This window comes from Gracilinanus agilis, chromosome 3 (genome assembly GCF_016433145.1).
Source record: "Gracilinanus agilis isolate LMUSP501 chromosome 3, AgileGrace, whole genome shotgun sequence".
NCBI classification, from domain to species: domain Eukaryota; kingdom Metazoa; phylum Chordata; class Mammalia; order Didelphimorphia; family Didelphidae; genus Gracilinanus; species Gracilinanus agilis.
The window spans coordinates 172,680,168-172,752,256 of record NC_058132.1 but is presented as its reverse complement, the minus strand read 5'-3'; the positions used below and the strand labels follow the sequence as shown (position 1 = coordinate 172,752,256).

The 72,089-nt window shown below is 38.6% G+C and overlaps 1 protein-coding gene across 1 annotated transcript; it reads right to left on the bottom strand.

Annotated features, from left to right (window-relative positions):
• Positions 1-16,631: 16,631 nt before the first annotated feature.
• ENDOD1 (endonuclease domain containing 1) lies at positions 16,632-54,301 on the bottom strand. The gene is made up of 2 exons (XM_044666236.1): positions 54,005-54,301; positions 16,632-17,831 (listed from the first exon to the last, which is right to left on the bottom strand). Exons 1-2 carry the CDS (start codon positions 54,299-54,301, stop codon positions 16,632-16,634), a joined length of 1,497 nt encoding a protein of 498 aa, XP_044522171.1.
• Between the last annotated feature and the right edge of the window lie 17,788 nt (positions 54,302-72,089).

Here is a 72,089-nt window from a genome sequence, read left to right as displayed (position 1 = left end):
TTTGATGCTGTTAATCACCCTCTTTTCCTTGATATCTTTTTCTAAGAATCTGTATCACTACTTTATCCTAATTCTCCTCTTATGTGACTGGCTGATCCTTCTTGGTCCCCTTTCCTGGATCTTCATTTAGTCATCCCCACTAAAGGCTGGTATTTTCTGGACTCTCTTCTTCCTCTATGCTATTTCACTGAGTGATCTCATCAGCTCTAAGGAATCTCATGGATTCAGTTATCATCTCTAAGCTAATGGTTCTCAGATCTATTTATTCAGCTATTATCTCCAGTCTCTCTTTTCCATCTCTTGGACATCTCATAGACATGTTAAACTCAACCTACCCAAAAGCAACTCAATATTCCCCACCTCCCTCAAGCCCTCAAATCTTCCTTACTTCTCTATTGTTTTTGTCAGGACTGCCATCATCCTAGTTACCCTGGCTTGCACCCTAAGTGCTATCCTCAATTTCTCATCCTTTCTCTTCCCCCCATTATTAAATCAATTACCAAGTCACCTAGCTTTATAACATCTCTCTTCTGTGCCTCCCTCTTCTCTAACATTGCTACTACCCTGGTGAAGGCCCTTATTATTTCTCCCCTGGACCATTTCAATAGCCTACTGGTTGGTCTCCCTGCCACAAGTCTCTCCCTAGTCATCTGTCCTTCACTTTGCTGTCAAAAATGTTTTTTCTAAAGTGCAGGTTTTACTATGACCTATTCAATAAATTCCAGTAGCTCCCTATTACCTACATTATCAAATATAAAATCCTCTTTTTGGCATTCAATGCCCCTCACAACTTTGCTCCTTCCTACCTTTGCAGCCCTCTTATACCTTAATACTCTCCATGTACTCTGCAGCCTTCTCTCCTGTTCCTTGAACAAGAGCTCCACCTCCTGATTCCAGGCATTTTCCCTGGCTGTCCTTCATGCTTGGAATTCTCTCCTTCATCACTTCTATCTCTTGGCTTTCCTAGCTTCCTTCAAGGCTCAGCTAAATTTTCTGCAAAAGCTTTTTTACCATCCTCTAAAGAAAGTGCCTTACTTCTGCTGATTTTCTCCCATTTGTCCTGTATGTGTCAGGTTTGTACATAGTTTGTAGATTGTCTCCCTCATTAGATTAGGAGCTCCTTGAAACAAGAACTGTTTTTTGCCTTTTATTGCTTAACAAAGAATTGTTGACTGGACAAAAAAAAAATCCCTGAGCACCCATGAGGCTCTAAGGCCAAGCCTAAATAGGACTGAATATCAACAGACTCATTGCCCTCAACTCACTTGTCCCCACTTCTCCCTTTCATCAGGTCACTGTTCCTGCCCCAAACCAACACACAAACTCCCTGGGGCTCCCATTCTCCTAACACGTGTGAAATTGACCTTTTCTACTACTGAGATCTTTCTACCATCCACTCACTGCTACCACCCTCTGCAACAATCCAATCACTCTGACTCCTTTTGTCACCATGTGCAAGGACTAGTTTCTACCACTATGCCTTTGATGAGGCAATATCAGGGCTATCTCCCACCGCATTTTAGGATTACAAAACCATAGATCCAAAGATGGACCTCAGAGACCATGTAGTCTAAACACTCACTGAATAGATCTGGAATTGAGGCCCCCAGAGGTTCAATGATTTGTCCAGAGTCACGAAGGAGAAGGGTCAGAATAAAGATTTGAACCTCATCCCTCTGTCTCCAAATTCATCTGTCTTTCTACCATGCCTCTTAAATATGTCTGAAACCTAATTAATTGGCCACTGAATAGTCATGTACCCTCAATGCCTCCAGTAAACAGCTGTTTCTTTTTGATCAGCAATTTTAACCACTACTTGCCCTGTACTTCCAATTCAGGTCCCTGAGTTGTTCTCCCATATTATCTTGGTCCTTGTCTTGGTATCACTCTTATACTCCTAGGGCTGACAATGATTTTTCTAACTCCAGCCAACCAATGACCAGTGATGAATCCTCTGTGCTGGGTATTGGAGATGCAAATATAAAAAATAAGACAGACATTGCCTTCAAGAAGCTGACATTCAACTGAAGAAATGCACCATATTCACAGTGATATACAAAGTGTTTACTAGTTACTAATTCCTGGGGAAATCAGGAAAGGACTTTCAAAGGAGTTGGTACTTGGACTGAACTACCCCAAATCACAACCAATATGACTAAGTACCTGCCATCCTGATACTCACCTCTAACCTGGCAAGATTAGTAACTATTGCTAGATATTTCACCTCTCACCCTTACCCAGAACTATGATCCATTTGCCCTCCAAGACTCCACCCTGCTTTCCAATACTGAACCCTAGTATGATCACCTGGTTCCCAGGTCTTTGTCTGTTATCAGACTCCCCTGTTACTATACATCCAAGTGGTCTCTGAAGGTCCACTGCTGGGATTATTTGTGATTTCCTGCCCCTATCCAATGAGTCCTACTTAAATCCCAATTCACCTGATATTTATCAAATACTTACTGTGTGGAGAGAACTGTGCCAAGGGATTGGGAAGCTAGAAAGTGTTATGATTAAAAAATCTCTTGGAGACTGTGTGTTAATTTATAATTATTTATTAGTAAAAGTTAGAGAGAGAGAGAGAGAGAGAGAGAGAGAGAGAGAGATCACCAGGCTGCCCCAACTAAAATAAGCCTCCACGCTCTGCCATTCTTTGCCAGCTCAAGCTCCCAGCAGAAGTTCAAGCAAGTGTTAAACATTGGAGAGAAGGGAGCAAGCCTCATGTCCAGCCAGAGGGAGAGTGCCAAGTGAAAGAACAAGAGCTACTGCTCATCCCCTTTCTTATAAGGCCAATGGCGACACTCCTCCTGTGTCTCTGATTGGGCAGGCTTATATTTTATATTAATTTCACACAAAAGTTTAGAAAAGAAATTCTTCCCCTGAATAGCTTCCAGACAAGTAAGAGGTTAAAACATACAGATAACTGTAATACAAAATATAACATGATGTGTGCATCATAGAAGTACAAAACAAAAGGTTGTGTGAAGTCCAAGAGTAAGGGTTATTACTGACCAGAGGGATTAAGGATAGCTTTATAAAGCATGTCATTTTCGTTGTCTTATAGGGGATAAGTGAGAAAAAATTCTGCAGGAAAGGAGAAGAGAATTTCCCAAGCATAAAGAGCATCATCAGCAAAATAATGCACATTAGTTGTCTCTTAACTTTAAAGATGAAAAGGTTTGCCACTGTATTATCATTCATTGGCCAAATCATTTCCCAGACATCTAGGTATCTAATGAATAATAAAAGCAAAACAAAGAAAGCTAGTCTAGGAAATGATTTGACCTACAGATTATAGCTATCTGAGAATAAACGCATGTTTATGAGTGAGTGTGAGTGTGTGTGTGTGTGTGTGTGTGTGTGTGTGTGTGTGTGTGTGTTTGTACCTCAAGTCCTTGGAAAGAAAGCATGATATAACAGAAGGTTGTTGTGTGCAGATGCAAAGCATGGAATCCCTGCAAAGGTACAGGGAGAGCCTCACCCAGAATTCCAAGGGACCCCCCTGGAGAACTTTGGGTGAGGGGCAGTTAAGAAGGGTTGAAGACAGTTAATTTGTGGGATTGGATGTGAGCAGATACTCTGCTTGTTTCTCCTGACTTGAGGTTTCTCCTGAGAAACCATTGTAGCTTAATCCAGTAGTTTCTACTCATAGAGTTAGCCTATTAGTCATTTCTATTCTTCATTAATATAATTATATAATTATTTAGTAATTAGAGAGTAAGATATTTATCTATAGCAAGAAAGCCAGTTTTAGTTAAGTGCTTCATCTTCTCCAGTGAGGAGGAGGAAGGGGGCATCAATTTAACAGTTTAGGGTCACCTTTCATTTATCCTAAACCCTTCATGGATTTTTATAATTTTCCTTGTTAATTCCTAATATAACTTTTTACCTTCAAAGCTGTGACTGATAATTATTTGGAAGATACTTACAATTCAGTCTGAACTTCTAGATTGAATCCTGTTGGCTGCCAGTTTAAGATCTCCTCTGTCCTCAACAGTTAGATAAATAATTTCTATATATCTCCTCTAACTGACCTGAGAGGAATATAAATTTAAGAAATTTATTGGGGTTTCAGTCATAAGAGAAATTTACCAGAAGAATCCTATTCCTGTCTTCATTACCAACTGAAGAAGAAGCAGTTAGAGGGGGAGGGGCTTGAGAGCCAGGAGTGTTTTACCCCCTCCTTTCCTCACTGTAGCCTGTCAATCTCTGGCTCTTAACTTAAAGCACTATTTGGCCCTGAAACATTTATCTGCTTCTCCAAACTAACTGTTAATATAATCATAACAAGGTGGGCCTAGACCATAGTCCTGCTTCTGCCATTAACTAGTTGTTGTGACTTTGGGCAAGTCATTAATACCCTTAAACCTCAGTTTTCTTATCTTAAAATAAGGACCCTACTTTAAAATAAACCCTACTTTATTAAGCTGTTGTAAGGATTGAAACAGAGCTTTCTAAACCATAAAATGTTATGCAAATCTTTGGCCTTAGCATTTTTTAAAGCATCCTTTGATGGTACCATCTTTTTTTGCATCAGTTTTTCTGAAACCCACATCTCTTACCCAGTCACACTGAGTCCCCCCAAACCAGGGGCCTCGATGGTTAACCTGATTTGCCACATTCTCAGGAAATGTTGTAGTTGATTCAGATGTACAATTAACATTTTTCCTTGAAGCAAATAGATTTGAGGATATGAACAAAACTGAGATCTATCACAGGTAACCACTTCCATGGTCTCAAATATTGACAGTTTAAAAAAAATTAAATCTCCAGGAGTTATTCCCTTGTATGTTTTTCCTTTCCAGTGTACAGGGCCCTCCTCAGGCTCTGACCCTTGAGGTCACTGTCTTTTTTTTTTTTAAGTTCAACCTATTTCCACAGGCTTGAACTAAACTCTCCCTTTCATTCTCCTAGTCCTCTAGGGAAGCAAAGAATTCTTTTTTGGACCTCTTTGGACCAAATTATTTTCTTTTCATGTTCATGCCTTTTAGCCCAAGGTCAAAACAACTCCCTTCACAGTCATCTGACCTGTTGCCTCAGCGCTTCTCCCATTAGATTTCACTTGGCCAACATCTGATCGGTCTTTTCTTAAGTTTGGACATTCGGCTACCTCTGAGCTAAGCCTTCTCAGTGCACTAGCACTTCCTGGGTCTTCTTAAACCCCTCTTTCAACTCACAGTTTCACTAAAAAGCTTCTTTGCTTTCAAGGTCCTGTGACCTCAGAAACCTGCAGACAGAAGGGGAAAGTCTTAGAAGCTGTTACCAAAGATGACCTTATAACACAGGCCAGCATCACCTAGCACTTTTGCTGTACTCTCTGCCCAAGACCTCAGTCTAACATATTTCCTGGTAAATAAAACTTTCTTAATGACACAACATGGAAGGAACACAAATATTTAAAGAAAACTATCCAAGTAACAAGCCTTTCTAGGGCTGCCATTGCTACACAATGCCTCATTTGTCCCTCTTGTTCTCTTTCCTGTCAATACTCTTAGATCTGCAGACATAGTGTAGGACCGATTTAAAGACCTCAGTCCAGAGGTCTGGGCTGTTTCTGCCTTTATATGCTGTTGACTCAAAGTCTCAGAAGGGGGACAGAGGCTGATGCCCTGGTTGTAGCTATTGAAAATATCTGCTGCCTTCCTGCCCTAAATACCTGTGAGTAATAACATATACATTTTTACAAGGATTGATTTAATCAAAAGGAAAAGTTCATAAACGGAAATTTCAGTAGCAATTGGTAGAGAAGACACTTTGAGGACAGCTCTTCCTTCCTACCACATTTATACTTTTAAAGCAATCCTGTGCATATATAGCGAGGCCTACAAAATAACGATGCCATCTAATGATGAAAGATAACCCAATAATGGCTTTTGTTGGAGTATTCCACTTATTACTGCTTTTTAAGATGTTCCAGAAGCCTGGGGGTAAAAGTAGTTTTCTAACCATTTTTCAGGAGAAACAAGTTAATACAATTAGTCGAGATTCACTCCAAACCAAATGAAACTGAAGGGCTTGCTAAGGAGACATAAGATCATAGTAATCAAAAGTTAGAAGTGGAAGAAATCTTGGATATCATCCAGTCACAGATTTTCGGAGATGGAAGGAATCTCAAAGGCTCTTTATTCTAAACCATGTCTGTAGAAGAATCCCAACAAGAGGCCTTCCAGCTTTCATTTGGAGATTTCTAATGAGAGAAAATTTTCTGCTTTATTGAGCCAGCCCATTCTTCTAGGGGCCTTCCTTTATCTGTTCTTTTTTCCCAACATGCCTAAAAAAGGCCCTTTTCTTTTGTCTCTGATCATTCTAAGATTTTTTTTTTGCTTCTGTTATCATTCTTATAAGCCCATGGTCCTCTTCTGTGTTTATCTTCTATAACCCACCTTTGTTTCCATCTTCTATATATTTTAAAAGTCCAAATTGGTCATTGAGTTTCCTCTATATCAAAATCAGTCTTTTTAGACAGCATCCCCCTTGCTTCTTCAATGGAACTATTTTTGTTTTTCAAATTTCATTCTTGAGAGCTGCCTATCCCTCTTGGACTGACTTCCTCCAGAGAATTTTACTCCATGGATCTTCTCTATTGTTGCTTTAAACCCTTTGAAATCTACTCCTCCAAAATCTAGGGTGCACATAAGACTTCTCACCTTTGTATCTCTTCTTTCCTATCTGGCTGCTCCATCTAAATAACCACTGCTATCATCTTCTATTGATCCTTACCTGTACTTTCACTCCCCTAAAAACAATAGACATAATTTACATAGATCTTAAAGTTAGATCCCTTCGTGACCTGAATTCATCCATCTTTTTAAGACTTATAACATATTACTGGAGAAGGAAATGGCAAAACACTCCAGTATCTTTGCCAAGACAATAGTGTTGTCCATGAGGTCACAAAGAGTCGGACAAAACTGAATGACTGAACAACTATTGCATGCTGCAGTCCAGCCAACTTGACCTTCTTGATTTTTTCTTAATATACAATATTTGTTATATCTCAATATCTTTGTACCCACTGTCCCCTAGACCTGGAATCCACTCTCTTCTCATCTCTATCTCTTGGAACTTCTGATTTTTTTCAAATCTCAGTTCCAGGACCTCTCGAAAAAATTGTCTGATTCTTACTAAGAATGGGAACTGAGAACCAACCTGGTGTAGGTAACCTATATAAAGCACAAACCTTGTAGTCAGGAAGACCTAGGCCCAAATCCTGGCTTAAACATTCAGTAGCTGTGTAGTTCTAGACAAGTCACAAGTCTCTGGGCCTTAGTTTCCTCATCTGTATAATAAGGGGATTGGACTTAAGTGAACTTTAAACTATAATTGTAGAACATGAGGCAAATCACTTCCTTTGGGCCTACTAATAACTCAATGTAAAAAGTTGGGGTACAACTACTAACTGATCCCTAATGTCCCTTCTGGATCTCAATCTAGTAATTCTAGGTGTTTGGAAGGTTTTATTTTTGTTTTTATGAATGGCCCAGATATATCCCAAGTATAATATAATGTAAAGAAATGTATATATAAGTATACAGGGCAACTAAGTGGTACAAATGGATAGAACACCAGAGCTGGAGTCAGGAAGACTCTTCTTCCTGAGTTCAAATTCAGCCTTAGACACTTTATAGCTGTGTGAGCTTGGACAAGTCACTTAGCCTTGTTCACCCCACTTTCTCATCTGTAAAATGAGCTAGAGAAGGATTTGGCAAATCATTCCAGCATCTTTGCCAAGAAAACTCCAAACAGGGTCATAAAAAGTCAGACATGACTAAAAAAATGACTAAACAACACTGGGAGATTAATTTTGTAGTTAATGTCTCCTATTACTCCATCTCACTCCCTGAAAGAAGAGCCTTGTGCCAGGTTCCCATCTCTAAGATGCCAGATAAGAAAGGAGTTCTATTTGCATGTGTTTAAAGATGAACATGGAACTTTTCATTCGCTGGCACCAAATTCTCACTCAACTGGTTATTCGTATGTGCCATATATGTTTTCTTCTTTCTCTTTTTAATACCTAGACATTCCAGTAATTCAATCAAGCAGTTAATCCATTTAGGAGAAAAATTAATACATATGAAACAAGTGTGGAAATAGTCTTCTTATCTCCACATCTTTCCCCCTCTTTCCTCAATATTCAGTTCAAAAGGCTTAACTGTATCATATTCTCTTTTCCTCTTTCTGTACATCTCATGTGATAGAGATATTAAAGTTTAAATACAGTTTATTCCTAGCTAAAGGATAAAAAAAAAAGATTCAGCCTAAATCTCACCTTCTTTAGGAGGCCTTTCAGGTCCTACCGACTGCTAGTGCCTTCTTTTCTGAGATTATCTTCCAAATACTTTGAATTATTCTTGACTTCCCCATTAGAATGTAGGTTCCTTATGGACAAGGATTATTTTTGTCTCTCTTTTTTAATCACTAGAACTTAGTTAGCATAGCAGCTAGCATAGAGTAAATATTTAATAAATGTTTGTTGACTTACTGACTATAGTGTGGAGAAAAATGGGTAATGCCCCACAGCAAAATAAGAGAAAAGATTCTAAGGCAATTCAGGCTAGGATTATATGATCTCCCTGCCCCCATCATTATCCTCTCCCAAACATGTGCCAGGTTTTTCTGACAAACCTAGTTTGAGATCAAACTCTCTACCCTAACAAGATATCATGCTTAACTTCTATTTGTAGCGAGGTGGCACAATGGATAGTGTTGGAATGAAATGTGGAAGATCTGAGTTCAAATCCAGCCTCAGACCCTTACTAGCTATATAACCCTGGGTTAGTCACTTATCTTCTGTTTGCCTCAGTTTCCTCATCTATAAAAGGATAATAATAATAGTATCTCTGTCCCAGTGTTGTTGGGAGGATAAAATATGATAATATTTGTAAAGTGCTTAGCATAGTGCTTGTCTCAGAGTGGGCACTTAATAAAAATAAAAGCATCCAGCTTCCCACTCCTTCCAAGAGTGGCAGCATAGAGCAAGCATTAATGGAGAAGTCAGGAGATCTGAATTTCAGTCTTGGACTTGCCACTAATTTGCGATGTGATGTTGAGGAAATTACTCACTCTGGACCTCGGTGTGCAAAACAAGTGTATGTGTTCAGTTGTTTCCAAATCTTTGTGACCTCGTTTGGGGTTTTCTTGCCTGGAATGGTTTGCCATTTCCTCCTCTAGCTCATTTTACAGATAAGAAAACTGAAGCAAAGAGGGTTAAGTGACTTAACCAGAGTAGCACAGCTAGAAAGTGTCTGAGGCTGGATTTGAACTCATGAAGGTGAGTATTCCTGACTCCAGGTCTGGCACTTGATCGACTGCCCCATCTAGCTGCCCCATTTGTAAAACAAGTGGGTTGGGTTAAATGTTCTCTAAGGGCCCTTCTTGCTTTAACATTTTATTATTTTCTATGCAATAAAGGGACTTTGACTTCATTTAAATAAGGAATCCCAGAAGAGGAAACTCCCTTTACCAATGTAGCACAGCACCTTATAGTCTCAGAAAATTGGCTAGAACCCTGAGAAGCTAGAAAATATGTTCAGGATTACATAGCCAGGACATGTCAAAGCTAAGATTTCAATCCAGTTCTTCTTGGCTCTCGCTCTACGTAATATGTCATATTGCCTCGAAGAAATTAAATCACAGGATGCACCTAGGCAGCACAATGGATAGAGTGTCAGGCCTGGATTTGGAAAGATTGGGGTTCAAATATGGTCTCAAATATGGTTTCATAGCTGAGTGACTCTGGGCAAGTTGCGTAACCCTGTTTGCCTAGATCTTACCACCATTCTATCTTAGAAATGATACTAAGACAGGAGGTAAGAGAAAGGAAGGAAGGAAGGAAGGAAGGAAGGGAGGAAGGAAGGAAGGAAGGAAGGAAGGAAGGAAGGAATGAACGAACGAACGAACGAACGGAGGAGTGAAAGAAGGAAAGAAGGAAGGAAGGAAGGTAAGAACGAAGGAAGGAACGAAGGAACGAAGGAAGGAAAGAATTAGGTCATGGATGAATTTCTCCAAATGCAGGGAATCAGTAAACAATGACATGCAACCTCATGAATCAAGGAAATGATAATGATGGGGATGATGATGATGTTAGCAACAATAGCTGGTTGGTCTTGGGAGTCTGCTCAGAGCTGTTGCCATAAAGATCTGTAAAACCTTAGTTCAAGTCCTGGATTATTAACTTTGTGGCTTAGAGCAAATCACAACCATTTAGTTTTCTCATCTATAAGGAATACATAATAATACCTACATGTCTTACCTTACAGCACTGTGAGGAACTAGTGAAATAATGTATGTAATGTGTTTGTAGAATGAATGGATTAATGGACATTTGGATGGAAATGTATTTATTAAGCACTTACTATGTGCTGAACATGCTAAAAAGAGAGGGTACAAATACAAAAGCAAATATAGCCTCTCCCCTCAAGGAGCTTACATTCTAGTAGGAGTCAAAAAAGTGATACACAATGTAAGCAATTGTTCTTGTTATAACAAGTTATACCTGTAACCTTGGTCTCAGGTATGTTATGCTCAAACTGTCATCACATCAAGCTTCAAGAATAATAAAATAAGATCAGGCCTGGTCCCTCAAAGTTCCAGATGCACCTCTTTTGCTCTAGGGAAATGAACAAAAAAATGTTCCTGTTTATCCTGAACATTGGTCCACACTAGTGAGTGGGCCAGGTTAGGATTACTGAATCTATACAGTAATTCCATTACACCATATGGAATAATAACAATAACAACAACAGTAATAATAATAATAATAATTCATGAACCTTTCTTCATAATAATCCTGTGAGGAAAGCAGCATATCATAGATGAAGCATCATCAACCCCATTTTGCAGTTGAAGACACTGAGGCTCAAGGGGGTTGAATAATTTTCTTATCTTATATCACTGTGATTCCAGAGTCACTATGAAGTCTCAAATGCCATAGTCAAGCACAATAAAGAAAATAGAGAACTTCATACTCAGATTGGGGAATTCCAAGTTCAAGGTTCTTTCTACAGCATCACAAGTTGGAAGAGGCCAAGATAATCTATTAGCCTGCCTTACATATGCCTCATATGTGCTTGTTTTTCTCCCCTTGATTTTTTTAATGGACTCATTGATTTTGATTAAATTTGCTGCATGACAGCCTCATATATTGGGCAGGGCACTAGACTTAGGGTCCTAAATTCAACTGATAGCTCTAGGTGATTTGGGCTAGTAATTTCAAAACCCTTCTTGGTCCTTCCCTCCTTATTTTTTATTTTTAAAAACCCCTTCCTTCTCTCCGGGCATCAATTTTAAGACAGAACAGCAGCAAGGGCTAGGAAATTGGGGTTAAGTGACTTGCTCAGGGTCACACAGCTAGGATGTATCTGAGGCCAGATTTTTCCTCCTCTTTAAATGATGGAGTTGGATCAATAATAGGTTGTTTTCCTATAATACATTACATACCCTATCTTATTTGATCTTCACAATAACCCTGTGAGGAAAGGATTGCAATTACCCCCATTTTACAGTTGTAGAAACTGGGGTTTAGAGACAGATTTATAATGTAGGTTCATTGAGCTAATTAAATACCAGTGGATAGATTTAGACAACTAAGTGGCTTAATAGACAGAATGGCCAGGTCTGGAGTCAGGCAGACCTGGGTTCAAATCTAGGCTCAGACACTTAAATACCTGTGTGACCCTAGCAAGTCATTTAACCCTGTTTGCCTCAGTTTCTTCATCTCTAAAATGAGCTGGATAAGAAAATGGCAAACTAGTCCAGTGTCTTTTTCAAGAAAACTCCATTTGGCCACAATAGAAACAACCAAACAATAAACAACAAGACTCTTAAGTCCTGTGCTCAATCCATTAATATCACCACCTCGCTGCACTTAAAGGAACCTTAGAAATCATTTAGTTCAACCTCTCTTAGAGAGGTTTATAGATGGTAAACTAAGGCCCAAAAGTCACTAATGACACAGAGGTGTCCATTAGCAGAACCAGGAAGTCAAAGTAAGTCCGTCAACTCCCAAACCAGCATTCTTCCTGCTATTATGTTCTATGTCTAGCGTTATTCTAGCTCTAATAATCTTTGATTCTGTGACTTTTGTATCATATAACGCTAGATTAAGACTCAGTAAGCTTTCTAAATGTCATAAAGGATCAAGGAAGAGTGGCCACAAGGTTTCAGTTCAATTCAGATTTAATTGTTGCTGCTGCCCTCTGGTTCATGTGATTAACAAGAGGAGATTCACAGTCTTGATTTTTTAAAAAGCCTCTTTATTATTATTAATTATTATTTTTTATTTTTATTTACTATGCGGTTGTCAGTAACGAAGTCAAGCTTATATCATATTTAAGCACAAATAAGAATAGAGAAAACCCAAGCTGTTGTTTGCCATGAGTGCTTTGCACACTTGTTTTAGGATTTCTGTTTGAAGAAAAAGAAGTGTTTGGGAAGATTTTAAACACTGAAATATACATGTTTAGATTTTGTTGTTGTTGTTGTTGTTGTTAATTTGGGTGGGCTTGCCATGGTTCCGGTTAGCTATCAATAAACCACGCAAGATGCCTGCCCAGAAGGGATTGAAAATCTTGTGGTAGATGGAGACCTACATTGCAATGAATATTATGAAACAGTCGCCAGCAAGTTGTTGTTGTTGTTGCTTTGTAGCATTTACTGTATCCTGAGCAGCTGCCAAACACAGAACAAGACACAATGAGACACCAGTCCCAGCTGGCACTGGGGAGGCAGCCAAGATTTCCTGCCCTTACCTCTGTCATTTGCAAAGAAGAAAGTCTGAGATGCAAGTCCTCAGAGAAGTCCAATTTCTTTTAGAGACTGTGCCTTCACCCTTCAGACGGTGGGAGTTTTAGCAATAAGCAAAGATAGACATTAGCTCTGTTGTTGATGCAGAGCAGACTCTGGAGGAAAGAGCCCTTAAAGTCTCATTCACAGGAAACAGGTCACAAACATTGTGTGATTTCTGAAATGGCTGAGCCAAAGATGACTTCTCAGAGAAATGGCTTTGAAAAGTGATTCTAATACTTTTCACCTGGATTAGAGCCACTCTCTTTTCTTCACAAATGCTACCAAATGTTGAAGCAAAATAAATAGAAAGTGTGTTTAGAAATCAGTGCTTGGTTTGAGTTAATATGGAAGAAGGAGAATATGGATAGATGAAATCGACAGGCAATTCCCAAACCTTATTTGAGTTAGCGACTTCCTTCCCGTCAACCTCTCACCAGACTCCCTAGCAAGCTGCAGTCAGACAACACGCATTTGTTTGAGTTCCCACAGGGTATTCTGTACTATAACTTGAATTTTGAGCTGTAAACTCAAAAAGGTCAAATTGTCACTTGTTAAGTACCGTGGCTCCCCCTTCCTCTGACTTGTCTTCAGTCTCCCGGTCCGTCTTCAGTTGGAAATGGTACCCAGAGAATGAGCTAACCAAAAGCTGGGAAGGGCCAGGGAAAAGGAAGAGAAATAAAAGGTCTAGATAATGCCCAAATTGCACATAAGGCTTCTTCAACAGGATGCTGAGAAGTAAGCAGTTTGACAGAGTAGACAGAGGCCAGTTTGGGCATCAAGATCAGGGTTCAGGTGTTGTTTCTGACATTTACAACAGTCTAAGCCACGCGATTTGAGTTGCCATTTAAATTCTAAGGCTATTTATGTAACAGGTGTCCATTGCTTAGGTGTAGGGAGTTTCTACACCAGGGATTCCATACACTGAAGGGATCACAAATCTGGAACCCCCCTCAATAAGTAATAAAATAAAATAAAATCACATATAGATAATCCTTCCACAAAGCTACAATCAACATGGAAGGGCGCCAACAAAATCCTTAGGACAGAAATAAGATTTGCAATCTCAAGATCCCCCTTCAATCAAAGCTCAAACAAAAAGATGGTGTTTGTGCTATTCCCCAATGTGATCTCTTGCCAGGGCTTCATGAAAAACAGCAAGCTAATCTTAGCAAGCAGAAGGAATCACCAATTACAGTAGACATGCTCAGTTCAAGTATGGCTGCCCTGTTTCTTTAACTCTAAAGACATTTTACTTCCTTCACCTTTTTCAGTGCTCTTTCCTAGGAAGGCCACAGTTTGTGTGATACAAGGAACTCAAGGGTTAAATAAATCATTATTTAGTTAGTAGACAAGTTTGGAAGGAGACCAGGCCCAAACACTACTTTTGGGTCTGTCATGCGTTGTGGCTAGATGGGATCAGTAAACTTTCAGGGGAGAATACCAAAGATTCACCTTCATAGAACCTGGAGAAAGTCACTTTTTCTTTACAAAGACCAGGAGTGAGCACTGGAGTAATAGATTAAGTCTGGTAGGGAGAGAAGATACCCAGGTTCTAATCGTGACCCTACCGCTAACTAGCTGTGTGATTTTGGTTATGCTATTTATTTTCTATTTATTTATTTATCTATCACTTTCCTCATTTATAAAAGGGGAATGTCCCTTTCAGCTTTAAAATTCAATGATTATATTGTGTCCTCTTCCTACAATTCTATGAATCAGCTTTATCAATATAAAACATTAAGAAATCAGCATTCCTTGCTCCCTAAACACTTTCATAGTTCATAGGATCATAGAATCAGAACCAGCAAGCACCTCAAAAGTCACCTAGTCCAACCCTTTCAGTTTAGTGATGAGGGCCAGGGAAGGCTAAGTAACTTACCCAGGATTTTGAAACCAAGTCCTCTGACTCCAGAGTCAATACTCCTTCCACTGTACCATGTTGCCAATGGAAAGTTTGGATTGGCCACATATATTATAGTAAATGAAAGAAGGTTGCTTGAGCATTATTAAATTAATCAAAGCCCTAACTATTGACTATATCTTTCGATCTCAAACCTGTCAAAGCTTGTGTTCCAAGTCTCATATCAGGATACCTTACTGGCTGCAGTTCTCTTTAAATGAAATGTGATGATCTTTTTTCAGTCCCTCTACTTTTATTTCATTAACATTTTTCAACCACCATTCCAATGCAAATGGCAAATGACTAGCCTCAATATCCATCGTAAAAATGTTTTCCTTCCTAACTCTTAATTTATGAATCTGACTTTTTGATGATAGAATGCAAAGGGCAGATCACCCCAGGATCAGGGTTTCATATCCAGCTTCCTCTCAATTTACAGCTCTTCCTCTGACCCCTCGGTTTTGTCAGAATGATTCAGTCATTGCCATGGGCGATGATTCAGTATCTGAAACAAAGTAAATCCCGAGGAAGGTGGTTTTGCTTTCTCAAATGGTTCAGGCTAATGAATGTATCCTGAAGAGGTAGGAAAACAGAGATGTTTATTTGCAGCGATCTCAGGCTTCATGACCTATGATTGTGGGAAGTCTTTAATTTCCTAGTAGGTTATGACTGGAAGGAGGATGTATTATGAGTCTTAAACACACTAACCTGTGAGATATTACTTAACGAAGGTTTGAGTTTCGTGAGATGCTTTTTAGCAGCTTTCTCTCTACTGAAAATACATGAACTTGAATTCTTCTAAATATAAGTTGTTGTTGGTGGTTTTTTTTTTTCTAAACAAAATAACTCTTTAAGGAATCATTTAAAGTGCTTTGGTTGTGTCGAATGCTTGCCTTGATGCATAGGGACATTTGTTCATTAAATTGAATTGAATAGAAGCCCAGATTAATTTGGTCATTGTTTTGGTCTCAGTATGAGATTTTCAGGTGAGCCTTCAGTTGGTCTGAGTCTCTTGGCTTGGTGAAAGATTCCATTAGCTCTCTAATACTACACAAGCGCAGACAAAGTTTTGATCTTGAGTTCTCATTCTTCCTGGGCATTTGCCAGAGAGAAGAATATTATACTTGCCGAGTGCCAAGAGAATTCTGGACTCGCTTTCCCACCTCATTAGGTCACATTTTTCAAAAACATCCACTATCTGTAGGTTTTATATAGTGCTGATCAACTGAGAAAAATAAAAAACCAGAACTAGAACGGGAGGGGCTTTGAAAGTCCAAGGAATCTTCTTGGGCTGTGGCAGTCCTCTAACCCAAGCTTAATGAAGCTTTCAGTTCCTCAGGCTGGTAGTTTTACAACTTGATCCAAGATCATAATGTTAGAAGAAGATTCAAGAATCAGGTAAAAATATGTATGGTGGACTTTGTTGTCAGACTCTATTGAGTTCGATTAGATTAGATGAGAAGAATCAGATGTCAAAAAGAGGCACAAATCTCCTTATCTCAGTTTTTAGGAAACATTTTGCATTTTTACTCTCTTAACTCTCAAATATCACCAGCAACCACATATCTCCTTAGGTGTAGGCCTTTCTGAGGAAATAGCAACTGCCATTTCCTTACTCTACTAATAGTGAAGAACTGAAAGTGTTTGTGGCTTAGAAAAAGCTAAATACCTCACCAAACTAGACTGTAGAGCCATAAGATAAGCTAACCCTCAACTTTCAGCCCTCAACACTTTGCTAGCAAAAAATCTAAACTGCACTGTCATTTCTTTGCAACTGTATGCAGTTTCCCCTTGATCTCTAAGTCAATTTGCAATATTATAAGTGCCCAAAATGACATGTGAATTAAGAGCAGGAAGCCACATGTTGAAAAGAGGAATCACTCAGTTTCTCTCTTAAGGAAAGTCAGAATCCCAGTGGATGGATTCTCTTGCTCCATTTCTCCTTCTACAACTCCCCAGAGATGTCATAAGATATCTTAGGGCAAATTCGTTTACAGATACTAAAAACCACATGAAATAGGCTGCCAAAAGAGCCAAAGGCAGTGTCCAGGACCAGACAGAAAGTGCCCCCAAGGCCCAATGCAATATCTTTAAGGACAGTTGGGATGGCACAAACTGTGTATATGGGAAAACAGACAATGTCTACAAGGACTCTGAGTGGGATACTCAGAATTCGGCAAATGGTTTTCAGTAGGCAGCAGAGGATGCGGAGAAGGGCCCTGATGATTTGGACAATGACCTTGATCACTTTCCAGGGAATGCTCACCAGCTCTTCCCCAATGGTCATGAAGTATGACACTGTTGCCGAGCACATCCTGTGGACTCCATTTTCCAGAAGACTGATAAATTCCCTAATAGCATACCATATGCAATAGAGAACATTTTTCAGTATTCCAACCATGAGGTAGTATATTAATTGGAAAAGTTTGACAAAAGGAGTAGCAACAATGCTGCCAATTGTTCCGAGTAAACTGCTCTCAGTGGCTTCGTCTGGCAGTAACTGAGCAGACCGTTTGTTCCGAGCACCGGATAATTGTTTAGAGCTCAACTTGGCCTGGAGCGTTCTCTCTTCATCCTGGACATGATTAACCATTTCTAATATTTTTTTCATTTTCTCTGTGTCTTGGTCTGCTTCCCCACAATTGTCTTGGAACAGCTGAGTCTTGGATGGAAGCAACTTCTCAAGATCCTTCACCATCACATCTTCTATGATATCCCCATCTCTCATATGCTTGATGAATCCCATAGCCCACCCTCCAGGTGCAGCACAGCATGCAGCCAACCAAAGAAAATCAGGGACAGACACTTTGTCCTTAACTCTGTGGTCTGAGGGCACTGCTCCTGTAATGACATACAAGTCATCCCTATTTCCACAGTACGGGGCCAAGGCAAGATCCATTAAGCTATTCACATTCATGTACCACCTTTCCATGAACGTTTGAGTCATAGGTGCGGCATTCGTGAGGGTGTATGTTGCCACCTGGAAATCATCACTGTTAAGGGAGCTGAGGTACAGTTGTCCTTTTTGATAATCGGAATCCAGATAGTCAGTACTTAGGGCTTGTTTGCTTCCAAGATTGTTCACAGAGGTAACAGCATCCTCTTCATTCATCATTTCTGAAAAGTTGCTGTTGGGATCATCTATCTAAAAAATAAGAGAGAATACGATAATTAAGTCAAAACTCCATAAAACATGTCCTTGACTAAAAAGGAAGCATATTCCCTCCATTTATTTTCAGGTACTTGTTGTATTTTGAGCACTGGTGCTGAACAATGGAAGAGGTACAAAGTTGAAAAAAGCACCATAGGAGGTGCCCAATTAATTGGGAAATGCCTTAATAAATTATAGCAAATGGATGGAATGGAATAATATTATCCTGTAGGAAATGATGGAACCTGTTTCAGAGAAACTTGAGAAGAGTTGCATGAATTGATACAGATTAAAGTGGACAGAACCAGGAAGGTCATTCATGCTATGACAACAGCATTATAAAAATGAATTCTGAAAGACTTAAAATCTCTGACCAAAACAATGATCCACCATGATTCCAGAGGGATGATTATGAAGAATGTTACCCACCTTCTGATGGAGATGATATACTATACAGAATAGGACATACATTTTTGCATAAGGCCAATTTAGACATGTGGTTTTCCTGACAATGGATATTCAATACAACAATTTTATTTTAATTTCCTAGAGTCAGGGGGTAAAAATGGCAGAGAAAAAAATATTTAAATTACATTGTCCTTATATTGATGTGGCTTCCAGCCTAGTAAAGGCCTAATCCATAAACACAGATAATTCCAATACATAAATATTATACAACAAGGACATTAGAATAATAGTAGAACAAAGTACACCGTGAGGTTGTTCTCCTATTCTGAGAGGGAAGGTGATTACCAACTGTGGAGAAGTCAGACAATTTTGGGAAAGAAGTGGCACTTCAGTTGGGCTTTCAAGGACAGACAGGAAAATCATTCAGAAAATAGAGGAAGGAGAGCACCTAAGTGGCTCAGTGGATAGTCCTGGAGACAGGAGGTCCCGAGTTCAAATCTGGTTTCAGACACTTCCTAGCTCTGTGATCTTGGGCAAGTCATTTAACTCCAATTTCCCAGCCCTCACCACTCATTTGCTTTGGAACTAATACTTAGTATTGATTCTAAGACAAAAGGTAAAGGTTTTAAAAAAGAAAGAAAAGATAATAGAGAAATGGAGGCCATTCTCAGGAGAGGAAACATGCTTAGTTCTGACAGGGTTATAGTGAAAGACATTAATGCATTCACTATTAACTAGAAATAATTTTAAATGTCCTATGTTAGGAATTACAACAGTGATTATAATATTGAACAACAGAGAGTTCATTCCATTTACACATCTAATTTAGCCTAGTATTTTGGAATAAAGATGTATGATACTAGTGCTATTGATTATAAACTCAAAGGATCTAGTCAGAGAGAACCAACTGGGCATGGTGTGCAGAGAGCTGGCCTCAGAATCAGGATGACCTGTGTTCAAGTTCCACCTCTGACATACTTTGGCTATATGAAGTCACTTAACATCCCAGGTCTCCCCAGCGACCCTCTAAGACTGTAAGTTGCAAAATAGTTGACAATCTACACTGGTGGAGTGAGTTTCTTCACAAGGAGGTTTCCCACAGGGAGGAAATAACATGTCCAAACAAAACAAATCTAATTTTAAAAATGAAAGCTACAATGAAGTCTGTCCTATATTCAGAGAGGCTACATGATGTATGGGGTGAGTATTGATGGTAGGGGGATTGTATCAAGACTCCCGACTCCCCCACCTTGTTAGCTTTCAATGGGCCAGATCAGCTATTCGCTCCCTACCCCAGGGAAAACCTATGAGGGAATTATCTCAAAAAGGTTCCCAACTGGCAAAGCTATAGTGGGGATGTTGAAGGAAGGTGTTGGGGTTCAGTTGTGACCTTAATGGATGGGATCCCACCCTCAAAGCCAGCCCTATTGAGACAAGCCTCCCACAACTCCTAAGTAGAAGTAGCTTTACCCCTCAAGATGGAGAGAGGTCTGCCCCTCAGTCCCAAGATCAGTTACCTCCCCCCTCAGTGTAACTGCTCCAGACTCTAAGTATCAAACTATCAGGGGATTATTAAATGGCAAATTAAATTCAGTGTACAGGGGAAGAAAGTATAGGGAAATCAAGGAAGGAGGGAAAGGATGAACTTCACTATCAGCTAAGTCTTCTCCCCAGAGAGCAGCTCTGGACTTCTTCTGTGGCTTGGTCACAGTAGCTAACTCTCTCTTCCCCCTCCCCCCCCCTACAGTCTCCTATCAAATATTTCTAAACTCATATAAAAGGGAAGTAACAGGATCAATGGATTCAGGCAGGATCGGGGAAGGGACCCCTTCTCATTCAAGTCCGTTCCCTCAGGAGTCCGGACTCTCCGGCCAAATTGGAGAACTGCTATTCAATGTCTTCTTTGCTGGTATTTGTGATCTCCCAATAGTCACACATAAAAGTACAGAGGAACCCAATTCACTCAGGATCCACTCTACCATCCAAACCTTCCAACCAAAGAACCAACCCCCAGCTCCTCATTGATGACTTTGGTAATTTGGGGAGTTATTAGCTAAAGAAAATGTCATATAATATTGTTTTTGCTTGCCTGAGAAACCATCAAGGCATCCATCATAATGATGGGATCCGGTCTGTACCATAGGAAATGCTTTCTCACCACTGTAGTCTGCAGGCTGGCACAGTCTCATAATAATCTTGCATATATGATGTCACCTGCCCTACCAAAGCAATGGCAGATATATCTCTGGAAGTATTTTCTGAGGGATTATCCAGAAGCTAAGGCCAAAGTCATGGGTGCCCACTGACTTGAAGTGTTCCGCTTCATCAGGAGTTAGTGATTCCCAAACAGGTGGTAACTATGCATCTACTATGTGCCAAGTTCTATGTTCAGTTCTGGTGAGACAAAAAATAAGGCAGGGGCAGAAAATGAAATGTTGTGTATGTGTGTGTATGTATATGTGTGTGTGTGTATATATATATATATATATATATATATATATATATATATATAGAGAGAGAGAGAGAGAGAGAGAGAGAGAGAGAGAGAGAACCCCTAGTAGACCATTTTAACTGTAGATCAGTCAGTGTGAGAGGAGTAGGTAATATGAAATAAATCATGAAAGATAGGCTCGAGCCAGCCAATAAAGAGTTTTAAATGTCAAATAGAGGAATCTATAGGTGTGTGTGTGTGTGTGTGTGTGTGCCTGAGAGTATGCATGCAAGTATGATTCAGAGTAGATTTACAACTTCAGGATTTACAAAGTCTTTAAAACTGGAATTTGTCTTTTAGTATTTGTCCTATCCCTTCCCACTCCCTTCTTCATTCTTGAGTCAGAATATGACACATAGGGAGGTCATCAAGGGATGAAGTATCACCTCACCTACTGAGAGGTAAAGGTTTGCAAAGGCTTAGCTCCCTCTGTCTTTAACCATATCCCCACTGTCAGTTTGAATAGTCCACAACCCTATCAGCTGAGAATTAAAAAAAAAAAAAAAAAACCCCCCCCCCCCCCCAGCCTTGGACTGGTTTTTAATCTCCATTGTGCTGTGTATTTCATGGTTCCTTTGGGGCAAATTTTTCATAAAGACTGTAACAACTAAATGAAATAAAAATGAGAAAAGTTGATCTCAACACACTCATAAAAATTAGAACTGCAATTCAAGCAATCAACTGAAACCCTCCAAGGATTGACTACAATTCAAGGCACACATTTGTAGTAAAATTTTATATACATGCAAGCTCTAATCAGGCCATTTCAATGAAAGTGGGGAGAAGGCGCACAGTTTCATGTTTATTCTTGGGCACTTAAACACATTTAAAGTATCCAGTACAGGGCAAAATTTAACCTCAACTTTACTCTCTTTGGACCCTATCTCTTGGTGACATTTATTCAATGGCTAGTATTTATAGACCAAAATATTCATAGCCACAGAATAGGAAAGAATAGGTGCCCACTGTTTGAGGAATGGCTAAAAAAATGGGCATATAAGAGAAATGGAAGATTACTTGTAATAGGGAAAATTTAGATATTATATAGATATATATTTTAAGGTGTGGTCACCAGGATTCAATCAGATCTAGATTGATTCCATAATTAAAACAGACCCAAGTCAGGATCCGTTTATGGTAGTTTATTTACAATTAGGAAGGTAGAAGGTAGTGAAATAGAGAGTCTGGAAACACCAAGGTAGGCCAAGGAAGTCAGCCTAACTTACCCACATGACAATTCAGAGGGGAAGCTGCCTGAGGTCTCAGCCAAGATCCTTCAGCACCAAGTACAAAGGGGGAACTGCCTCCACAGGAAGTTACCAACATACTTGAAGAGATAGTGTCTCTTGTCACTTCCTGGGGGTCCACCTCTAATTCAAATGGACAAATGGCAGCCTCTACACTGTTTTGGACTGCCCAAAGGGCAGTCCCTTGTTCTTGATTTGTTACTTATTGTCACATGTGAGTAACTCATCTCCCCTCCCCACTAAGGGAGGTGGGGATGACTTTATCTCTGGTGGCTAGAGTTTTAACTATGAATGGGCTTGAGCTAATTCCATTTACACATTCTATACTATAAGAAATGATGAATATGAAAACATCTGAGCAGCACTGGAAGACATATCCTTGATGGAGTAGGCAGAAGCGGGACAACAATATACACAATGACTACAACAATGTAAATGGAAAGAACAAAAAATTAAAATCAAACACCATGCAGATATGATGACCAAATTTGTCAGTAGAGAAGCTGAAAAATACACATTCTTCCCCCCCTGCCATTTGCATCGGTGAGGCACTGCAGGCATGGAATATATCATATACTATCTGACATGGTTGAATTGCTACTGGTTTTCTTGAATTGTTTTTTAAATCTTTGTTGCAAAAGAAGGCTAAGTGGATAGGGGAGAGAGAGTTTAGGAACTGACAGTGGCAATGAAACAAAAAGTATCAATAAGAATGAGAAGATGAATGGTATTGAATGAGCTTCTTTTCATTTGGTGGATTTGGTGGGTGGGATAGAGGGCACTGAGGGATTTGGGGGCATTAAGGAAATGCTTTGTTTTACTCCCTTCCTTTACAACAGACATGTTTCCCTGTGCCCTCAACCCTTAATTTCAGGGGTCTCATCAGGACAAGATAGTATTAGTTAACTTTTCATTTACATGTATGCTTCCTCTTTACCCAAATGGACTATAAGGCAGTGGAAGAAAAGAACTGTGCTTCTTCTTGTTCACATACACCCACAATACCTGCAAGAGAGAGGGCGAGAGGGTGAAGGAAAGGACCTTCACCTTATATGTGCCTTGCATGCAGGTGCTGGATAAATGCATGTTGATCACTTGCACAGAGATCACTAAATTCTTATCCAAACACCCAAGGGTAGCCAACAAAATGTGACCAGCCCCAGCAGACAGGCAGTGGGCGTGCATCTCTCCCACTCTGTACCAGGATTTTTCTTGGAGGCAGAGTGGGTGAAGGGAGCCAAGATGACAACTCCCTGTCAAACAACAGAGTGTTTATGTACTGCAGAAACAGGTATAAGGTGGCATTTCTATAATAGCCTCATCCCTTCTCTAAGTCTCCAGCTGCATACTGGCTTTAGAAACTCTTATTTCTAGTCTCACACCTTGCAATGTTACTAGGCCCTCATAGAGGACAACTCATAATTGGATTTCTTTTGAAGAATATTGCCTGGGGGGTAACTGAGTGGCTCAATGGATTGAGATCCAGGCCCAGAGATGGGAGGTCCTAGGTTCAATTCAAGCCCCAGACACTTCCTGGCTGTATGACCCTGGGCAAGTCACTTAACCCCCATTGCCTAGCCCTTACCACTCTTTCAATACACAGTGTTGATTCTAAGATGGAAGGTGAGGGTTAAAAAAAAAAAAGAATTATTGCCTCAGCTGCAAAATTATAAAGAATAAGCATGGCTTGAAAGAAGAGATATGAGAAGACACCACTCTACCCCTTTGCTGAGGTAGGACAAATATTATACGATGCACATATTTTTAGACTTTTTGATGTATTAGTTATGCTGACTTTTCCTTTTTTACTTTTCCTTAAAAATATTATATGGGATGGCTCTCTGGGATGGAAAGAGAACTACTGGGGGGAAATATGATACTTAAAAAAAAGGTCATCAATTAAAACTTAATAAAATAAAGGAATATTGTCTTCACTCCTAGATAGTTGGGTGATAAGCCCCATGGAAACAAAGCTCCAGTTCCTTAATCAGAATAAGAGCCACTAATCAGGACTTTGAACAAGAACTAAGGCCCTGAAGCCAGAAAATTGCAAATGATGGTGCTTAGCATACTGCCAGACACATGGTAGGCACTTAATATTTGCCTATTGATTGACTAAATGATTGGTGAGCAGAAGGTACAGAACAAGAGACACATTCTTGGACATGACTACTGTGTGAATTTGTTTTGCTTGACCAAGTTTAATTTTTACAAGGGCTCTTCTGATTCTTTCAGTTTTTAATTGAAGGGGGGAGGGTCCAGGAGGATTTAGAAATAATGATTTCAAACAAAAAGGCCATTGAAACTTTTTTAATGAACTGAAGAGACTAGAAAAAAGTTCAGAAGGAAGTATAATCAGACAGTTTTGAAAGAACTGGGTGGAATTTATTATACACTTTTTAAAAAGCAAGTGGTAGGAAATACAGATTCACTCTTTCGAATAAAATTGAGAATTCTGCTGCGTATTTGGAAATGTTCTTTTTTTTGACATTTTAAGTTTAGAAAAATAAATAAAAACTTAAAAAAAAACCTTTCTTTGTAAAAAATCAGATTTGACTTTGGCCATCATAGTATTGGATGCTATTTTTGAGCCTCGGCTTCTTTACTTGCCTCCAAAGGAACTTTTGGATTAACTGAAATATAGCACTCTCTGATTTAGTAGAAGAGCTCAGAGAAAGCACAATATAGTGATGAAATGGGCAACTTTCCAGCCCTAAAGAGAATTGGACTTCCAACAGGAATCCTGGATTTGTATCCTAGATCTCACATTGACTCACCATGTGGCCATGAACAATAACATGACCATTAAGCAATAACATAATTTATGAAATGATAGATAATATAATGATGATCATAGCATTTATATAACACACTTTAAGATTTGCAAAGTGCTTTACAAATTTTATCCTCCCAACAACCCTGAGAGCTAGGCACTATTATTATCTTTACTTTACAGATGAGGAAACTGAGGCAACCAGCGGTTAAGTGACTTGTCCAGGTTCCCACAGGTTATGAGTATGTGAATTTGGATTTGAAATCAGATCTTCTTGACTCCACGTCCAGCACTTCATCCACTGCACCACCTAATTTAGCTTAATCAATTTTTCCTCTTGTTTCATCATTCATACTATGGGCACAGCAAGACTTACAGTAGCTGGGATGCATTCCCTTGTCCATATATGTATTTATTCCCTCCCATAACATAGATATATTTTAACATATAGATATATTAGATAGATAGATAGATAGAAAGATAGAAAGACACATAGATAACATAATAGATATATTTTTATATCTTTTTGAGACAAAAAGTTGCTGATGAAATGGGAAGGATCTATAGTACCTTGCACAAAATGGGCTCTTAATAAAATGCTTGCCAAAGGGCAGCTAAGTAGCCCAGTGGACAGAGTGCCAAGCCAACAGAGAGAAGGTCCTGGGTTCAAACCAGATCTCAGATATGTCTTAGTTGTGGGACCTTGAGCAAATCACTTAAACACAATTGCCTAGCCCTTACTGCTCTTCTGTCTTGGAACTGATACTCAGTATTTTTTTTTTAATTAAAACATCTATTTTAAAAATTTTATCTTTATTTTAGCCCAATAGCAAGTTTATACATAAGTTTCCCAAAGTTATATGATTCATGTTGTCTCCCTCCCCCTCTCAATATCCATTCTAAGACAGAAGGTAAACATTTAAAATAATAATAATAAATGCTTGCTGAAGAAATGATAATGTCTAAAAGTAAAATCCCCTTTCCATAAAATGTCCAAGTAGTGTATATAACATGTTACTAATGTGATTATAATTAGTAATATTTGATTACAACACTCAGATTCTTTTTCCCTTTTATGCTTTGAAATACAAAGTGTAGATGTGTATTTTTCCAGACTCTCAACAGGGACTGCTTAATGATCTGCTTATTGCATTTATTGTCATCTACTGACAACACAGCTCCCCAGAGGAGGAGGCATGGCTGGGAGGTAAGAGATGATTTCAGACTCCCATGGGTCTCTGGGCTACACCTGCCTTTTATCATATGAAACCAGGCCACTGTTTGGTCTCCAAGAGCTCTCTGCTTTAGTGATATACACAAACTCCTTTCTGTCCAATCTCCTTCCCTCTGACCCATCCCCCAAGAGGCTGCCCATGCAATGTGATATCATTCCTATAATATAATGAAATTTTCTCTTCTCAAAGTCAAGATGGAGCTTAAAATAGGGAAGGGGTCTTTTTCCCTTGCTGAACAAACTGAGAAGCTGGATATAGGAGATTTTGTATCTATATTCTGCAAAGTCTAAAAGAAAGAAGGAGAAGAGAAAAAGCAGAGGCTCAAGGGAAGATATGCTTTCAATGAATAAATATCTATCAAGCATATATAATGTACAAGGTACCATACTGTGAATTGTGGGAGACAGAAAAAAAGTAATTTATGGGTTCTATACTCAAAAAGTATTTAAAATCCCATTAGGAGACACATGGAATGTTATTTAAATTAACAACACAAAGGAATAGAAGATAAATCCAAATGTGTAGCATATCCAATAAGGGTTATAGAAGCCAAAAGAAAAGAAAAGAAAGATCAGTGTAGATTGTGGTCCATCCTCAGAAAGTCTACATTAGAGGAGGTATAACATAAGATGGATCTTAAAGAATGAGCACTGTTGGAATAAGTGGAACAAGGAGGGAGGGCATTCCAGGCAAAGGGCACAGCATAATTATAGGCTCGGAGAAAGGAACATTTAATTTTACGATAGGAAAGGTTTTGTGTTGATAAGCAATGGAACACATGGTTTAAAAAAATAGGTGGGACCAGATTATACAGGGTTTTGAATGCTAGAAGAGATGGAGAAAAGTGAAAGTTTATAGAGCACAGTAATATAATCAAGTGATATTTTAGGGAGAAAACATGATGATACTTTGAAGAACAGAGAAGAATGGAGTGGAGTCAGGGAGATGAGTTAGGAGATTACTTCAGGAGTTCAGAAAGAACAATCTGGGTGTGAGGTGATCAGGCACTGAGAACAGAACTGAAGTTATAGAGACGAGACATTTTGAAGGAAAAGTAACAGGACTGGGTGATTGAGGAGCAAGAGGAATCAAAGATAATTCAGTAATTTCCAACCTGGATCACTCTTTAACAGTCAACAAGCAATTTAATAAATACTTGCTATGCAATGGGGAAAGTACTGGGCAAAGTACTGGGAATTCAGAGAAAATTAAAAAAGTAGTCACTGCTTTCAAGAAACTCACATTCTACTGGAAGATACCAATACATGAAAAAAATAATAAACTTATTTATATGTCATAAATATATAGAGTAGGTGGAAGGCACTCTGAGAGGGGAAGGCATGGGGGCTGGAAAAGGTTCTTGGAATAAGAGGAGTTTGAATTGTGTTTTGTATTTATTTATTTATTTGTTCGCTCATTCATTCATTTATTTATTTTATGTAAAACTCTTTACCTTCTTAGAATCAATACTCTGTATTGGTTCCAAGGCAGAAGAGTGGTAAGGGCTAAGCAATGGGAGTCAAGTGACTTGCCCAGGGTCACACAGCTAGGAACTGTCTGAGGCCAGATTTGAACCTAGAACCTCCCATCTCTAGGCCTGGCTCTCAATCCACTGAGTCACCTAGCTGCCCCCTTGAGTTGTATTTTGAAGAAAGTCAGGAAAACAAAGATTTGGAGATTAGAGGGTAGAGTATATCTGCTGAAGGGACCAGCCAATGCAAAGGCATGGAAATGGGAGAGTCATATTAGGGGAACTGGAAGTTAGCCAGTGTTATCAGAATGCAGTTTATAGAAGAAATGTGAAGAAGACTACAAAGGCAGAAAGGTGCCCAATTCTCAAAAGATTTAAATGACAAAGAAGTTTCAATTTGATGCTGGAAATTATAGGAACAGAACTCATTGAAGAGAGCTATGACATGATTAGACTTACACTTTAGAAAATTTTCCCCATGACAGGGAAATTAGGGATGGATTGGAATGGGAAGAGACTTCAAGAAAGAGACAATATTCCAGGTGAAAAGTGATAAGAACCTGAACTAGGTTTGTGGTTGGATGAGTAAAGAGAAGGGGGTCATAAACAAGACATGTTGTGAAGATTAAAGTGACAAGATTTGGCAAAGGATTTGATATGGGAAGTGAGTGAGAGGAACTGATGATGGCACCAAAGCTGAAAACCTCGGCTGGAGTATGGTAACTTCCTCAACAATAACAGGGAAGTTAGAAAAGGGGGAATATCTGGGATGGAAGGAAAAGATGGACTCTGTTTTGGACATGTTGAGTTTGGGATGCATTTGGAGCATTCATTTTGATACACCCAAGAGGCAATTGGAGATGAGAGATTGACCATAGCTCAGGAAATAGACCATGCTGTCTATACTTATCTGAGAATCCGAAGGTCAGAGGGGCTAACTGAATTTATAGGAACTGGTGAAATCATTAAGTAAGATACCACCGAGAGACCAAAAAAAAAAAAAAAAAAAAGCACCCAGGACAGAGTCTTGAAGGACATATACACACAGTTAGCAGGTGTGGCATAGATGAAGAACTCTGAGAAGGAATGTTCAAACAGAGGAGAGGAGAATGAGGAGAGTCAAGTGTCACAAAGATCTAGTCAGGAAGGAATATCAACAAGAGAAGGTTATCAACAAGTGTCAAAAATTGTGGTAGATGATGATGATAGAATACTATTGTGCTATAAGAAATGATGAGCAGAATGATTTCAGAAAGAGCTAGAAAGACCTGTATGGACTGCTGTAGAGTGAAATAAGCAGAACTAGAAGAACACTATACACAGAAACAGCAATATTGTGGAATGATCAACTGTGAGAGATTTAGCTATTCTCAGCAATACAATGATCCAGGACAATTTTGAGAGATTTATGACGAAGAATGCTATCCACCTTCAGAGAAAGAACTGTTGGAGTTGGAATGCAGATCAAAACATACAATTTTTCACTTTATTTTACTTGGGTTTTTATTAGGGGTTTTGTTTTTTTTTTTTTATATGATTAGTCTCTTACAAAAATGAACAATGAGAAAAAATGTTTTGCATGATAATACATTTATAACCCAGATCAAATTGCTTACCAGCTTCATGAAGGGGAAGAGCAGGGAGGGAGGGAAGGAGGCAATTTGGATCATATAACTTCAGAAAACTTATGTGGAAAATTATTATTACATGTAATTGGTAAAAAAAAATCTTTACAAAAAAAGTCAAACGCTGACAAATAGTCAGCAAGGATCAAAACTGAAAAAAAGACCATTAAATATGGCATTTAAGAGATCATTTGTGACTTTGGAGAGGGAGGTTTCAGTTGAATGATGGGATAAGTAGCCAGACCACAAAGGATTTATTAGCGTAGAGGCACCTAGTGTTGGCATCTCCCCAAGTAACAATGATAATAATAATAACCTTTACATAGTACTTTCAGATTTATAAAATGCTTTACATTTATTTTCTCTTTCAGTCTTCACAACAACCCCATGAGGTAGGTGCTACCTATCTTGATGTTGATATTAGATGACATAAACTTGTGGACCCAGACAAAGTAGTTTCATTATTTTCTGCACAGTTCTGCACATCATTGCAGGCAAACATGAGAAAGGGAAGGCAAGCCAGCCAATGAATTCACTGAGGAAGGAAGGAGATTGGGGAGGGGGTGGGGTGGCAGACAGGAAGTCAATTGATAAGAGTCACTAGGATCTAGAATGAGTTATAAATCTGGATAGTGTGAGCTTGGAAAACGGAAAGGATGGTTAGGGAAAGTTGTAGACAGAGAGTCTGCAAGGGGCAATGAGGAGCAAGGATTCAGAGAGTATGAAGGAAAGAGTAGCCAGTACTGGAAAGGGTGGTGAAGGAAGTGATATCATCAGGAGAGAGTCAGGTCTTCTTGAGGACCAGAATATGGGAAAAAAGTGAAAAAGGAAGAGGCTTAAGATGAAAGGCAGTTTGATCGTTATTGAGAAGCTATTCTAAGGGACCGGTGGAAAGGGTAGATAAATCAACAGAGAGACCTTAGGGGACTAGGTGTGATGGAGGGATAAAACGGAAACAGGGTTACATTGATAGCTAAGGGTTCAGAATCTCTGGGATAGCATGAGAGTATAAAGGTGGCAGGATTGTGCTAACCACTGAGGAATGGACAGAGTATTAGTTGTTGAAGAGAGATTCACTGAGGAAGGTATGAGATTAGACTCCAGAATTACCTCTTTAGGGTTCAACTTGGTGACAAATGATGATGCTTTGTGTTGTGAGGTTCTGGGAGTCCTGCCTTAGACAGGCATAGCCAGGCAGAGATATGGGAGCTTGGTCAAGAGGTTTCTTATCCCAGAAAAATGTCTTAGCAGTAGGAGATAGAATAGGTATTATCCCGAACAAACTGTGGTATATGCTGGTGATGGAATACTATTGTGCTAAAAGGAATAATAAACTGGAGGAGTTCCAGGTGAACTGGAATGACCTCCAGGAACTGATGCAGAGCGAAAGGAGCAGAGCCAGAAGAACATTGTACACAGAGACTGATACAATATGGTAAAATCAAATGCAATGACACAGGACAGTTCTGAGGGATTTATGGTAAAGATGCTACCCACATTCAGAGGAAGAACTGCAGGAGAGGAAACATATAAGAAAAACAACTGCTTGAACGCTTGAACGCATGGGATGAGGTGGACATGATTGGGGATTTTGATTCAAAACTACCACACCAATGCAACTAACAACAATTTGGAAATAGGTTTTGATCAATGACACATGTTAAAACCAGTGGAAATGTGCGTCGGCCATGGGTGGGGGGAGTGCGGGGGGTGAAGGGGAAAGTAGGAGCATGAATCATGTAACCATGTTAAAAATGAATATTAATAAACGTTTTAAAAAAAGAATAGGTATTATCTTCAGAGAATGTCAGGGCACTAGATATAGTCCTGCAGCACAGACTCACTGAAATGGGAGGAAGGAAGAGCAAACTCCTTTGTATGTTTAGAGAAGGGGCCATTGGGGAGCCAGGAAGTACTTGGGTCTCAAAAAATGGATCCTAGAGGGTAAAAGGTTATTAAAATAATCTACTAATTGGTTTCTCTCTATATAGTCAGTCTTTTCCAATCTGCTTCTCCACACAGCTTCTAAGTTGATATTCAGTCAATCAATAAATATTAAGCATTTACTATAAGCCAGGGGTTGTGTTAAGTGCTAGGGATACAAAAAAGATGCAAGAGTCTGGGTTCTCAACAAGCTTACAGTTTAATGGAGGAGACAACAGACAAACAAATGTGTACAAATAAAGCATAGTTCAGGTATTATCTCTTAAAGGACATCTCTCTTGGTTACCTTAATTTGTAATGCTCTCCCCTTCTCCAGTTATGTGCATTTATTCCATACACACACACACACATACACATATATTATTTTTCCGTACATATCATTTGCCCCCAGTAAGATGTAACCGTTTTGTTTTTGCCTTTGTATTTCCAGTATTTAGCAAAGTGCTTGATACAGAGTAGGTGGTCAATAAATGTTAATCAAATTTGATTATCTTCCATGAATCCATGAGATTCCACAGAGTGTACTGGAGGAACTGACAGGAGGAGAAGATCTAAGATAGGATGGAATGGGAACTTGGGTTAAAGTAGCAGACAGAGGGGTTTGTCCTTTGAACTATAGGCATGATTCCAGGGACTGACCAAACCAAGAGTCTGGGAGGCAGGGTGGTGCCAGGGGTGGGTTAACAGGCTCTTATTACTTGAAGAAGTTAAAAGGAGGAGAATTAGGAAGGATGTTAGATATAGGTATCCATTCAGATGGACAAAGTCCAACTCTGACTTCCTATTTTAAAAATTTACAAGCTGTTTTAAGATTAGATCTTTGATTTTTCTACCCCACCCACCTCTTGTCCCAGCTCTTTCCTCTTCTTCACCATTAAACTTCTTGAAAAGGTCATCTGTCCTCAGTTCCTCTGCTTTCTTGAAATTCTTGTGATCTGCCTTCTATTTCCAGCAGGACTAAAGCACTTCTCTTAAATATCACCTCACAATTGCCACATTTAGCAAAGTTTTTTTTTTTTCATTCCTTATCTTCTTGGGCATCTCTGCTGCACTTATCACTGCTGACCATTCCATCCTCTAAGCTTTCTGACTCCTCTTTCTCAGTCTCATTCATCTTCCATCTGGCCTTTATTGTAGGTGTACTTTCAGGGGTATGACTTAGCCAAAGGTCTTCGTTTCATACTCTTTCTCTTAGAAATCCAACTTATCCCCAGTGGCTTCAATTACCACCACCTTTACACAAATGACACTCAAATCAATGCTGCTGGTCTAATTCTCTCTCGAGCTCCAAGACTACATCTCCAAACTCCAAACTCATTATCTCACTCTCCTTCCAGAACTTCAAATGCAGTGTACCCCAGACAGAGCTTTTTATCTTTTACCCTAAACTTGTTCCACTTTTTGACTTTACTGTTTCTGTCTTTGACACCACTGTTTGTCAGACTTCTCATGTTATGTTTCCTCTCCCTTTCTTCTTCTCTCTAATGAGTCTATCCACCTTTGCTCTTTCCAGTATCTCTCCCCCTTTCACACATATGCATACAAACCATCATTCATGTCACTCCCAGAATAACCTCTCTTGTATTTCATTCTCTGAATTTTGCAACCATACTATAGTGGTCTTCTCCCTTTGCCCCTGTAGTCTCCTCCTCCCATTGGTGAGTTTGTTTCAGGACTTCCATTTTGAAAAAGGTCCCAGATTGCCATGCTTCACTCTTCATATTTTGCCACCATACTTACGCTATTTTCTCCCTTTGCCCTTGCAGCCTCCTTCTCTTATTGTTGTGTTCCTCCTGGAAATTCCATTATGAGGAAGAGCCCAGACTAGCCAACCTTCATTCTTCAGACTTTGTCCCTGCTTTGGCATTTTCTCCCCATACCCAAATTTTTTAAATCCTTTTATGTGTTGTTGTCTTCTTCCATTAGAATATAAGCTTCTTGAAGAAAAAGATTTCTTTTTTTTTAATTGTGTTTAAATGCTCCCCACACTTAGCAAAGTGCCTGGCACATAATAAGTGCCTGGTAAATGCTTGTTGACTTGACTTGCATCTTATTATATCTAGAAGTATGCTGGTAAATATTTAACAACCAGCTCTGCTGGGAGAAAAATGTAAGAAGGGTAGGTATTAGTAACATTTTCCCTACTAGTTTCTTAATTCTAGAGCATTTGCAAAACAATAAATCAAACCAAATTTATAGTTTGCCTATTTCCAAGATGTAAATGCTCACACCAAAAATTTAACATTCAGCTCTCTCCAAAGGTTTGAAGTAATTTTATCATACCTCTCATTATATCATTTCTCTGCTCAAAATTCTTCCATAGCTCCCTATTGGCTCCCAAATAAAGATAAGACTTCATTGTCTGGCCTTCAAAATCCTTCATGGTCTGGGATCAGACATTCTATCTTTCCAGCTTTCTCTCTTATTCTTCTTACCATTCTCCTCCAACCTCTCCAATAACCCCATTCTGTGCTCTGACTAAAACTTCAGGACTCTCTTCTTCCTGACAATGCCTTGTACTCTCCTTCCTCTGTCTTTGCTCACAGTGCTAGCTGTGGCACCTCGAAAACTCTCCTTTCCTCTTTTTACCTATTACATCTCTAATTGTTCTTTAAACATTGGCTCAGATGTCACCTTTTCTGATGCCCTGTCTAAAATAATATTTCCTTTAAGACTTCTTGTAATACTTTTGTTTTGTGACTCTCTAATGAACTTATCACATAGTATATATTAAATATAGCTGTCTGTGTTTGTGTAGTGGATAATAGACTCCATGAGTGCAGACACCATGACTTACTTAAACTTTGTATCTCATCCAGTGTCTAGCTTTATACAGAATAAGCACTTACTAAGAGTTTGTTCAACGAAATAAAAAATTGAATTGGAATGAGAGTTTGCAATAAGATAAATGGGTGAATAATTCATCCTTGGAGATATAGGTCTTTATAATAAGAGTGAGCCAAGCAAAAGGTTTGGAGATTGGGTGAAGAAAACAATAGTGGAAGAGAGTTGGGGATCACAGGGTAGGTAGGTCTTTAAGGAAACAAAATGGCAGATAAGTGTAGAAAGACATCTAGTAAAGCTCAATTTTTTGTTTTACTAAAAATCATAAGTTTATAGATTTAGAACTGGAAAAGATGGTAGGTCATCTAGTCCAGCTCTTTCATTTGACATATAAAGAAACTGAGGCACAAGGAGGTTGTATAAGGTCATATAAATAAAAAGTGGCCATGTCAGGATATGAAGCCATATCCTCTGATTCCAAATGCAGCATTCTTTCTATTCTCTCACCTAACCTCCTTGATTTGTTAAGTCTTTGCAAGGGTCAGCTAAGTGTTCCAGTGGATAGAGCACCAGGCCTGAATTCAAGAGGACCTGGTTCAAATCTGTCTTTGGACACTTCTTAGCTATGTAATATTGGGGAAATCACCTAACCCTGTTTGCTTAGCCCTTGCCCTTTGGTCTTAGAGTTGTTACTAGGACAGAAAGTATAAGAATTTTGTGTTTTTATAAATTAGTGAATTTGCAAGTACAACATTCTGTCTAACAAAGTCTTTAACAAAGCCAGGAGCAATAATAGAAAGGGGACAAAAGAAAGAACACTTTCATCCATGCTACCAGGATGACTTTTCTCAAGCCTGAAGACTGGTTGTTTTCCTGCTTAAAACATGAGCAGTAGATTGCCTTAAAACAGAGATCTAGAGAGATGGGAAAGTGGCAACCAAGAAATTTTCAGTAAGGTTGTGAGTAATCAGTCTAAAGAAGGGAATACTAAGGTCATGTCATAAAAGCACAGACACTCAGAGGAGCCAGTCTGTAGCTGGATCTCATAAGAAATTGGTATGGACCAATGGACTGCTGTCCCTTTCTAAAGGCTGAGAGAACTGACTGTAGCACCCAGGGCTGCTTCAAAGTTTGCCAGGCCATCTATTAGAATATATTTGAGCAACATTCTCTTTGGAGAAAGGTTAAAAAATTGGGATCACATAATCTGAAGGAGGAAAGGTAGAGGGGCATGGGAGTGTATAATTATCATATTTAAATGTTTAATTAGTTACTATATAAAGATGGTGAGCAACTGTGGATTTAAAGTTCAGCATAAGAAAATTACCTCCCAAGAAAGCCTTCTTGATAGAGCTAGTAACCACAGAGGAGAAGCCATAGAATTTCCTTCCCTGGAGAATTTTAAGTCCAAGATAAAGAAGCATCTGTCAGGATGGCTTAGTCCAGATACTTCCTGATGAGACAGTATAAATTAAATGTCTTCTTGACCTTATGTAATGTTTGAGGTTATTTCTGTATCCATTTTAGTGGAAGAGCTACTTAAAGTAGAATGGAACAGAGAGAAGGATAAATGAAATATTTTTGTTCCTACTCTAAAAAGTCAGGAAAAAGTTATTTATTCATGGGCATAAAGGGGATTTCTTTGCTATCAGATAGCAACTTGGACCCATGCTTCTGGCTTTGTAGAATCCTGTTAGATCCTAGGAACCAAAAGATCATAGACACTTAGAGCTGGGAAGACCCAGATGCTCCTTCGAACCTATAATAAAATGCACTTTTAATGGCACTAGAAAGCAAAGAAGGGGGGCAGCTGGGTAGCTCAGTGGATTGAGAGCCAGGCCTAGAGATGGGAGGTCCTAGGTTCAAATTTGGCCTCAGACACTTCCCAGCTGTGTGACCCTGGGCAAGTCACTTGACCCTCCCCTCCCTCCCCCCATTGCCTAGCCCTTATCACTCTTCTGTCTTGGAGCCAATAAACAGTATTGACTCTAAGACGGAAGGTAAGAGTTTAAATTTTAAAAAAAAGAAAGAAAGCAACAAAGATGAGAGAGTTGTTTTTTTTTTTTTAATAAGTCCTATCAGAACAGACCATGGAAAGAATTAGTATATATTAAGATTCCAGGAAGGAACTGCCTTTTCCCCCTGGAGGAGTCAGTGCATTAGTAGAACTTATGAAATGGGAGGAGGCAGAGAGATCAAGGGGTGGAGAACAGAGAGATCAAGCTTCGGAAGGGACCTGATCTATTGTGTGCCAGAATCTTCATCTCGCAAGAAAATGACAAAATCTAAACTGACCTCCTTGGGACTGAGGAGGGGAACAGCAATACTACAGTTCCCTTCCCTTGGCTTCTAAAACATCTACCCTTTCCTGGGGAATGAAAATTTCTTTAATAGAATTAAGACATCTTTTTTTAAAGGAAAGAGAAAAAAGTTATTCCCATCCTGCCCCTGTCTTTTTGCCTCTTTTCCTTTAATGCTTGCTTATTGGAGAAAAAGCAATTAACCAAAGAGAAAAACAAAAAAGAAGCAAATCTGCCTCTCTGAGCCAGGAGGACAATGAAAAAAGAAAATAATGGAATGATGTCTTGTGTTCCTTTCTTCTTTTTCCCTCCAGGCAAATAAAAGACTATGAGAGAGAACCATTTGTAACATCCTCAAACATATTATTAATAGATCATCCTTCCTGCTTGGAGCCCAATGACAAGGATTATGTAAGTAGTGAAATGTACATTGGACCTGAAGTAAATTAGACTTAGATTGAAGGACCAACACGGTCCCTTACTGGCCTCATGATCTTAGGCAAGTTGCTTAAGCCCCACGAGTCTCAATTGTCTAGGAAAATAAAGACAGCTGGGTTTTAATCCCAGTTTCACCATTTACAAACCCTTTGCCAATGTCACTTTTCTTAGTTTTCTAGGCCTCAGAATCTAAATTTGTAAAATTAGGGAGTTGGATTAATATTCTGTTCAGCTCTTACATTCGACATTATGTGTACTACCAACCTCACGAGGCTGTAAGAGCTAACATTTATATGGTGCTTACTATGTGTCAGGCACTATGTGAAGAGCTTTAAAAACAGTATCTCATCTAATTTTATAAGAACCCTTGCAAGGTAGGAAGTATTGTTATCCCCATTTTACAGATGAGGAAACTAAGGCAAACAGAGGTTGTTCAAGTGACTTGCCCAGTGTCACACAGCAAGCATCTGAAGCTGGATTTGAATATGTATATTGTATATGTATGCTATATAAGCATAATGTATTCATATGATATACTATGTAATTATATATTTAATAATCATATAGAATGATATATATAATATGTATATTGTGTACAGAGTTCTATATAAAATTTAGAAGTATGTATAAATCAGGAACAATGTTGCATATGAAAATATGTGTATAAATGCATGTAATTAATATACAAAATACACATATACACAAAATGTGAATATATACAGTGGTACATCTAGATGATGATGAATAAGTTTCGGAAGCATAGCACTATGTAAATTTAAGTTGATGCTATTAGCTGAGCAAACTGACCTTTATTGAAAAGTAGATAGAGGATTTTTTTCAGTTAACTTTTACTTTTAAAAACTCCAGGACTTCAGCTTTCTTAGTAAATCCTAGTAAAAAGAGCTAATTCTTAGCAAACCTAAATAGGACTTCAGTAGCATCTCAGCTTACATCCTTTCAACTGCTTTGGTTTCCTTCCTTATTATTCACAGTAGGTTAGTTTCCATATGGGGTATTGTTTTCATTTCCAGAGGATTGATGGCTTTTGACATTTAGTTTTGTTCATTGAAATGATCTCTCCATTTTTCCGTAATGCTTTGCAACTTACCTCTATTTGGATAGAAGAAGCATTCTGAAGCATATACTACATGTAAAGTACTGTACACGGTACTGGGACAGAAAAGGCATTGCACATGAGGATACAAAGACAAACCAGGAGTCTGCCCTTATAGAGTTTTTTACATTTTACTCAGGGAAACACTGGATAAGGAGTTAAGAATGTTGTTGTGTCATTTTTTCAGTCATCTCCAACTCTTTGTGAGCCTCATTTGGCATTTTCCTGGCAAAGATGTCCTAGTGGTTTGCCATTTCCTTCTCCAGCTCATTCTACAGATGAGGAAACTGAGGCAGGCAGGGATAAGTGACTTGCCCAGAGTCACCCAGCTAGGCAGAGTCTGAGCTTGGATATGAATTCTTCCAAGCCTAGCACTCTATCCATTGTAACACTTAGCTGCCCCAAGGAAGATACACATGATTATTTAAGAGAGAGTCATACCAACTGGGGTGGGAGGAAAGAGAAGGGAAGGGAAGCATTCCCTTAGGAGCCAGCACTTGAACAAGCCCTTTGAAGAAGGCCAAGGAGCTCTAAGATACAGAAGTAAAGATGTCCTACTTGATAGTCTTATGGGAGATGGAGACACGGAATATTTACCCCTAATTCCCAGAGATGGAAGTGACCCCTCCTTCCTCTGAATTCTCATGAATCCTTCCCTCGTCTCTATTTGGGACCTTAATAGTAGTTTTGTCTTTTTCTCATTTCCCTTATTATCCCATGACTCCTAGAATTGAATTCTTACTCTTTTCTTTCTCTTCCTCTGCACTTTGCCTCATAGTTTATAACCATTCATCAGCACTGACTCATATATCTCTGGCAAAAAAGTGAGCAATGGGGGCAGCTAGGTGACCTAGTGGATTGAGAGCCAGGCCTGGAAATGAGAATTCCTAGGTTCAAATCTGGTCTCAGACACTTCCTAGCTGTGTGACCCTGGGCAAGTCACTTAAACCCAATGGCCTAACCGTTAATGCTCTTCTGTCTTGGAACAGATACTTAGTATTGATTTTAAGATAGAAAGTAAGGGTTTTAAGTTTTTTAATGCAAGAAAATGACATAAACTCTATTTCACTATTACAGACATTTTGGTAGCAAAATGTTGGCCAAATTGGACTGTGAACAAAGGACAAAACCAAAACAAAACCAAGGACAAAACCAGAAAAAGAAAGAAGCCCTTAATATCCAAGACAGTTTAGAATCTCGGAACTACAACTGATGGGCAAGTAAGACCAAGAGCTCCAGGAATGCCAACCTTTCCCCACCACTTCCCACCTCCAGTCTTACTTTCAACTTAGTTCTATCAGCCTTCAATTCAGGGAAGCAATTCCTACAGATAGCACCTGACAACTTCTGCCAAAGCCCCTGCCTCCTTAGCAATTAGTCCCCAGCTACTGAAGACCCAGAAAAGGAAGTTCTCAACACTGAAATCTATAAAATGGTTCAAAATTAGAAAAATGGGAAAAGATATAATTCTATCAGCAAATATGACATTAAAGAAGATTCATTGCCTGAAAACAAACTGATTGTTAAATTTTCAGTGTGAACATTGATACTTCAACAAATAATAGTACCAAATTTGGTGCCTTGTTTATTATTCTGTTGATTGTCTAGAGTGCCAAAGGTTGGTAAACCACATCCTGAGTTTTAGGAGTCAGCAAACTAGGCCTAAGGTGCAAACCTGTTTTTGCATACCTGGAGCTAAGAATAGTTTTTATATCTGTAGATAAAGTTTTATTGTATTTAAAATGTAAATACTAGTCTTAGAGAGAAAGTAATTTGGGTCTGAGAGAGTACCTTAGTAGATTTAAGGGGGAATCTGGATGGAATGATGGAGAAAATATAAATAATGAAAATTAAACTTCAAAGTGTGTCGTCCCTCTGGACGTTTACCTGCAGTCCCCTGTTAACATCTGCTTTGTCACTGTACCTGAGACCTACCATCTGACTTGTAGCTAAAACTGTATGTGTTGTCTTTCCCATCAGAATGTGTTTCAAGGCAAAGATTGGTTCTTTTTTATTCTCTTTGTATCCCCTATTCTTTTTTTCCTTTCTTTTTTTTTTTTAAACTCTTGCCTTATGTCTTAGAATCAATACTATGTATTGGTTCCAAGGCAGAAGAGTGGTAAGGGCTAGGCAATTGGGGTTAAGTGACTTGCCCAGGGTCACACAGCTAGGAAGTGTCTGAGGTCAGATTTGAACCCAGGACCTCCTGTCTCTGGGCCTGGTTCTCAATCCCCTGAGTCACCCAGCTGCCCCTGTATTCCCTATTCTTAACCCAGTGCTTTGTACATAGTAAATGCTTAATACATGCTTTAAAATGCTTTTACATTCATTCATTCGAACTGAAAAGGAACATGTTGTCTATGCACCATTCAGCAAGAGCAATTCAACATTTCCTCTTCTAAGGCCTTAAACATCTGATCTTTCATGCCTAAGCTTAATGTTTACTAAATATCTGTTGTGTATAGGGTACTGTGCTTCATGATAAGGTAAATGTAAAATCTGGATAAGTAACAGATCTGAAGTTAGAAGGGACCTTAGAGGTCATCAAGTCCAACCCCCTTATTTTACACATTTGGAAACCGAGGCATGGGGTGATTAAATAACTTCTCCTGAATTAAAGTTTTCCTGACTCCCATCTCAAGTCTCTACCCAGAAGGTCATTTAGTTGCCTTTGAGCTTATAGTCTAATAAAGAAATAAGATGAGTACACAGATAACCATAATAAAATAGTGCTTTAGAGAGGGGTAAAATAAAGGGTGGGATAGATAAAATCAGGGAAGACTTCCTGATGATGGTGATAGTTAAGTTCAGCTTTAAAGGGGAAGTAAAAATTAAGCAGGTAGAAAGAAATATGAAGAGAGTTTATTCCAGGCAGAAAAATAGTTTGAGCAGTAATACAGAGGCAGGAAAGCATTGGGCCAAGCTGGGGGACGACCAAGAATAGTACAGTTGGACCAGACTATAGAGAGGAGAGTGATGTGAGACAAGGACAGGAAGGCAGGATGCTGCTGAACTAGACAGAACTCTTTAAACTCCTGATCAAATTCTGCTCTCCTCCTCCAAATCTCAGAAGACAGTTTCAGTACTCTGAGACACTATTCAAGGTTCTACGATAACTTGCTATAATATAAAATATGATATGTTTAACCTATGCCTTTCATATTACCATTAGCAATATTAGCAGGGTCAGAGAAACTTGAGAAGTCTGAGCCTTGAAATAAGCTACAAAGTATCACGGACCCCCCCAAACTGTCTTAAATAAAGGGCAACGAGCCATCTTTCACTGGGGCTTCAGCGATAGTATACAAGGCATTATCACATTTTCAAGACAACTAAATATTAAGCCTACTTCCTCTTATCATCTGTTCAAAACTGATAAAGAGTACCAGTTTTTCACATCTGTATATTATACTTTGAAATCTATAGAGGTTCCCCTTTGGCTTCTTTTTGGTCAAATAATGCCAGTTCCTTTGGCTTTCTCCTCCTGGGTGTTAGCCTTTCATTCTAAAAGTTGTTATGGTGAAAGGATGAAGATTGCCCAGTTAGATGGCCAGGCATTTCTTTACGGTAAAAAAGTGACAAGGAGGAATGTATTTTTGAGTTATCCAAGTATGTTCCCCAACCCCCTAGGCCAAAATGAAACTATTTAGGTAAGGGAATGAAGTGTTTTGTTTTGATTTTTTTACACTTTTTTTCTTGGAGTTACACATATTTTTACATTGAGGAGGGAGTCCTACTCCTGCCAGTTGGCCTTTTTAGCCATGTGACCTTGTGGAAGATGTTTAATCTCTTTGAGTTTCATTTGTGAAATGGAGATAACAGTAGTGTAGTTGTACTACCTACATAATGGGTTTATTCTAAACATTTTGTAGAGGAAGAAGTAAAAAAGAGCTACAGTATCAATGTTGAGTTTGCTAACTGTGTAAGTCATCTAGCTTTCTGAGGTTTCATTTTTTAATCAATAATATAGAGTTAATAATGTCTACCCTGCCCATTGTGATGATCAAAAGATATAATGTTTAGGAAAGCATTTTGTAAAATAATGAAAGAGCTATGGAAATAAAAGATGCCAGTACTAATACTGTATATCATGTATAATGGATTAGTATCATGTATAATGAAATGACATGCTTTAAAGGAGGCTTGTGAACTTTCCTTATGATCATTACAGTCATTATTTAAGGTGTAAAACCAGTAGATGCCCAGGCTGGTGTTCCACAGAATGTTACTACAAGCGGACTGACTAAAGGAATTGAGAGATCTGAACCCATCACTGGCCTGCCCTCTGTTGTCTTGCAGCAATGCTAATAGGATTTCATGGCTTTAGAGTTGAGTTGATGCTTTTTAATGTGTAGGCATGAAAAGAGATTTTACCAAATACTTTGCTAAATACTAGGTAAAAGATAACTGCAGAATAACTCTGATCTACCAATTCAGGAACTGGGGGAAAAAAAAAAAGAAATGAAGTTAGCCAGGCATGAGAAACTATGTTGATTCTTTGTGACCATCAGCTTCCTTTTCTAGGTTCTCATGAACTATCCTTTACTAATATACCTAAGAGTGTTAGCAAGAATTGAAGTTAAGCTCATAGACTTACTATATAAAGATTATTCTCATGTATTTTTTCTTTAAATTGGGCCACTTGCTCTTTTTAATCTTTCAGGGAGGTGGGGGTATGGTGGAATGGATAGAACCAGGAAGACTGGAGTTTTAGTCTTGCCTTGATATATACTGGATGCTTGAGCTTGGATAAGGTCCTTAAGCTCTTAGTGTTCTAGGTAACTCTCTAGGACTATGAGTTAGAAAGAAAGGGCTACCCTAAATTGGTAAAGGGAGTTTCCTCATCCAGGAATTCCCTAAATCAGTGAAGTTCCTCTCCCCTCTCTTTGTTTTCTAATAAATCTCTTTCCGGACCAGATACTAAAGAATGAAAAAGAGAGTAAAGGACAATAGTTAAGTAGTTAGGTTGTGTAGGGCATGGAGCTCCAGTCCTGGAGCTAGGAAGACCTGGGATCAAATAGAGCCTCAAAATACTTTGTTACTTTGGGTATGCCACTTAATTTCTGTTTGTCTCAATTTCCTCAATTGTACAAGGATGATCATACATAATAGCTCCTATATCTTTGAATTGATGTGCAAGTCAAACGAGATAATATTTTTTAAGTGCTTAACATAGTACCTGGTACATTGTTGCTATTCAATTGTTTTAGATCTGTGTCCCGAGGGGTTTTCTTGACAAAGATACTGGAGTGGTTTGCCATTTCCTTCTCCAGTAGCAAACAGAGGTTAAGTGATTTGCCCAAGGTCACATAGCTAAAAAATTCCAAGCCTAACCATCTCTCCAGAGAGTTGCATTCTCATATATCTTCCTTGAGGCCATTATACTATCAACATATTCTAAGCCTCAGATTTAGTTTGGCCAGATTGGTTTGAAAAAAATGATGGACTAAGAGGGGTGGGAAATGGCCAGCAGCACCTTAAAAATGACACATTATTAAATGAAAGCCAACAAATCAATATGTAAGGATGATTTATAATGCTCTATTGTCACTGTTAACGATGTCTGCTCCATTTTCAGAGTAAAGGAGGGATCAAAGAACAAAATAAACTTTCTTTCTTGTTGCCCAGATATTACTGAGATGTGGTGCAATGGCACCTCTGCCCTTCTTCTTAACACTTTCAACACCTGGCTACTATGGAAACCATGTGTCCCAATCATATTAGTCAATGGATCTATCAACTCAGTAAAACAACCTAGTATGGAGAAATCTTTTCCCTGAATCAAATGTTATTGGGTTGAACAGAATGTCCTGTGTAGACATGTCAACTCTAATGTAGGAGACCAAATGACTCAGAGTAGATGTGTTGTTGGAGTAGATTACGCTAATCAGCAACCAAGCAATGAGGACATTGAAAGCCTCCTCTTTTCCAAACTATAATCAATCAAAATGGATCAAATAGAGACCAACCTAACTTCATATAGAGGTTGTAACCCCTAAATAAGAGGAAGATAACATGTAAGCATACACTGGAAGAGAATTATAGGAAGCCACTATATTTCAAAATGCTACTAATGTATTTTAAGGGAGAAACTTGCTAAGGTTTATTTTAAAATAAATAGTAAGTTTTTGCAACACATAAAAAAACCAAAGTCTCATATTAAAGGGAATTCAAAAAAGTAGGGAATTTACAATGGCAAATAAAGAAAGAAAACTGAGCTTTTCATAGTGAAGAATATAACCCAAATAGGTTATTATCTCTTGCCCATATAACATTAATCGTGTTCTCGTTCTCTCTCTCTCTCTCTCTCTCTCTCTCTCTCTCTCTCTTCCTCCCCCCCCTTAAAGATTTCACACCTAGGGCAACCCTCATTCATTTGGAAAACTTGAAATTCAATTACTCTATGGGTATCATCAATTCCAAAACTCTCTCCTGTCTATTTTTCTACTCCAATATAAACTCCAGGGAGCTTCTTCTGTGGCTGTCAGCTCTGGTGGTCAGGGTTAGCAATCAATCAACAAAGATTTATTAAACACTTACTTTGTATAAGGCACTATACTAGGTGCTGGAAATAAAAAGACAAGTGGAATAGTCCTTGCCTCAGAGTTTAATTTTGAATGGAAGATTTGACATGAACTTAGATAGTTACAAAAGACATTAAAGCTTGGAGGCAAAGACATTATTCACGAGGGGGGGGGGGGGGGAGAGGGGGTAGGAAAGGTCTTCTGCAGAAGTGACATTTGAGTTAAATCCCTTCCAGGAAGGGAGGAGCAGCCAGAGTAAAGGAATGGAGTCTAGACATTAACAGTTATAAGTGAGGAAAAGAAAATAGGCTATATGGCTAGTCCATACAGTATGTGGAGTAGCATAATATATAATAAGGAAGGGATAGGTTTTGGACTGAAGCCAGGTGATGAACTTTAAATCCTAAATAGAAACTTATTTTAGAGGCAATAGGGAATTTGTGGAGTTGGGGAATAGCATGGTCAGACTGGAATTTTAAGAACATTACTTTGGCACCATTTAAGTTGGCTTGGAGCAGTGAGAGACTTGAGGCAGGGTGACCAATTAGAAGGCTATTACCATAGTCCAGGTGGGAAGCAATGAGGGTCTACCCTAGGGTGGTGACTATGGGAGGAGAGAGAAGGGCAGGTATGCAAGAGCTGTTGGGGAGATAAAAATGCAAGATTATATCTCATAATAGTGTATATTATATTATGAGAATATAATATAGAAAATAGACTAGGTCCTGGACCAAAATATAAATTCTTTGGGATGGGAGACTCCTCAGGATTTCTTTCCATGACTGAGTGTTCTCTTCAATTATGGAAAGGTGGGAAAAGAATGTGGAGCAAATGGACTGTGCAGGAAAATCCTTCTGAATCTCAAAAGGACTTGGAACCGAGATATAGGAATCTCTCATTGTGTACAAGCAGAATAGGGCCCAGGTGCTGTGTGTGTGTGTGTGTGTGTGTGTGTGTGTGTGTGTGTGTGTATACACATGCTGGCATGTTACTTATGTTTCTGTTGTTGCTGGAGAAACTAGAAATGCTTAAATGTTGACTACTGGATAACAATATCATTATACCCAGTGGTGGAGGAGAGGGCAGGCCTGTTATTATGTTAATAGAGGGAACTCCCAGTGAGGAAGCTCTCTTTCCCAATCATATTGGTATCTGCTCTGCAATTTACAGTCTCAGAGTTGTCTAAAACACTGAGAAATTTCCAAGCTCATTCAGGATCAGGAAGTTAGTGTGTTTCAGAGATGGGACATGAAGTTTATGTAATTATAGTAAATGACATGGAAGTCTTTGTGACTGGGGGTTCAACGTATGTTGTTTCAGATTTTAGCCTTAGGACCAGTCAACCAGCTTAGTAGGTTTTACTTTTCTGGGGAGGCATGATGAGCACATAGAGGGTGTGGAAAGAAGGAAGGAAGAAAAGGAAGGAAGAGAAGCAAGGAAGGAAGGAAGGAAGGGAGGAAAGGATAGGAAAAGGAAGGAAATCTGAGTTTGTTCCCTTGCCTTTTAGATATCTTACTCTGCCAGCAAGAAAATCCATTTAAAGCTGTGTTTCAGAGTATCCCACCATTTGGCAGTTGTAGTCTAAAGATTCCTACCCTGTCTAACCTACCTCAGCACCAAATCTTATGGCTCCAACTCTCACTTAATCACATAAATAAGTTCTCATACTGCTGGCACACATTCTCATTAGTTTACAAATGGGACAGAGACATAGTGTAGAGTGTATAGTAGACAGAACACAGGAACTGGAATCAACCTCTTTGAATCCCACCCCATACACTTATTATCTGTGTGATGTTGGGCAAGTCAATCAATCATTTCTCAGACTCAGTTTCCCCATTTGTAAAATAAGGATAATAATAACATCTACCTTATAGGGTTGTTGTGAGGATTAAGTGAGATAATTTATATAAAAGGACTCTGGTAAAACTTAAAATGGTACATAAATAAAAGATAATAATGAAAATTGTTGTGGTAATAATCCTGATGATGATGATGATATGCTAGTCTTTCTAGATAGTCAAATGTCATTCCTGGCTGATTTTATTCATGGTGATAACCTTTAAAGTGATAATCTATAAAGATGAGATAGGGAAAGGAATAAGCCTATTACATGCCAGGTACTTTTTATACATATTTCATCTGTTCCTCACATTAACCCTGTTGTGTAGGTGCTATTATTATCCCCATTTTTGAGGGAACTAAGATAAACAGAAGTTAAGTGACTTGCCCAGGGTCACACAGCTAGTATATGTCTGAGGGTGGATTTGAACTCAGATCTTCTTGACTCCAGGACCAGCCCTGGCCCATTGCACCACCAGTTGCCTTTTGGTAGGTTCTTATACTATGATAGCAAGATATGTGTGTCTCAATTTCTTCATCTATATTATGGGAAGATCAGATTAGATGATCTCCAAAGTTTCTTTGATATTATGAGTCTAAAATCTCTAAAAGGAGAGATCCCATTGAGGATTTTTATTAATCTATCAAAATATTTATTAGCCCTTCTTATGTATACAATGATACATCCGAAGGAGGCATTGATAACCTGGAACTAATACATGTACAGTTCTAATGTTGACAACTGCATGGAATATACCCTAATGTTGGTGACCACAGATACACTCTGTTTTTTAAAAAAAAAGTAAAGAAACCCTGAAAAATAAAAATCAGAATTTACAAAATGGCTAGTACTAGCAGAGTGATCGTTTGTATTTGCATAAGAGTCCTCAAAATAAGAGCCCTCTTCATTGTGAAAATGGTGACAGATCATTAAGTGCTTAGCAAAAATCTGGGTAGTTTGGGGAGGAATGCTAAAAGTATCTAGAAGCACTACTCATCAAAAAGCACAAATTGTAAGCTCTTTCTGTTTGATATCATTTTAATAAACCCAGTGTTGTGTTTGAATTGAAATATAAACATCTCAAAAATTATAACATGAATCAACATAAAATAATCCATTTTTTAAAGGCCCAAATCTGAAAAGTCTTTGATATACCAACATATATATGATATAAAGCAAGGTATACCTGTATTTGACTAAAGTGTTTTCTAATCTTCAGCATAACTTCTTTCAGACACTGAGTATATGGGCTTGTTCTAAAATGTATGACTAGAATGAGGTAATGGATTTCCTTTCTATTCTAGGCTCTCTTAATAATGCCCTAAATTCAATTTATCTATTCTTCTCCTTTTTTCTCAACTACCCAGTGGATATACTTAACAGGCAATAAATTATTACTGAGAAATCTGTCATATATGATGGTCCTAGAGTAAAACGTATAGAGAAATATTATGGACCACAACAGAGAAAAAAAATAATATGTCAATATTGTTCTAAATCTTTTTTGGTCAACAGTAGACCTAAGAGCTCCTTTAGAAAGAATAAACTTCTAAAAGCACATAAACTTCTGGCAATTGGGAATAGAAAAGATTCTTTTTCTTGTACCTTTTTTCTTTTTAGAGCTAATAGCTTTAAAAGGACATAAAACCGGAATCTAAAAAAGATCACAATCATATTCTTTATGTTTCCATACAGCTAGAATTAAATCAGAATGAATGACGGATTGGGTTAATGCTGGCCTCAAACTAAGGTTTCATTTTTTGTTTTTCTTTTTTTTGACTGCATCTACAAAATACTAAAACATTCAGTCAATACAGTAAACTTGGCAGATTCTTCATTCAGTCCATGTGAAAGTGGCATGTGCCAAGGACAAGATGTCTAGATTCTCATTTTCTGAAGTTGCTGTTGAATATGTTGAATGATTCCCTTTCAGGTAGAGGGAACCTAGAAGAGGTTTCATCATCAGACTGGTTTTGGCAATGCTAGGGAAAATTACTTTTCAGTATTGCAATGATCTTAAACTATTCCTGAAGTTGAGATTTAAATCCCGCTGAAACAGTAATGTGCAAATGAACGATAATCAGGAAAATGATCCTAAAAAGAATTTGTGTGCCAACCATATATATCACCCTAGTGAAGAAGACCTGAAGTATTTACTTTGGACAAAACCCCATTTAACTTTCCACTTTTACTCAAAACACAACACAATAGATAGGAATGTCATTGCTCACCATGTTTATAGAATGGAATTATTCCCTTTTCAGCAGTTGGCTTCTTGATTGTTCAGTAGAGAGAGAGAGGGCATATAGAGCTCATATTTTCCATCTACTAACTCATGCATTCATTCCCATGTACCTCTTCTATTCAAAGTTCTGTGCTAAGAGATGATGGGACCAGTCTGACTCCCTCATTTTACAGATGAAGAAACTACAGGCCCAAGGCAGTTAAATGACTTGCCTAACATACTATCATAGTATTTTTGTAATACGGTAAATTATAGTTCAGTTGGGATATTGCTCATTGGAGTCTCAAAAAAAGCAACATTATCCTTTTGTTTTTAAACATCCCATAACCACCACCTTTCTTTTTTCCCCCAGTAACTATTCCAAGTAGAAGCGGGAGAAGTTGTTAGTGCCTTCTGCCTCACCTCAAGTGGTCCTGGGACTAAAAGCAAAAAAAAAAATTTTTTTTGAATTCTTGTAATGGGAAAGTAAGGTCACCATTCTAGATTCCAGTTCCCTTTGCTTCAGATGCTTCATGGCAGATCACCTACATACATTTGCCTTCTCCATCTTGCATCCTTTATTGCCAGCTCTCATAGAGAGAGAACCAAAAGGTCTAGAGCTAGAAGGTACCTCAAAGCCCATCCAGTCCAACCCTCTTAATTTACAGAGGAGCAAATTGAGGTCCCATGAGGTTTAGTGACCCTCCTAAGGCCACAGGTTGTTTTAGGAGCTGTCAAGTCTCTAGCTAAGCAAAGATCTGTGTTTATTCCATCAAGTAACACTGCCCTCCTCATGGCAAAGTTTCTATTTCCCTCTGCCTCCAGAAGGTCCTCCCTAGATTCACCTTTGGCTCAGTCGATGCGATTGAAAAGAATTAGTTTAGTCAAAGATGTATTCCCAAGGTTCTCTCACTGAGAAGCTGGGATTCACAGCTCTGTCAATGACTCACTCCATAACCTAAGGCAAGTGCCAAACTTCCCTTTTGTCTCTGTTTCCTCCTCTGCCTGATGATAGCCTAATAATAATGCTGACCTCATAAAAGAGTGTCCTAGGTTTGGGCAAAGTGATTCACAGTCATGAAATGCTTTATGCCAAACAAAATATGAACCTCAGAGCTAAGTAGCTCTCCGTAACTATCACCACCTACAAGAAGCTTTTCCGGATCCCTCTTACTGCTAGTCCTTCCCTCTGTGATTATCTTCAGTTTAGCCCCAAGATGTCTTGTTTGTACATAGTTGTTTTCATACTGTCTCCCCTATTATAATGTGAGCACTTTAAGAACAGTCTTTCTTTGTACCCTCAGTGCTCAGCAGCGTATGTACTTACAAATGCCAACTGACTAACAGTGGTGGGCATAAGACATAGTGAGCTGGCTGGTCAATAGGGAGCCATTTTTGGCAATGTGCTCTTCAGCCCTTCTGAAAATTACTTGGCTTTTGTCCTCCTTCATAACAGCTGGCTGCTGTTCTTTGTGTCCTACTTTATGGTTTACAAAACCCTTTGTAGAGATTATCTCATTGATTTGCTCAACAATCTTGTGAGGTAGGTGACTTAAGTGTTATTTGTTTTTCCAGATAAGTAAACTGAGTCCCAGAGTACTTTAAGTGAATTGTTAATGTCAGAAGACACCTGGAAAGTGGTAAAGCCCAGATTCACACCAAGCTCTTCTGATCTCAAACCCAGTGTTCTATCCACACCATACCACGGTGGTTTCTCAGAACTCCTAAGTGGCTTCCTATTGTCTCCAAGATAAAAATGCCAACTCTCTTGGACATTTAAAGCCTTTCACAATTTAGCTTTGGTTAGCCTTGCCAGATGGACTGATTGCATGTTACTCCTGCTCAAACACCTTTCGTTCCAACCAAACTGGCCCTTCTGATATTATTCATAACTTGCATTCCATCTCCTGATGTAATGCGCTATTGCTCATGCTGTCCCCTGTACCTGGAATGTTGTCCCTCCTAAGCTCTGACTCTTACTAGCTCCCTTCAAAGCTCAGCTTAGTTGCCACCTTCCACTATCAACTAATCAATCTTTTAAAAAAATTTTTTTTTAATTCTCACCTTCTGTCTTAAAATAGATACAATGGGGAGGGGGGTGTAAATGACTTACCCAAGGTCACATAGCTAGGAAGGCTAGATTTGAATCCAGGTCCTCCTGTCTCCAGGCCTGGCATCCTATCCCCTGTGCTATCTAGCTGCCCCAATTATTTTTTAACAAACATTTATTAAATGTTTACCACCTTCAAGGCACTGTGCTAAGCACTGGAGATAAATAAAAAAGGCGAAAGCAATTTCTGCCATCAAGGAACATCCAAGGGAGTAACAATACAGTTGCCCCTCACTATATTGCAGTTTACCTGTCACAGCTTCACTGTTATTGTGGGTTTAAAAAAAATTTAATTCTGCATTGTGGAGTTGTTATTGCAGATGAATGGTGTACTATACACAATGGAAATGCAGTATACCACTACCACTTGCACAAGTTTGCCAACGTGAGATTGTACATGGCACACTATTGGCTGAAAGGCAACCAGCAACAGCACTGTGTTCTGTATTCTGGGAACTGATTGGATCTGTGTTTTATAAGAGTGTGGGAAAGGTAAATAAAAGTGTGGAAAAGGTTTTTATAGGAGAGTGGGGTTGTAAAGCCTTAACATATAATATATATATATATATATATACATATATATATATATAAATAATAAAATAAGTATAACACTACTACTTCACAGATTTTCACTTATCATGGGGGTCTCTGGAATGTAACTCCTGCTATAGGTGAGGGATCACTGTATTGCAAATAACTTGGTACATAGAAAATAGGGAGAGAGTAAATGGGAAATTTATTTTAGAGAGGAAGGACTAGCATTCAGGGAGACTGGAAAAGATAGAAAGTAGGATTTGAACTAAGATTTGACAGAAGCCAGGGAAATTGAGAAGTAAAGGTGAGAAAGAAAGAGAATTCTAGTCATGGGTGACATTGATTGTGAAGGCACAGAGGAAGAAAATACCACGTGTGAGAAACAATCCCTTTGAGAGTTACTGTTCTCCACCTCCCCTCCCCATATGAATTATGCTTTATTTATGTATCATATACTTTGTATTTACTTTTTGGTGTAGATGTAACATCCTTCTTTCCCCAGTAGAATGTAAACTCTTAGAAGGCAGGTCATGCCTCAGTTTTTTGGTTTTTCTATCCCCTGATCTCATCACAGTGCCTGACATACACATTAAGCCCTTTAACAAATGCTTCTTGTCTGGTTAATGAAATAATGGCTACACTCAGAATTCTGGCTCTTTGTAGAATGGTCTAGAGGAACAGCTCTTGATGCCACATATGTGGCTTACATGTAATATGTAATACATTCAGCCAGCACAGGTACAAGACATCACCTATGTAATCACCTATATAGACATTTGGATGGAACATCATCACAATGCTGACTGAGACAAGGCTTGGGTGTCTCTGTTCAATTTGCTGAACCCTCTTCACCCTCTATGGTTCTCCAATAAGTACATTACAAAGTTAACTTTAATTTCTGGAAACCACAGGAGGGAATTGAGGGCTAAAAGGGACCTATGAAACCATCTAGTCCAACTTCTTTATTTTAAAGTAAAGGTGACTATTCAATTATGAAGTTCTATCCACATTTAGCACAGTGCCTAGAGTATAGTAGGTGCTTCTTATTGGAACCAGGTTGATCAGCTTGCTAGCCCTTGTACATAATTTGTTCATTTCTGATCTTATCCCTTGGCAAATAACCTTCCCTTCACCTGGAACTTCTTCCTTCCTCTGCAAGCTGATGCCCCTCATCCCTAACAAAATCCTGCTCTTCTAAAAAGTTTTCAAAGGTCCATCGCACTCTGATCAACTTTTTTCACTCCATGTTTATGGACACATCAAGTTTCCTTAGTATCTTCCTTCTGTATTTGTACTATTTCCCCACCAGTTTATGAACTTTTCAAGGAAAAAACTCTGTGGATTCTTATTCCTTTCATATTCTTCCAGTAGGGAGCAAGAGAGGGGAAGTGACTACCACAATGATATATTTCTGCAATGAGCTCTTAATAGATACTGTGGACAGCAACTTTCTTTCAGGACACCCAAATGGGCTCATTCTAAGAAGGGAAACCCAGGTGCTTGCCTTGGTATTCTCCTGGGTGGGGCTCAGGGGGCAGGTTATGGAGAGCTGGAACAGGTTGGGTTAGGGTGTGTTTATTACATTAGGAGGCTTGGAAAGGACTTGGCAACAAGGTGGATAAGGGTGGGAAGGTTGGGCAAGTGGAAAGTGATGAGCAGCCTTCTCCCTAAGTGAGGGAAAATTGACTTCTGCGTGTGTGTGTGTGTGTGTGTGTGTGTTGTGTGTGTGTGTGTGTGTGTGTGTGTTGTGTGTGTGGGGAGTCAGGAGCAGGATAGGTGGGCATGTCCACTGATGTACCCTTTGCCCAAGCAACAATGCCCAAGAGATGGAATAGTAGGTTGAGCCTAAGGTGTGGGACAGAAGATGAGTGTTGGGGGCCAATTCAATTCTTCTGAACAGCTGACATTGAAAAAACTGCAGCATACTGCAGGGGGTGACTTGACAGATGAGAGCTCCATTTGTGAATCCTTAGGGTTGATGCCATGGGGCTGATGAATGGGGGGAAATTGTTTTGCCCTTCCTACCAAGCCAGTAAGTAGCTAATATTCCCTAATCCTTTGTTATTCCTGAAAACCAAAACAAAAACTTACTTAAATCTTTTCTTTAATTCAACATGAAGTTTCACATGACAATTTCTGATATTTTCCTCAACGTGGAATGCTATGAATGACAGGAACCACTCTTCCAAATTCCTAAATTATTTACTGTGAAGAAATTAAATACCCCACAGTTAGTGTTTCTAAGTTAAAATCATTGTGTATGTTTTTAAGTCTTGTGGCCATACTATCTTACTTTTACTCTTTTTATATAGGGAAGCAGAGAAAACACTGAACTTGAGAAGTCAAAATCTGGCTTCTATGAGCTGCATGACCTCAGATGTGTCATTATCCTTTCTGAGCCTCTGTCTCCTTGTCTATAAAATACAGAAAATATAATAACACTTATACCACCTATTTCATAGGAAAATAATTGGTAAATTGTAAAGCAAAGTATGCATTTAAGTTATTACTGCATGAGGCCTATACTAGCTGAGTGCCTTATGAGAGCAAACATTCATGGTTAATATGCATCATCATCCATATAAATAAATTTCTGGGAAGAACATGGCTCTTAACCTTTTCCTGTGTGTCATGGACCCTTTTGGCAGCCTGGTAAAGCCAATAGAATCCTTCTCAGGATGTTTTAAAATGAAAATACACATGAATAAAATTAAACACATAGGATCACAAAGAGGAATCCAATTATTTTGAAATACAATTATAAAAAAAATTTTTTTTAAGCAAATTCACAGATCCTTGGTCAAGAAGTCTCTAGAGGAGCCAAATCGTTACTCTTGTCATTTCTTGTGGTGTAAGAACTTAGATTAAAAATGTAATAAAGTTTATAAAAGCTGAAATTCCAATTTCTTTAAGGAGAATAGAAAGGTTTGGAAATGGGCGGGGAGAATTTGAACTCAGGTTTAAGGAAGGCAATTACTGAGCATTACGCATCATCCCTCCGGTTATTTAAGCCCCTTTCTACTTATCTCAAAGCAGAAGAAATTCCCCCCCTTCCCTCGTTTGGGTCCCACTGCAGGGTCTCTGCAAAGATGTTTGACTCACCTGGGGTTCGATCATCCAGCCCTGCTCCCTGCTCTCTCCAGAGACGGCAGAACGAAAAGCCGAGTAAACAGGTATCTTGTCTTGGATGCTGTAGAGGGTCGCGAAGCGCTCCTTGCCATTGTATTGCTGACAGATTTTCACGTGGAAAGACTCAGCCAGTCCTTCTGGTGGGGTCTCTTCATAAAAGAACTTGTTACATTCGGCGAACCCGGCTTCATCCTCCCCGACAATTCTGCAGTCCACAAGCCTGCAGAAAACAAAGAGACTGCAGAGGGGAAGGAGAGATGCGGGTCTCATACTGGACTTCCTGAAATTTGAAATTGACTGTGTCCTCCCTCAGCTCCCTGGGCTCGAGCTGAGGTCTGAGCCTGGAAAGCAGCACAGAAGCCCAGCAAGTGGATTGGAATCTGGGAATGGGAATGGTTTACAAGGGAAATGAAATCTGAAACCCAGCCCTTCCCTTCTGGGAGTGGACTCTTTCTACAGGCCCGGCAGTGCCAAACTGCATGGAAGCTGTAGGGTGTCATGGGCTGCAGAGACAAATCAGCAACTGGAGGCTGGACCTTTGGTTTCCCTCGCTGCGAGAGAGAGCCGAAATGACTTGGGCTGCAACCATCGGAGTGTATCAAGAAGGAAAGGCTTCAAGGAAGTTGGGGATCTGGGAGATAGGGAGCTTTGGGGACGTCAAGGTGATCTCCAAGCTCAGAATATAAGTGCCTGAATATTTCTAGAATATTATGAGTGTGGGGAAGCAAACCTAGGTTTTGGTGCACGGTAGATCTGTCTCCTGAGAAAGTGCTATCAGGAGCACCTTGTTAAGGGGCTGATATGGTCTGAAATTTAATATCAAGTATAGGTTGGACACAAAACAAAAATGTAAAGTAGCCAAGTAGTTGCTTCAGTGGAAAATGTCCTGGGGGAGGGGGGGTGAAATATATATACGCATATATATGTATGTGTGTGTGAAATGCCATTTTAAGGGAACACGACTCATTTTCACGTGTTACAAGGCATTCAGCTCATTATTTTAATCAATCTGTGGATGTAGGGAAGAACAATTAGCCATTTCCAGACCCAAACTTTAATTATAAAATATAAACATTAGGTAAGCCTCTTATCTTCCTCATAGGTGTTAGTATATAAAAAACATGGTAAAGGTCATATGCTCCAACCTCCTATTCAAAGCAAAAATCTACTTAATAATACCTTAAAGAAGTGGTTTTCCAGCTTGTTCGAAAACTTCTATTAGAGAACTAGCTTTCTTCTGAGTAACACCTTTTTGAGACAGTTCTAGTTACTTGGAAATTTCTCTTTTACACAAGTATAGCTCATTTGCATAAAGGATAGCTTCCATTCATCATAGTGCTGAATAAAATTTGTGTCCTTTCTGTGAAGTGCAAGAAATAAAGTTCAAGCATGCTGATGGAAATTTAAACATGTTATAATATGCCCAATGGTTCTCAGAGACCTCAGAGAACTTACACTTGGAATCACATGCATGTATGAGTCTCTCCAATCACAAATCCTCCCAGCAAAGAATTAATACTGTGTCATGAGCAAAATGTTTCAAAAATATTGAGCTATTCTAATATTTTTGTGAGGTCAAAAGGCTAATTAGCCTTAAAGCAATTATTATTCAAATGCGTTGGTTACAGTGAGCCACACTCAGAACTTACCTTTTTCCCTTTGGAAAGCCTTCTCTTTTTTTATGCCAACTTATAGCCTCCTCCTCCTTCTTATGCTTGAAATTCACCTCCTATATAAAATGCTCCAGCAATGTCTCTGTATTATATGCATGGCTAAATGGTGGTAATTAAAAAAATAAAACCAAATAATCTCTTTTTTTCAAAGATAAATTGATTTCAATGTCACAACGCTACTCTGATTTTTTTTTTTCTGTCATGGGTATGTATGTATGTAAGTCACATTGCTGATGTGTTTGTTATTGTTTAATCATTTTTCAACCATGTCTAATTCTTTGTGCCCCCCCCCCCAATTTGGGGCTTTCTTGGCAACTATACTGGAGTGATTTGCCATTTCCTTCTGCAGTTCATTTAACAGATGAGGAAACTGAAGCAAACAGGTTTAAATGACTTACCCAGGGTCACACAGCTAGTACTTATCTGAGGCTGGATTTAAATTTAGGAAGATGAGTGATCCTGACTCCAGGCCTAAATCTATCCACTGCACCTCCTAATGTATTAGGATATATAGTGGAGTATATAAATAAAATAGATAATTTTAAAAATCAGTTTTAATAATGATATTACTGAATAAGGATTAATTTATTAAGCTTATATCCATTTTGCTATCTCTGAAATATCTCACTTGGCTTCCCTTTCTGTAGAGTACTAGTGAACAAATTAGCATTTATTACAAATACTCTAAGCAACAGAATTAAACCATTTGAGGTTATTAAGGGAGCTAAGAACTTAGAAATTATAACACTGACTTTATTTTTCTAGGGAAGACCAAGCCCAGAAAACCAGACTTAACTGACTAGTGGAAAGGAGGAAATGGTGTGCTGAGGTAACAGGATTAAGTTCCTGCCAGACCTTGAGCTCTTAAAAAAAAAAGAATTAGTCATACATACTCAACTGAAATGTGGGTAGAATTATCTTTTTCCCAGCCAAACTGAATTAAAGATGGTGGCAATGTTTAAAAGTACTCTCACTGAATTTCAAATGAGACAGCAAGCAGAAAGAAATTCTCTGTCTCTCTCTCTTTGTCTAATGAGTTCCAAGAACATATTAGATCTGAGAAACTTCAGAAGCTATATATTGACTGACAAAATTTATTACAGAATCATATTCTATAAATGTTTTTATAACCCTGGGTAAGGAATTTTACTTCTTTAAGCCTCGGTTTCCTTATTTGTAAATTGAAGGAATTGGTCTAAGTGACCTCAAAGTTCTACTTTTATTAGTTCTTAGAGGTAATTTAATACATTTTTGTTTTTTACTTGTTCTTTGAGCAATAACTTGGAAATTGAAGGTGAATTATAGGCAGAAATAATTTTGGCCAGCTCGGATATCAAAAAGTATTCTAGGGGCAGCTGGGTAGCTCAGTGGATTGAGAGCCAGGCCTAGGGATGGGAGGTCCTGGGTTCAAATCTGGCCTCAGACACTTCCCAGCTGTGTGACCCTGGGCAAGTCACTTGACCCCCATTGCCTACCCTTACCACTCTTCCACCTAGGAGCCAATACAAAGAAGTTAAGGGTTAAAAAAAAATGAAAATGAAAATGAAAAAGTATTCTACCCTCCACTCTATCCACAACCTCCCCCCACTCAGGCATACAGCTTATCTGTCCAAGCAGATGTCAAATTTTCTCCATTCCACCACAGAAATATCTCCTCAGTCTATACCCTCTTTTCTATCCCACCTCCCCCATTATAATTAGCCTGGTTCAATCCTTCACTGTCTTCTGTTATTGCAATAGACTTCTAATGGATCTTCTATCTACCAGTTTCTCCCATCTCCAATCCATATTGAATATTTGCCTGAGAAATTTTTAGAACACAACTCAGATCACATCACTTCTTCTCCTCAAAAACTTTCATTAACTCCCCATTGCCTATAAATAAAGTAAAAGCTCTTTAGTCTAACATTATATGCCATCTCAATCTGACTCCAAATTATCTTTTCAGCTACTTTCCTTTAATGTGTTATATTATAGCAAAAGTAACTAAAGATATACTTCCATTCTCATCCTGTCCTTTCCTTCCTGTACTTTTGCTTTTGCTCTTGCTATTCCCTTTTTTATTGGCAGAATAGATAGATACTGGAGTTGGATTCAGGAAGACCCGAGTTCAGATCCTTGTTTTGGCACTTACTAGCTTACTGACTCTCTCAGCCTCAATTTCCATATTTGCAAGATGAATAGGATTTAATGGCTTCTAAGGTCCTTTCCAGTTTAAATCTCTGATTCTATGAAGGTCCTTCCCACTAATCTGTCTTTTCAAATTCTTCCCTTTCCTTTGAGGCTCAACTGAGTTGTCATCTTCCTTGTGAAGCCATCTCTCCTAATCTGGAAGAGACCTCACACATTTATAATTTCTCATAGCACTTTATATGGAGATATGACTGCCTTTGTTTTTAATATCTAATCTGTAAGATAGGTATTTGTGTTTATGTCTTATCTTTATTGCTAGATTATAAATTCCTAGAGGATAGAATTATGTCTGACTCCATTTTTGTATAAGTAGCACTTAGCATAATATATCTTAAGAAAACACTCATTAAATGTTTAACTGGACACCCTTTTCTAAACATCTCTTCTTACTTTTTGTCAGAACATTTCATATTGTCTGTTTTCCAAGAATTCCCCAATAGGTGTCAAGGGGTCTACGGTGTTTTGCAGGTACTAAGGGCTTTACATATATTCTCTAGTTTAAGCCTCATGACAGCTGAATTATTATCCTTCATTTGACAGATGAGGAAACTGAGTTCTTAGAGATGTAAACTGACTCACCTAAAGTCAGTAAATGGCAGAGGCGGGACTCAACTCCAGGACCTCTGAGTCAAAGTCCCGTGCTATTTCCAATATAATATGATGCCTTTCGTATCAGCTATACTGTCTTCTTGGTCATGGGGAAGCAGTTTATTACATGGGTGTGAACTGTATCAAAGACTGAATTCTGAGAGATGATGAGAAGTAAGAACATTTCAGTCATGAGGTACAGAAAATGCAAAGCCTTAGAGTTCTGAAATGGAGAGTCATGTGAGGAATAGCAAGTAAGCCAGTGTAGATGGATCATAGTGTAGGTGGAAGAGAGTAAAGTGCAACGTGACTAGAAAGGTAGGAAGGAGACAGGTTGTGAAGAATTTTAAACGACAAAGGATTTGATATTTAATATTGGAATAGAGAAACACTTGAAGTTTATTGTGTAAATGGCAGACTTTTGCTTTAATAAAATCCCTTCAGTAATGAGCAGGGGAGGTCTGGAGTGGGGAAAGACTTGGGGCAGGGAGTCTGATGACTCAGGTTGGTGTCCTTGCATGAAGCCTGAGAGGATAGTTCCACAGCACTGTTTCTTAAACCTAACTTCCTAGGTGAAGAGAAGAGAGAGAGAAAAGAGAATTTGCATGTCCCAATCTGTGATTCCCAAATTAAGACTTCTAGTCAGGAAATGGATATAGCCAGGAAAGGAATATCTCAAATGTAAGATTAAAATTAATATCCAATAACTCCAAGTTTTATATTTTATAAGATTTATTAATAATCACTTGAAGTAGAGGAAATAGAAAGACAAAAGTAAAAACTCAAGAGAAGTTTTCCTGACCTCATTAATGGGAGAAGAGAGCACAAGGGCAGGGTTACAGAAACTTTATTTCCAAAACATAATGACATAATGTGAGGATGAAAATGGGATTATGGGAAATGGAGTCCTGGGGTACAAAATTCTAATTACACACAAGGTATGGAGAGATTTCCCGTGAAAACTCATGCCAGAAACAGATATGTGCATGGATGAAAGCCTCAGGTTTAAAGATTCCCAAGTCTGAGAGTCTCCAGTTTGGAACGAGAGAGAGAGAGAGAGAGAGAGAGAGAGGGAGAGAGAGAGAGAGAGAGAGAGAGAGAGAGAGAGATTTCCTTATCCAAAGCCTTATCCAAAGCTCTTCTTGGAAAAAGAAGAGGATCATTGAGGTCCATTCCTATGCAGTCTTGGAGAGCAAAATTTTTAAATTACTTAGCATAGGTTCAATGGTAGAGGTATTACTCAGCAACCTCCAACATATGTTTATCTACTGAGGCCAGTTTAAACCACAAGATAGTGCTACATGTCTTGGGGATAGGAGAAATGTAGAAAAGGGACGCATCAAAATACCAAATTCAGCTACATTTTAAGAAGAGCAAAATGACTATTTGAGTATTGTGTGGTTCTATATGTTTATCAGCTTTTTTTTTTTAAACCCTTACCTTCCTTCTTGGAGTCAATACTGTGTATTGGCTCCAAGGCAGAAGAGTGGTAAGGGCTAGGCAATGGGGGTTAAGTGACTTGCCCAGGGTCACATAGCTGGGAAGTGTCTGAGGCCGGGTTTGAACCTAGGACCTCCCGTCTCTAGGCCTGGCTCTCAATCCACTGAGCTACCCAGCTGCACCCCTGTTTATCGGCTTTTGAAACTCTCTTGCTGGCTACTACTTGTGGCTCCTGCTTGGTTCTAAAACTTCTCCACTTGATCCAGAAGCTCAGTATTGTTTAGAAATTCTTCCTCTGGATTCAAGGGACTTGGCTCAGAAATGCTTCTGCCCGTCTAGGAAATCCTTTATTACAGACACCATTACTGCAGCTCCACTACTACCAGCTCACATTCCTGCAGCATCCTTCGTGAAGTGCCTGTCCATTCATTGCCATCTTTGGGACCATGGAGCGCCCCCTTTTCTGGGCCTCGTGGTTTGATGAGGCACATGGGCTTTTTTATCCAAAACTTGAAATGTGTTCTCACTTTCTCCTTAACTAGCTCAGCTACAATCTAACTTTCCAACTATGTTTGGTTGTCAGCCTTTAAAGACCAAGGCCAAGGCTAGCTCAGGCCAACCTTCATACATGTGTCTCTCAATCTTCAAAAAAATATGTGTTAGTAAAGGAGCAGCAAGTAAGTGCTCAAGGCAAGGTAAGGTCCACATGTCATCAAGGAAATATTATCAATACCGAACAAAGGAATCATCAGGTTAACCTTGTTAAAAAGGAATTAAAAGGGGGCAGCTGGGTAGCTCAGTGGATTGAGAGGCCTAGAGACGGGTGGTCCTGGGTTCAAATCTGACCTCAGACATTTCCCAGCTGTGTGACCCTGGGCAAGTCACTTGACCCCCAATGCCCACCCTTACCATTCTTCCACCTAAGAGCCAATACACAGAAGTTAAGGGTTTAAAAAAAAAAAAAAAGGAATTAACAACTGGCAGCTAGGTGACTCAGTGGATTGAGTGCCAGGCTCAGGGAGGGAAGGTTTTTGAGTTTAAATCTGACCTCTTCCACACTTCCTAGCTGTGTGACCCTGGGCAAGTAAGTCATTTAACCCCCATTGCCTAGCCCTTACTGCTCTTCTACCTTGGAATCAATATACTGCATTGATTCTAAGACAGAAGGCAAGGGTTTAAAAAGAAAAAGTGAACTTTGTCAGGAGGCTCTCTCAGAAGACCTTACCACTCTCCATCTACCTTTCCAATTATTTCAGTAAGTAGAACTGAAATTTCATAAAGCCAAGTAAATTCATGGCTGACAAAATTTAGAGAAGCTCTCATCATGAAAAGTTTCTTGATGTGTTTTGTTTTCACATTATAAATATTTACAGGTTTGCTTCCATTTCATGAGAGGTCTCTTGAAAAAAAATAAAACAATTAAATGATTATTGCAGTGATCTTATCTGAAAATTCAGGCAATATTTCACATATGTAGCATCCTATCACCTCCATATTTTTTAAATGGATAGAAAGCTATTATTTCTCTTTCACCTTGTGCTCCACTGGGGAAAAAAGAACAAAAAATTCTTAGCAAATGCTCATAGTCAGGTAAAACAAATTCTCTCAATGGGTGTATAAAATTTTTTTTTCTTATTTCCACCCTAAACCCATGATATCTGTCACAGATAGTATGTTTCATCATCGGTTCTCTAGAGTCATGAATGGTCATTACACTGATTATAATTCTTGTAGCTTTCAAAGTTATTTGCCTTTACAATGTTGCTGCCATTGTATAAACCATTGATGGACAAACTTTTTAAAGAGGGGGCCAAAGGAAAGGAAATGCTCATCTTGTCAGTCTGTTTCTAAGGCAACTCTTTCAAAGTTTCATTGCATTGTATCCTACTCATTGTATTCATCAGATTAGGAATAATGCCCTGCAGCCAGATGGAACATTTCAGGGGGCCACATCTGGCTCACAGGCCATAGTTTGCCCATCACTGGTATAAACTGTTCTTCTAGTTCTGCTTATTTTATTTTTCTTCACTATAAAATTGTTCAATTTTTTAATATTGATGTTATAGTATAAATTTTTCTTCTACTTTTGCTTACTTCGCTCTGTATCAATTCATACAGGCCTTTCCATGTCTTTTTGAAATCATTCTTTCCTTTTGGAAATCACTCTTTCCTCAGTCCTTACAGGTCAAAAGCATTCCATCACATTCCTATATCACAATCTGTTCAGCTTTTCCCAACTGATGGGCATCTCCTTAGTTTCTACTGCAAAAAAGAGCTGCTATAAATATTTTTTGCACATAAAGGCAAAAAGAAAATTTCTTTTCAATAGATCTCTAGAGATAACAGCAGTATAAAATCATTCTTCCTTTGTGTGCAGAATTAAAAATGGAAAATGGACTTCTTCAGAAACCATTTCATTCTTATTGCTTAAGGGCTAAAATCCATTAATCTAAAGTTTTGGCACTCAGAAGTAAGGAAACAAACATTTAGTAAGCATTCACTTTGTGCCAAGCCTTGTTCTAAGCACTTAAAAAATATTGTCCTCACAACTCTGAGAGGTAGGTACTATTATTATTATTCTCATTTTTCAGTTGAAAAGACAGAAGCCAATAGAGGTTAAGTGACTTATCCCACAGCTACTAATTATATAAGGCTGAATTTAACACCTGACTCCAGGTCCAATATTCTATCCACTGAGCCACTCACTAGAGCTGTCTAAGGAAAAGAAATACCACTGCCACCACTACCAAAAATCCATTTATATATATAATATATATATATATATATATATATATTATATATATATATAGCGTGAACAATATTAGATCAAAGATAAGTTGTATTCCCTCCCCTTACTCCCCCTCGAAATTAGTTTGTATAAAATCTGGCATTATATTACATTAAACTTTTTCATATTTTGTATACCCTACAAAATAAAGGATGGTTCATGAAACCCTAGAAAAGGAAGCTGATGATCACAAAGACTGTCAGAGACAAATTCACTCTCTCCTTTGGTTCTACCTCCACTCTCTTGCTTACTCCTCCACTCTCTACCCCATCTCCCCCCTCTCTGCCCCCTTCCCTTCTGCTTTTCCTCTACCTCTTCCTCCCTTTTTCCTCTCCCTTCTGCCCATCTCTTTCTCCCCTCCCCCCAGTCACAAGTAAAATCAAAACAAAGGCTGGGCAAGACAGAGCTTTCTCCATGGCAAGACAAACCTTTATTAATAGTGTCACATCAAGTGTTGGTAATCATGCTGGCCTTCTCAGCCAAAAAACCAGGGCCCTGAATATGATCAATTTTTAGTTCTATATCTATATCTAAAACTAATGAATTGTGTCAATGGTCTCTCATTGTGAGTGTACCATGAGTGAAGACAAACAGGGTCTTTTAAACTTAGATGTATTTACCTTCTGATTTGGCCTAACAGTCCCCTTGCAAAGGTAAGACAATCCCAATTGGTAGATATTTTAATAAAGAGGTGGGTTAGGAGTGAGCGCAGCTCCGCCCTATTACTTCTTCTTGGGATCAATCCTGGGATTCTTCTGCTGTTGGGTAAAGTGGGTTGGCTTCCAGGTGTGAATGATCATGCTACACCCTTCTCTAACAATTAAGCAATGTTAATGGCTTTATGAGAATCAGCTGCCTGTAGTGAGCTTGGCTAGAAAAACAAAATTATCCCAATCAGGTTCTCCCTCCTCTCCCCTCTGACCCAATCTCCCTGAATTTTGACTAGGAGACAGAAGGATAAGGGGGAAGAGTCTAGTTCTAGGCGGTTCTCTTATTTATCTGTGAATACAGACAGGGGTCTCACTTAAACTGGTTAGTTAACAAGTGCTTTAGGGGGAGGGTGTGGTTAGGACCGGTCATATTACTCTATACAGAATATGTTAAAGTATAATGGAGCCTCATATCTGCTAAGGATATGTTCAAGACTTACCCAGGATGTCTGAAACCAAAGTTATAAGCAAGACATACTTTTCTGCCTTCCTTCCTTTCTTCCTTTTTTCTTTTCTCTCTTTCTGTCCCAGCTCTTATCTCTGGGTTAGGCCTCTTCCACTGCCCACCCCACCCCCAAAAAAGTGAAAGTGAAACAGAAGAGCCCAAATTGGGGTAGACTCCTCGTGCTTCTGATTGACCAAAGATAATTGAAACCACAGGGGGAAAAAAATTAAACTGTGGTTTAAGGGGCCCTACTGTACTTCTAAGGCAAGGGGACCTAAATACTACTATTTGGATAGGTAGAGGCCATTGTTTTGCTTTTTCATGCATTATTAATTACTACAAAAAACACTGGCTAAATGGCTTCCAAGCTGGGTATTCCAATTTAAATACACTTCATCCTACCCCATCTAGAGTTTACAACTGAAGATCAACATTTGATGCCAGTAACATAAAGGTCATATAGGCAACAAATATATAATAGGAAATTGTTGTCACTGTTTAGTCATGCCCAACTCTTTGGGACCCTATTTGGAGTTTTCTTGGCTAAGATACTGAAGTAGTTTACCATCCCACTGAAGTTTATTTTATAGATGAGGAAATTGAGACAAAAAGGGTTAAGTGACTTGCCCAGGGTCCCACAGCTAATGTCTGAGGCTGGATTTGACTTCAGGTCTGGTGGTCTGTCCACTGTGCCACTGAGTTGCTCTATGATAGGAAATGCCTGCGATTTTGAACAGGTTGACAACTGTACATAAAGCTCCTAACTCTCCATAATATCGATTTTACTATTCAGAGTATACAGGAGTATCAGAATGCTTTCTTGCTGCTTGTAATTAGAAGTAGGCTATACTTGTTGATTGATCAATTAATGTTTGATTAATTGATAAATAACAAGAGACAGGAAAAAAGAATGGCTGATGAAGTGAATTATTTTAGTATCAGTTACTGATACAAATCAGGGTAACAATTGGAGCAAAGGTAAAAATTATTTACAAATTAGAGGAGAAAAGGCATATTTACTATTTACAAAGTATCAACTAAGAAAATGGGAAATAAGCAAAAGAAAAGACATGAAACTTTTCTTAGAAAAGTATAACTGATAGAAAAGTTGACATAATGGAGAAAATGAAAAAGTCCTAAAACTGCCTCAGCCAGTAAATACTCCATCTACATGCCAAGTGGAGAGAGATCTGACTGAGAGGGCAGTACTAATTCAGAAACAAATTTGCCAAACCATATGGAGAATGATGAAAGATCACAAGCAGTTTTGCCCCAGGTAACATTAAAAATCAGTTAATGGGCAAACAAGGGCTGCAGAGCTTGGCAGGAGACCTGGTTAAGTTAATCATTCTGAGTGGAAATGTTTGGGGAGAAGAGAACTGCCAGGTCAACCATCATAGAGGAAGTGACATTTGAACTGAGCTTTGAAGAAAACTAGAGCTGAAATGCATTCCATATTGTTAAATTAGGTTATATAAAGCATCTTGAAAACCTTAAAGGGCTATAGAAATTATAGCTACTGTTGTTTTTGTTACTAATTTGTGAACCAATAATATACTTCATAAAAACAGGGGAAGGAAATAGATGGGTTTTCATAGATAATTGTTTTTGTTTTTTTCCAAGCAGGTCACATTGTCACATATTGGAAACGTACATGGTACAAAAGAAAGAACCTGATCTCTGGAGTTAAATCCCACCCTGATGTTCAAAAGTCTCTTACCTCCATGGGACTCTTCCACACTGGTAAATTAAAGAAGTTAGACTAGTTGGAGCCTTCAGGTCCTTTTTGATATCTAAAACCATGATCTAGTGATCCTATGACACACTTGGTTAAGAAAAGTAGAGATTATGAGATCCCACTGTGTTTATTTAAAAAAAAAATTAGAGCATTTCAATGCTAATGAAGCCTGAAAGAATCTCTTTAATGAGGAAACTCCCACACACCTATTAAGATAATATAAAATTCCACTTGAGATACAAACCACAGCATAACCTTATTCAATAATTTATCAAGTAGCCCTTTACCCCAGGTGTTTGGCATTGTCATGATACCCTATTCAGCTAGAACAGGGACTCAACCAAGGTCCATGAACTTGTTTTTAAAGTATTTTGATATAATTTTGATATTTGGTATAATTTATTTCCTCTAATTCTTTGTATTTTATTTTATACATTAAAAAAAACACTTTATTCTGAGAATGGGATCCAAAGTTTTTACTAAACTACAAAACAGGTTCATTAGAATAAATACACTGTATACTATATAAATGCTGTACTAAATAAACTGTATTACTACATAAATCCTAGCTAATAATAATAATAATAATAATAATACCTGGCATTTATATACAGCTTTAAGTTTTGCAAAGGCATTTTATTTATCTCTAGCATTTGCATAGGGTTTTAAAGTTTGTAAACTTTTTTCCAAATAATACTTTTTACAAATTACAAATAATATTTTCATTTATATAGATAGTTTATAGAACTCTCTGTACATATTAGCTTATTTGATCCTCACAACAACTCTATAGGTTTATGCAATTATTATCCCAATTTCACGGATGATGAGACTGAGGTAAAGCAAGTTTAAGTGATTAAAACCAGTCACAGAGCTGGCAACTGTCTGAAGTAATATTTGAACTCAGGTTTTCCTGAATACAGATCTAGCACTGTATCTACCACACTGCCTAGCTTATTGTTGTTGTTCTACTCTTCCTCTTCAATATTTATTATTATTATTATTATTATTATACATCTTAGTTGAATTTGAACCCAGGCTCTGATGCCAGATCCAATGCATTTTCCACTATACTGTGCTTCTCCCACCTGTGAGTGACTTTTTATTAGCTGAAACCACTAGGTCCTTCTCTGAGAGATCCAGTCTCACTCAAAAGAGAACAGTTGAACCTTCCATATGGAAAAACAAAGTGGATGAAAAACATATTCTCTAGATTGGTTTAATTCTCATCTCCAGGCTAATGATTCACAGATATCTACATTTCCAGCTCTAGTCTCTTTCCTGAGTTCTCCCTGTATATTACTAATTGCCCACTAGACACCAGACACTTTGCTTTGACTGCCCTTTAGACATCTCAAACTCAATATGTTATAAATGGAAACTTTTTTATCTTTCCCCCTCCAAACACTCTTCTTTTGAACTTCTCCATTATTCTCACTGGCACCAACATTCTCCCATATATTTTGGTTCACAACCTTTGTGTCTTTCTAAGTCCTCACTCACTCGCCTTACATGTCCAATCAGTTGCCACACTTTGCAATTTCTAGAACCCCCTCTTTCTCCTGTGTTCCCTTATTTCTACTCATACCGCTCTCATGCTGGTCCAGGCCCCTAATTTCTTATTTTCTGTACTATAGTAATAACTTGCTCATGGAGTTCCCTGTTTCAATTTTCTCTCCCTCTCTAATTCACCCTTCACACAATAACAGAGGTGATTTTCCTAAGGCACAAATATGATCATATTGCTCCCCCATTTTGCACAGGCAAAATTGTCCCCGCACACCCAAACTTTGTCATCCTTTCCCTCCCACCCCAGTCAACAAGTAAAAATGGTAGGTACTTTTCAGAGCGACCCTTTCTGTTTTTCAGGGCAAGCACCAAGGAACATTTCATTGGGATAGAGTGGGTCACAATGCAGAAATGGGCTTGGAAGGGTTGTGATCAGATTTCATTACATTTCCTTTCCTTTCCATTAACTTTCTAATTATTCAATTTCAAAAAACGTTGCAACCTTCAACTTCTCACTTTCACTTATCCTATGTATCCAATCAGATGCTAAATCATGTTATGGAATTAGAGTGCTCCCCAGAACTATAATTCAACAATGTCTTCTCTACCTCTATAATATTTTTCCTATATTTCATTCTTCCTATTTACACCGCTCAAGCCTTCATCATCTCCCCTCTCCTAGGAACTATTGAATAGCTTCTTCTTTTTTTTCTGGGCCATATGTATTGTCACACAAAAAACACTTCCATATTGGTCATTGTAGTAAGATCACTATCATACAAATCCCAAACCCCCAAATAAAACCATAAATACACTGATGTGAAAGATAGTACGCTTTGATCCATATCCTTCCAATTCCTCAGTTCTTTCTCTGAAGGTCAATAATATTCCCCACCATAACCCTTTCAGGATTGTTCCAGACCATTGCATTGCCGAGGGTAGTCAAATTTTCACATTTGATCATCATACAATATTGCTGCTACTATGTACAATGTTCACCCTGTTCTACTTATTTTGCTCTGCATCAGTTCATGCAGCTCTTTCCAGCTTTCTTCTGAAATCATCTTCCTTTTCATTTCTTATAGCACAATAGCTTCTTGCCTCAAGTTTCTATCCTCTCCAATCTATCCTCCATCTAACTACCAGTGATTTTTCATAGACTGTGTCACTCCCCTATTCAATAAATTCTAGTGGCTTCCTATTAACTCTAGGATTTACATGTTATTTAATCTTTATCTGATCCTCTTAAAATGTCTATTTGGTATAAATTAGATGATACCCATAATTATTAGTACAATTGGATGTGATAAGAGAGTTCCACATGTGGCAAGCTTTGGGATAGGGATATATATGTACATGTGTATAATTTTTAATAGACTAATATATCTATATCCATATTTATATATATATGTATATATATATATATAGAGAGAGAGAGAGAGAGAGAGAGAAAGAGAGAGAGTCAAAAATTTTTCCTGTCATGTGTTTGAGCAAAAAAGTTTAGAGACCACTACATTGAGTGTCTATCACTCTCCATATTATATGGTGAAGAGATCACTAAGTCCATTCCTGGCTTTGCCATTTACTAATTGTTTCACTTTAGTCAATCAGTGAACCTCTCTGACCTTCAAGTTCCTCATCTGTAAAATAAGGACATAAAAACTGAATTATATGCCTTACAATGTTGTGAGGCTCTAATGAGATTATACAAATATGAAAAACATGTACAAATCAAGGCATTATTATCATTTAGGTTTTCAAAAAGTTCTTGTTATTTTTTTCTCATGGTGTCTAGAATTAACCTCACTGGTTCTATTTCTATTTCTAATTCTATTTCAAGCTCAAATGCCTAATTTGCTCTTTCATAGCACAATGTCTCCCCTCACCCTTTCCCTAGAGTTTTCTCAATATGGTCATTGAGAATCCATTTTGGAATTTCTACATGTGAGTTATTTCTCTGCTATGCACATGGTCAGAGGTTCTTTCATGATGCATCTGTTATAAAGCCTAATATTAGCAACATAATACCAGTCACAACATCTTGTAGTACAAGAATGATGGCATTTAGAAACTTCCCTGAATAGTTACTGGGAAATGGCGTCTTTAATAATGAGCTCTGTTAAATATCAGGATTTACTTTTGGGGTGCATATATGTACTGGGAATGGAGAGAAACTATAATAAATGTGTTACTTGTTACCCTTTTCTCTGGTTCTATTACTACTCAAGGGATTTTGTAGGCTATGTTTCCACCCTCTTTTATGATAATTGCCAATAGCTAGGTCAAGCAAAGAAGTTTCCTCAAAGAAATTCTAAGGATTTGTTAAAGGGCACAAAGACTTTAAGAAAATAGCTATGCAGAGCCATAACTAGGCCAGAACAAACAAGGCTTTGTATAAAATTTGGTATAAAATATGTCCCTGAAACAAAATGGTTAGAATGAGGATAAGGAGCAGTTCAAAAGTCTCAGAGGTTCTCTCCTAGGGGACTGACTAACATCCAAGGAGGATAACATGGAAAGAGAGTCCCTAATATTGAACATTCACCCTTTCATAGGATTTGGGGAAGTTCAAGTTAATTATCACTTCCCTTGACAACCTTACAAATAACACTCTGGGAAGAAGGGGTCATAGGGATTGGAATAGGAATGGACAGCAACCCTAATCTTTCTGCTGGAGCGGAACTCGGTACCCAAAGGAGGAAATGGGAAAACTGTGGTATTACCCTATCTTCCAAGGGCAGATTCCACTCAGGCCAAGTCTGGCCAGTCTTCAACAATTGATGAGTGGTTTCCTAGGGGGCTCCAGAAAGAATAGAGGTTAATGATAATTCAGCTCCTGATTGGAGCAGAGTCCTCTCACCTTGTGGGGATGTCATCTTAAGAGCAGCAGGAGATGACGTGTGCTTGGGCTGGCACTGACATCAGGGGGCTCCCTATGTGACCTCCACTGATGCCTTTTATATACTCCTCTCACCCTACCACATAGATTGAGAGTGAAACTGCACATCTATTGTACCAGGATCACATGGCCAATTAATATTTAATTCCCACCACCTGGGGCCAGGTCTCAGAAACCATTATCCTAAAGAGGAAAAGATGGAGGTTCGGTATAAAGCCTACATATTGTCAAGAATGCTGGAGAAGGATGGGAGAAGGATATCTGACTTTTCCCCCCTCTCCCATCCTCATCCTGAGCAAGTCACTAGCCCTGAGTTAGCAATAAAAATTATTTAAAACAAGAAGGTATTGGCCTATATCTCTACTCCCTCTCATTGTTAGCCCCACCCCAGAAAAAGTCTTCTATACTTGTTACTCCAATTTCTCTTTTCATACACTCATTTTTCAACCCCTCACTTTATGACTACTAATCTAACCACTCAATCAAAACTGCTCTCACCAACATTATCAAGTTTCTCTTAATTGCAGAATCTGGTGATCTTCCTTTAATCTTCATCCTTCTTGACCCTTCCTGGAATTACTTTTTTTTAAAACTCTTACCTTCCATCTGAGAATCAGGACTGTGTACTGGTTCTAAGACAGAAGAGAGGTAAAGGCTAGGTAATGGCAGTTAAGTGACTTGCCCAGAGTCACATAGCTAGGAAGTGTCTGAGGCCAGGTTTGAACCCAGGACCTCCTGTCTCTATACCTGGCTCTCAATCCACTGAGCCACTTAGCTGTACAGCAAATTCTTAATAGTTAACCCTTACTTTCTGTCTTAGAACCAATGCTAAGTATCAGTTTCAAAGCAGAAGAGTGGCAAGGGTTAGGCAACTAGAATTACCTGCCTTACCGAAGGTTACACAACTAGGAAGTATCTGAGGTCACATTTGAACCCAGAACCCAGAACCTCCTGTCTCCAGGCCTGACACTTTATTCACTGAGCCACCTACCTGCCCCTTGATTCTTCTTAAAATAATTATTTTATTTTATTTTTATTTATTATTCCAGATTCAACTCATGTGCAACTTTCTTTAAGACTGATCCTCCCACTTTCTTACCAAAATCATAATTAAAAAGAAATCTATTTTACTCGTTCAGAGTGAAATAAGTAGAACCAGAACATTGTACAATGTAACAGCAATATTGTGGAATAATCAACTATGAAAGACTCAGCTACTCTCAGCAATACAATGATCCAGGATAATTCTGAAGGACTCAGACAAAAAATGCTATCCACCTCCAGAGAAAGAACTGTGGGAGTTGCAATGCAAGTCAAATCATACTTTTTCTCACCTTAGTTTATTTGGGTTTTAATTTTAGTGTTTTGATTTGGCATGATTATTCTCTTACAAAAATGAACAATATGGTAATGTGTTTTGCATAATTATGTATAGCCCAGATCAAATTGCTTACCACCTATAGGAAGGGGCAGGGAAGGAAGGAGGGAGGCAATTTGGATCATATAACTTCAGAAAACTTAAATGGAAAATTGTTATTGCAAGTAATTGGTAAAATATTTTAACCAAATAAAGAAATCTATTTAAATGTTATATTCCTCAGTAAAACATAAGCTTCTTGAGGCACTGTTTTCCCTTATATTTTTATGAACATCTAGTACATAACCAGACTTACACAAGATAGGGACTTAATACATGTTTATACATACTTGTTGTACCAGATTAGAAGCTATTAGATGATCTATAGGGTCCTTCCACCCCGTATCTATCTCTTACCTCAGTGTACTGGGATTTCTGTTTCACCTCCCCACCTATATTTCACCTGCAATCTATGGTATCATTCCTTCTTGCCACCAGGTATAAAGATGCTTAGTTATTGCTCTGTAGCTATGATTTGAATCTGATCATTTAAAGACCAAATTTTGGCAAACCTCTGTCTAATCCAGCACCAAAGAACAAGTTTGCTTGGACTTGAAAAATAGATAAAAAATAAATAAATATTCCTTTTGCATTGTAACTCTAGACTATGTCAAAGCAACTTAAATTCCTATTGGCAAGGGTGAAACTCACCGAAACA

What these genes read in the sequence shown, in the direction of transcription:
- ENDOD1 (XM_044666236.1), bottom strand. Translation starts at nt 54,301, where the DNA reads ATGAGACCCGCATCTCTCCTTCCCCTCTGCAGTCTCTTTGTTTTCTGC. An exon ending in GCTGGATGATCGAACCCCAG is followed by an intron (nt 17,832 to 54,004) that starts GTGAGTCAAACA and finishes CTTATTTTTTAG; the next exon opens with ATAGATGATCCCAACAGCAA.